Below are 69,910 nucleotides of genomic sequence, written 5' to 3'. Positions count from 1 at the left end.
TTTCACAATCTCCTCCCAGAATCCCATCTTGGTGATCCATGCAGGTACTCCCTAGTACAGTATGCAACCATGGTCAAATAAATGTGGGAAACCCTAGAGCTACAAAACTTTATCAGACTGCTCTGCTCCTCTGGGCTTTATGGAGCCCCCAGTAGATTAATCTCTGCCTACAAAAATGAAATTAATCATGAAAACTCACACCCCCTTTAATGGTTTAAAGGATAACAGTTGACATCAACAATTGGGTTTCTTGAGGTTTTTGCTTAAGATCTGGATGCATCAATATTCAGTACTTGCTACCGTAAAAAGAACATTAAAATGACTGGTATTACAAAGTTATGGGCATAGAACTAGTTCATAAAGAGGGTTTGGCCTCAGGCGGGGCCCCTAGGAAGGATTTAGAAAGTAGAAGTGAGGTAGTGATGGCAACACAAGTAGCTCATGGAACAAATCGGGAAAAATTTTGTTATAGCACATTTCACTTGACACTTAAAGATTCCAGCAGATTACAGACACTTAAGATTCCCACTATCTTGTGCAAAAGTTGTTCACTGGAGCCCATTGCCACATTGAGCACACAGTGGGAACTTGGTCTGTGAGCTGTGGTGACAAAAGTGGTGCAGTTGGGTTCTGTTCAATGTTGGGAGAAGGTATTCAGTGTGGTTCTATGGATGAATACAGGTGGGACTGGAGCTGAGTTAGAAGCAGGCTGTGGGAGCCAAAGGAAAGAATTAAAAAACAGTGGCTGCAAGAACACAAATGGTGAAGAATGGTTGGTCCGGAGTTGTGGAGGTCACCCTGTAGGGGCTTGACTTGTGATGTGAGCTTTCCCTGGATCTTACTTCCCTGGACCCAGTCCTCCAGAGCCCCCAGGAGTTTTCACTTTGGGGGTACCCCCAGAGTATTGGGGACTTAGTGGTTGGAGTCAGAGGAGCAAGCTGGCGCCACAGAGCTCTTGGGAGTGTCCCAGGCCTCTTCGGTCACCATGGAGGTAGATTGCCTCTGGCCTCAGAGACTCCCCCAGGACCTGAGGCCCTTCAGCCACACAAGTTAGCTTTCCTCCCCACTCAGGTACAACCAGGGACAGAGCACACCCAGGAGAGCAAGAAGTGAGAGACGGAGAGAGAGAGAGTGAGAGCCAACAGCCCAGGAGCTGGGGGGAGGGGAGGTGACATCATAGGCAGGGGCAGAACTAGGGAGCCTCAGCTGGGAGGTGGGGGAAAAGCAGTTGGTGACAAAGAGCTTGGGTTCTCCGGGCCTCTTGTGGGGCCTCTCTTCCTGTAGCCCAGGCTGAGTCAAGGCGCAAGGTCGCCTACTTGCTGGGTCATAAGTGGTGTTGGGTGGAGAGGCTGGGCTTGGGGGGCGGAGGGAGTGCTTGCATTGAGGGAAGGTGGTTGGGATGGTCAAAGGGCTCTTGTCCTTCACCCAACAAGATTCCCCCCACCAAATGTTCTGCTCTGAGGTCTGTTAGAGGTACTTAGTGTGTGCAGATTGAAGCAACCAAGTCTTGGACAGTGGAGAAAGGGTAATGTGGCTGCACCTCCACCTGTCTTTTCTCCAAGCAGGGTGTGGCTCATAGGGAGGGGGCCTCACAAACAAGGGGTTGTGGTGCCAGGCAGCAACATCTGATGGCTGATCTGAGGGCCCTTTCCCCAGAGTGGATGTGCAAAAAATGAGGAGGAGCAGCTGGGGAGCTGGGATATGCTAGCTTAGGATTGAGGTGTAGAGTAGGCAAAGGGAAGGGACAGGGAAACTGAGGCAAGACTTGAGGACAAAGGGGTGCTTTCAGTCTCTCTCCCTTCTTCTCTCAGTTCCAGGAAAACAAGAAACCAAAACTCCAAAAATAGAGAACTTTATTGTCAGGGTCAAGTGCACGGGGCTGGGGAAGGGGAGATGGGCCCAGCCCTGGGAGCCTGGGCGTGAGGAAAAGGCTGATACACAATACATTCAGAAGGAACAAATGGGGGTTCCCCTCCCTGGCAGGCTCCCCAAAACCCTCCAGGGCAGCACCTATGGCTGGCCTCACTCAGAGACCTGGGTTTGTAGTAGACTTCCCCACACTCTCCCCACTCTTGACTTCAAATCCTTCTGCTCCCTGTCCAAGACCCCCACCTACCAGACCCAGGGATGGGTCTGGGTTCAACCTGCGGGGCTTGGCAAGTCACAGGCCCCTTTCCAGCAGGAAGGGGGCAGGAAGGAGCCCAGGGAGCATACCCTCCCTCAGCTTTCACTTAGCTTAACCTCCCATTCCTGGGCAAGTCAGCAGCAGGTTCATCACCAAGGCCCTGTTCCCCCCAGATCTGTACTCCCATCTTGGCCCCCACATGGTGAGTGTGGCAGACATAATGCATCAGCGCCATCACTCCCACACCTCAGTCCAGATGGCCCCATGGTAGGGGTGGGGTGGGGGCCGGGGTGTGCTGAGCCGGAAAGGCTGGCCTACCTGCTTGCTGGGGTATTTGGGGGGGTTGGTGCGGTAGCTGTAGTCGGAGTACTGCTCGGAGCCCGTGGACGTGGTGTCCCCGGTGCCCACAAATGTGTTTGCAGGCGGCAGGTCCTGCACCACCTGGTGCTTCTTGGAGGCCGAGGGCGACTGGGGCTGCAGCTGGATGGAAGGCAGTGGGGAATTGGAACGGTAGTGGCGGCCCAGGTCTGGGCTGCCAGGTGGGTAGTTGAGGGGCAGATGGATCCGGGGACTGTCCCCAGGGGCGTCGCTCATTAGGTTGAACTTGAGGGACTTCTGCAGCCCGGCCTCATCTTCATCCTCCACCGGCTTCACGGGCTTTGGGGATTTGCTCTTCTTACCCTTGCTCTTGTTGCCCTTGGAGGCTTTGCCACTGGGCTTGGGGGCATACAAGTCCTTGGTCTCCTTCTTGCCAGCCTGGTAGCCACTCTTGGCTTCCCGTTGCCGACAGTAGCGCACAAGCACCGCCAGGGCAATGAGCAAGGCCACGGCCACGACACCAGCCACCACTCCAAAGAGGATGTTGCCGCGCTGCTTGGAGCGCTCGTACTCTGGGTCCCCGGCAATGTCGATATCCAGCGGCGTGTCCAGGCTGTGGCCCAGCAAGGTCTCCAGGAGTGTGCGGTTGGCCAGGGTCTCGTTCACATAGAGGTGGACCAAGGCTGTGCCATAGCGTGGGGGCTTGCCACGGTCACTGACCTTCACCACTAGGCGGTGAAGCCCATGATGGCGTCGCTCAATCTCCTTCTCCAGTGTGATGGCCCCCGAGTGGGAACCAATCTGGAAGAGCCCATAGGGGTTGCCCCCAGCAATGCTGTAGGTCAGCTCAGCGTTGACACCAGAGTCAATATCCTCGGCTGTCACCTGGCTGACCGTCTCGCCAAGACGCGTCTGGGGAGTCAGCAGCCGGTGGGAGGTATTGGATGGGGCTGTGATAAAAGGAGCGTTGTCATTTTCATCCAGCACATTGATGGTGACCCCAACGTAGGCGGAACGGGGTGGCACGCCACCATCCACTGCCTTCAGTTGGAAGGTGTAGGTGCTCTGTTGCTCTCGATCGAAGCTTAGGCTGGAGAGAATGGTGCCCGTGCCATTCTGGATCACGAAGTCACCATTGTCCTGCTCCACAGAGAGCTGCACATGGGCGTTCTCCCCCTTGTCCCCATCGATGACGGTCACCATGCCCACGGGACTCAGTGCTGGCATATTCTCCATCACTGAGAAGTTGTAGCCACTCAGCATAAACTTGGGGTCGTTGTCATTGCAGTCCAGCACATTGACGAGCACAGTGGCTGTGCCCTGCAGGCTGGGGCTGCCCCGGTCGGCGGCCACCACTTTCAGCTCGTAGCTGTCCCGCTGCTCCCGGTCGAGGGATGTCTTCACCCGGATCTCTCCACTGTCGGGTGAGATAGTGAAGAGTCCCTTGGCAGCTGGCTCTGGTTCCAGAGAATAGACCAGCTCCGCATTTGAGCCAGAGTCAGCATCGCTGGCGGTGACCTCGGCCACCACTTCACCAGGCTTGTTGTTTTCCGGGAAGGCGACTTCGGTGATGCTCTGGGTGAAGATGGGCGCATTGTCATTGACGTCTACCACCTGCACCTTGAGGGAATTGGTGCTCGATAGGGGCGGGTTGCCAGAGTCCACGGCCACTATCTCAATGGTGTAATCCTTGACCTTCTCATAGTCAAGCGGGGTGGTAGTCTGTAAGAAGTACTTCTTCTTGCTGTCACTGCCCGTCTCGCTGGCCTGACGTAACTGGAAGGGCACATCACCTGCCACTACACAGGTGACAGCTGCATTCTCACCCTCATCTCGGTCAGACACCTGTACCAGGGCCACGGCCGTCTCCTCAGCCACATCCTCTGAGATGTTAGCCATCCCGTCCTGATGAGTCACCAGCCCTATGCCCCGGATCTCAATGGTGGGAGCATTGTCATTCATGTCCTTGACGGTCACCACCACCTGTGCACGGGCACTCTTGGGGTTGGCACCCCGGTCCTTGGCGAGCACGGAGAAGCGCAGGGTGCTCAGGTCCTCACGGTCCACAGGGCCCTGGACGGTGATCAGTCCAGTGTTCCTGTCCAGTCGCAGGAGGCGCCGCACGACCTCAGGAGCCTGGTGGAAGGTGTAGTCAATCTCTGCGTTGGCACCTTGGTCCGAGTCATTGGCCTTCACCTGTGGGGCAGGAGACAATGCAAGCAGGGGTGGTGTCAGGCCAGGGACAGCCAGTCCCCTCCCCAGTCAGCATGGCAGATGTGACTGCTCTAACACAGCCTCCTTTCCAGAAGCAGCACACAGACTGCTGCTCTTCCCCCTTTTGGCACTCTGGTGAACATTACTAACCTTTTCTTTTTTCTTTAAGATTTATTGAAAAGGTAGAGTTAAAGAGAGAAGAGAGAAAATTTTCATTCTGCTGGTTTACTCCCCAAATGGCTGTATCAACAGCGCTGAGTCAGGCCAAAACCAGGAGCCTACAACTTCATCCAGGTCTCCCACACGGGTGGCAGCAGCCCAAACACTTGGGTCATCCTTCTGTGCTTTCCCAGGCATGTTAGCAAGGAGCTGGATCAAAAGCCAAACAGCCAGGACTCTAACTGGCGCTCTAATATGGGATGTGGCATTTCAGGCGGCAGCCTAACTAGCTGTGCCACAGTCCCAGTCCCAAAACAGGACATTGTTAAACTTTACATGTCATTCCTTCACAAATACAAATAAAACGATGACTACAGCTAGTAACTATGGAGGCACTTTCATCCAGTGAAATTGACCTTAAGCCTTCTGAAGGCAGGAAAATGTACGGGTAGCAGAGGCGATGTGCATACATGTTATAGGAATAACACACATATGTGCATACACGCTTGTGCACTTTTCTGTGAGATGCTGTGTGTGTCTGCATGTGTGAATGCAGACCCACATGCATAGCCACGGGCCTCAGGTGAGGGGACGTGCTGTAAAAGCAGCCAGGTAGAGATATGGGTCAGAGGGAGCCACCGATCGCTGCTCTGTCAGACCGGGGAAACCTGTTTCAGCAGCTACTTCTCCAAGCCAGAGCTGGCGAGGACCCAAGGGATCAGGCCCGAGCCTGCGGCCAGGAGGGAGGGACTGGTGCAGGCCACAGAGCCTGCCGGCAGTGGGCTGGGCTCCCGGCGTCAAACAATGAACTGTCTGTCCCTTTGCAGTGGGCACACCCACCCACACCAACGCCAATGCACACTCAGCCTGAGTCTCCACAAACATGGGCGACAATGGGGCAACAGCGGTATGGATGGAAATGGCCAGGAAATACCGGTCAGGGAGACACACGAGGGGTGTGGAGTCAGATACAACCACACAGATACCCGAGAGCCGAGGCAAGACAGAGGAACAGACATAATGTGGGAGAGTTTTTGTGGAAAAGAAAGGTCCTGTGTTCAAAACCCCACTCTCTCAGGCGCCAAGTAACTATGTGACCTGAGGTCAATTATTTAACCTCCTCAGGCCTCAGTCCACAAACACATAAAATAGGGATAATAACAGATTCCCCCATAGGATTACGGTGAGGGCTAAGTGGGATAATACCTGTAAAACCACCTGACACAAAGCGCTTCTGAGGCAGCATTCACAGTTCCTTTTGTCTGTCCCTCCATCCCTCTGTCTGCCCATCTGTGTGTCGCCCATAAATGAGCACTAACAAATTGCTAGGTGCAACTGCTGCTCTCTTCTCCTTCCATGTCCATTTATACTTGCCAGCATTTTTCCTACATTGAAGATCCCTGCAGGGGCTCCTGGCTTGCCCTGGTCTCTGCTCCAGTTTAGTAAGAGCCAAACTCTTAATGCTTTTTCTCACTACCCATCATCAATTTTGTAGGGATTTGCCCCCTACCTACTGTTTCCCTCCTCTAGGCTGGTCACACAGCTGTTTTTTGTTTGTTGTTGTTTTTTTTAATAATCTTGTTTATTAGAATGAATTCACTGGGGCCATAAAGCTGCTGCCTGTGGTGCCGGAATCCCACACAGGCACCGGTTCCCAGCTGTTTCACTTCAATCCAGCTCCTTTTGAATGCATCAGGGAAAACAGTGGAGGATGGCCCAAGTGCTTGGACCCCTGGACCCATGCGGGAGACTGGAAGAAACCCCTGGCTTCAGACCAGCCCAGCTCCAGCTGTTGTGGACATTTGAGGAGTAAACCAATGGATGGAATACCTGTCTCCACCCCCTGCCCATCTCTCTCTGCAATTCTGCCTTTCAAATAAATAGATAAATCTTTTCAAATTCTTGAGATAACATTTATTCATTCATTCATTTTGCTTACATATAGCTTCTTGCCTGTTCCACCTGTCTTGGCTTCTGCCTGCCTCTCACCCTCACTCAGTTCTAATTCTGCTTCTCTCCTACTGCCGGGTCTCTGCCAGCCTCACTGAACCCAGGCCACCTCTCATTCTTCTCCCTGTCCCCCCACTGCTGGTCTTATCTCCTTGGGAAGTGGGAGAGCTGTGAGCACACAAGCTCTGAAGCCATGCTGGTGGGCGGAACAAAGGTGAGTGCCAAACCCAGCAGCTGTATGATATCAGGCAGGCTTCTTCCTTCATCTCTAGGGGCTCAGTTTCCCATCAGTAAAATGGGGATAATGCTTACCTTGTACTGGAGGGGTTAAATGATACACATGTAATATGTGAGAACACTGCCTGACACTTAGGCTGTTATTATTCGCCATCCCCGACTGTCTGTCTCCCTGTCCTCTCAGTCTCTCTTTTCTGCATTTCAGCCCATAATCTCTTTAAAAAAAAAAAAAAAGCCTCATTTCCCACCCCTCTCTCACTTCAGCCTGAGGATCTAGGAGGAATGGTTTCCCAGACAGGTAACGGAGTCCAGGGCAGGAGGAGTGCTCTATGGCTCCCTCACATCAAAGACAGAGGCGGCTTCAGCCCATGGGGAAGGAGAAAGGAGCTTGGGCTGGCAGGAGGCCAGGGCTGAGATGACAGCGGGAGATACGCCCACCTGTCTGCGGGGATGCCTCCTGTGCTCTCCCTCCCAGGCCAGGATCCACTGGGCTGCCCAGCCCCTGGGGCAGTTCCCAGGCAAAGAGGGTGCTGAGAACATCAACAGAGCCATCTGACCCCTCTTTGGGCCATGAAGCCCACACTCATGGGCACCCCCTGCCTGGGGAAGAAGTCAACATACACACACACATATGCCAAGAAGGGGTATTTCAGAATTCTTGAGAGCCTCCTGTGGCTGCAAGGACTTCAATCGACTGCTCTAGGCAGGGTGCAAGGAGGACAGGTCTCCGGATTTCAGGAAAAACCCTGGTATCTCAGAGTCCACCTGGATAAAAAGTGATTCCTTTGTTCTAACATGGCTCACCTGGTGAGCACAGAAAGCACTCACTTGGGAAGGGAATTCCACCTCCCAGAGGTTTCTGCAACTGCCTCACATGCTATGTCATTGTCACCCAAGTCGTAGTAATGTCATATGTTTGAGTGTTGGGGGTGAGTGGCAGGATCATTACCCCTAAGCGAAAGGCAGGCAGGCTCCCCTGATTGGGTTCAATTTCCCGTTCTCATGGTTGCAGGGGAGCAGGCTTCTTACCTGAATGACCGAGTGGCCTATGGGACTGTTCTCTGACAGCTCGGCCTCATAGGTGGGCCGCTCGAACTTGGGGGCATTGTCGTTGGTATCGAGCACGGTGACCCGGAGCAGGGCACTGCTGGCGCGGGGAGGACTGCCGCCATCCTGCACCTTGATGGTGAGGTCGTAGGAGTCCCAGCGCTCGCGGTCCAGATTGCCCATCACGATGAGCTGTGGCTGCTTCTCTTCCTGGTCCTCTGCCACCTGCAGCCCAAATAGCTCCTGAGCCTCGGGCCCAGCCTGCAGCTCATAGGATGCCACACCGTTGGGGCCAGCATCACGGTCTGAAGCCAGCGGGATGGGAAAGAGTGAGCCGATGTTAGTGTTCTCAGGGATGGTCAAAGTGATGACTGGCGAGGCGAAGTTGGGCGTGTTGTCATTGATGTCCTGCACCTCTATCTGGCCCTCAAGGAGTCGGGGGCTGCCATTCTGCACCAGGTCGGTGATGGACACCTCGAACTCCAGGATGCAGGGCTCACCAGGGAGCTGGTTTTGGCATTCACGGAGGCCCTCTCGGTCGATGGAGGTCTCAGTAGTGAAAATGTCACCGGTCTTGCCATCTACTCGGAGGTAGGGGGCACCTATCTCGAGCTTGTACAGGTGGTCCTTTTCTGGAAAGCCATAGTCAGCCGCGAGGCTCCCGATGAGCGTGTTGGGCGGCTGTTCCTCCGGCACCTTGTATACCACCCGAGTGGCCTGGCCTGGGCATGGAGCCAGCAGGAGTAGGAATGCCAGCAACAAGAGGGGCAGCAGCCACTGCTGTCCCCCAAGCCCTGGGCTGGGCCTCAGGGGCCGCATCCTCGGCATCCTCACAGGTTCTGTGATAAGGAGGGCTGAGAGGGGAAAAAAGAAACAAAAAAAAAAACAAAAACAAAAACCAGAGGCGTCAGCTGATGGGAAGATCTGGCCTTCACTCTCCTTCTCCCACCTACACAATGCTCTCCTGCAAGGAGTCAACACCAGCACGGAACCCCCTCAGCCACAGGCTCCAAATCTTACCCCAGCTGGGTGTAGCAGCTGTGTCTGGCCCAGCTGGAGAAGCCGGTAAGAGGTCTGACAGGGCCAGAGCTCCCGCCCATGGAACGCCCTACCCCACCTGACTGACGCTCCCTGGGCCCTGGCCCTCCCTCCTGGCTCTCAGCTCTGGGCTCTACTCAACAGTTTCTTCTCACCAGTACTCTGCCTGAGTCACCCATGGTAATTACCCTGATACTGAAATAGGGGGAGAGAGAGCAAGTAGAAGGGTGAGGCTTGGAGCACCCCCTGTTGGAGCATCCTTCCATGGCTGGAAATAGACACGGTAACCGCCCCCCCCCCTTGCCTTTTCTGCACCTCAGACCTGGGATCCTCACTGCCCACACCAAGGTCCACACAGCTCGGCTGGAGGGAATGAGCATGATGTTTCCTTGAGGTGGCGTATGCAGATGAGATAAATCCCCCATTTAAATCCCAACTAAAACCCTGTATTTTAATTTTATCTGAAAGGCAGAGACCAAGACTGAGAGAAGAGAGAGAGAGAGGTCTTGCATCCTCCAGTTCATACCCCAAATTCCTCCAAAAAGGTGCCAGGAGCTCCATCTGGGTTTCCTATGTGGGTGGCAGGGACCCAAGTACTTCATCTATCACCTGCTGCTTCCCAGGAAGTTGGATAGGAAGCAGGGGAGCAAGGGCTTCATGCAGGAAGTTGGTGTCCCAAGTGATGACTTAACCCACTGCACCAGATGCTTTCCCTTCCAAATCTTTTTCTGAAAATAATCACCCACAGTGCCCAACAGTTCCCAACTCTGTGAAAGGCCAGCCTAGACACAGTCAAAGTTCACATGTACCTCAGTGTGCGTGTGCACACGCAAACACACATGCGCATAGCACACGTGTGGAGTTCCCAAGGCCCTGCTCTTCTAGCCTGCTGCAGTGCGCGGGTGTGCAGGCAAGAAGGGCAGGGTCAACATTGGGGTCAGGACTGTGGTCAGGACTACTTGCCTCCAGAACTGGAGCTGCCCTGGCCTGTCCTCAGTGACTGAGAGCCTGGCAGGTGTGACCGGGGCAGAGCAGCCAGTGACTCCACCAGCCTACCCTTGGCCTTGCCTCCTAATCCTATTCACACACCCTCTGGTTGTTTGATGAACATTAAGCTCCTGTTTCACCCTCATCCCCATATACATATCTCCCTAGAACATGACGGGGCCTTCGTCCTCTCTAATGGGTCCAGTCTCACACCTGTTCTCCCTGGTTCACCTCCAGGCCCTTCCTCTGGGAAGCTTGCGTGCCTCAGCCCAGCACCAGCTGCACATGCCCCATCACAGAAACCCTCTCCCACCCATCTTACCCGGCTTTGCTGACCCTCCATCAGGCCTGCCAGCTACTGTCCCAGTCATGACTGCCCAGCAACGTGGACAGAGGGCTCTAGCTCCAGCTCCTTTCCCCAGTCAGTGCACCTGGACTACTGCCTACACCTGGATCATCGCCCTCCTCCAACTCCAGGACCTGCCACCCACCACACCCAGCCCACTGAAGGTAGACAATAGCCCCCACAGATCGCCCCAGCTCGGGCAACCCACGGTGCTCTCTCCTTCCTCCAGCTCACAGCCAGTTATTGTCTGCCCCGATCCCGAGGCAATGAATCACTGGGCTACCGGGGACACCGCCTGCCAGTGTAGTTCACTCTGGTGTTACATCCCTGTTCCTGTGTCTGTCTCAACAGGCATCTTGAAGGAGCAGGGTTTTTTACACTCACTTGCTCTCCAGCCCCCACCAAAGCATTCTGCAAAGGTAGGCACACGACAGGTGCTTACTGAAACCTTTGGCAAGTTATTTCTTGGGCACTGGCTTTGTGCCAGGTTGTCCTGGGCACCAGGATACAGCAGTAAACAAGACTGGCCCAGTCTGCTGTGATACCATGTCTAACTCAAGGGCCATTTGTCAGTTTTGTCTGACGGCTTCTGTGTACCCACTAGACAAATGTGAGGCAGCACGATGGAGGAGAGCAAGGGTTTTGGGCATCAAAGTCAGAGGCGCCTAGCTGCACGACAGACGACCTAGAGTTTCATCTTAAAATGGAGCTGAGATGACCCATTCCCTAGAGGCCTTGAGAAAAGGCAGGCTAAAATGTCCAACACAATGAAGGCCTGTGGCTGTGGGCCTGCCGGGAAAAGTTGTTCATTGTCTTTGTTACTAGACTGAGCAAAGGGTGGGAAGGCCTCTGTTTAGCTTCCTCCTCCATCCTCAGGGCCCAGCCCCAGACCTGGCCGACTTGACCAATGGTGTTACTGTGTTAGTCCCCTGAGCTTAGGCCATCGTAGCATCAGCAGACCATCCAATGTTTCCTTGTCCCAGTCCCTAAAGAACTAACTGGGGTAAAATTTAAGGTTCCTCCATTTAGGAGCACATGGGAGCTTCTCAGTGAATGCTCATGGATCCCACAGGCATTTTGCACAGTCCCACTTCACCTCGCACAACTACCCAAGCACAGGTCCCGCTCCAGATCACTCAACTGTGTGAACCAGCTCTGATTATACTTGTTTGTTCCCAGCTGCAACCTTAATCTCTTTAAAGGAAGAAGGAATCTGGATCCACCCTGCAGCCACCTCCCCTCTATACCAGCAAGGCCCTGGCACGCCGCTCAACCCCACACACCTCCAGAGGATTGCCTCCTTCCTTTCTGGGCACCTTACCCTGCCACCACCCCTCCTCCAGACCTGAGATCGCTATGCACCCCCATCCTTTACATAAATCTTGGCAGAATAGGGCCTATCTGGGCATATGAATTACCCTAAACCTGACAGAGGAGAACCAGAGTGGTGACTGTTGAGTCCACTCCTCCCCAAGGAAGCTTATTTAACCTTGTAGAGTCACACCCCTCTCTAACATCTCTAATTAAAAAAAAATGACCCATCACAAATTTTGCCTGCTAATTCAGGAGTCGGTGATCCAGCAGTCAGGGTGACTTGATTTGTGGATACTCCAAGAGGTGTAGCTTCCGGATCTAAGCCTTTCAGTCGTCATAGGCAGCACCACCATAAGCACTTGGGAAAGGACCCACCCTACACAGTCTTCCACACAGTAGATCCTCACAGCCTAGTGGCAAGGAGTTAGGAAAGTGGTAGGACATGATGCTTGCCAGGTGGGAAAAGAACCCCCGGGGTTCCAGGACTAGGAAGGTGTGGCGTCGTCGGGGAAGGAGGGAGGTGGGAAGAGCTGTAAGGAGATGGAGTGGGAGGTAGAGCGGCACCTGGAGCTCCTGGAAGGATTATCAGGCCCCACCCGCAGGAATTTGGGCTCTAGTGGGCGGAGCGGACAGGGAGACTTCCCCCAGGGCCAGTGTGTTGTGATTGGACCCAGACAGTCTGGGAACACTTTGAGATACACTGGGTCCATAGAGTAAAGAGCCGGAGGCCCTGCAAACTATTATCACCATCTTTATCACCATCACGGCTCGCCATCACCGAGCAGACACTAAGGTTTTACCAGCAAACCCGCTAAGTGTCTCATACAGGTGTTCTCACTGGGTGCAGCTCCCAACCCTGCTGCACCAGGTAATGTTGTTACTGCACCTCTCCCCATTTTACAGAGGGCCAGACTGAGGCTCAGAGGAACTAAACTGCCTGCAGACACAGCAGGAGTCTGTGGAAGAGCCAGGATTTGAAGTAGAGAGTCTGGGAGAAAGGCAGGATGAGGAAGAGCATCTGAGGTGAAGGATAGGCTGTGCCCCCTCACCCCCGTAACCTTATTCCCACCATCCCTGGCCAGGAGAACAGGGCATAGCAGCCTGAGGGGAATTCTGAGACTGCCTATTCCCACACCTCCCAGGCTGTTGCTGCAGAGACACGGCAAAGGGCGGGTCTTCCTCACCCCTGCCCCCACGGTCTGAACTTTGTCCCCAGCAGTTGGTATTGGCAGTCATTAGTCCCAGGCGGCAGGCTTTGAAGCGATTAGTGTTTTATCTTCCCTTCCTCAAGCCCAGGCTGTCTTCCAGGACAAGGGCACCCCACCTCCAACCCAGTGTGTTGTGGGTGCTTAACACCTTGGGAATTCTGAGCCTCGACAGGGACAAGCACAGGGATCCATTTTCCTAAGACCCGACGGGGGAAGAAACACAAGGGGAGTAAGAGTGAGGGACAGAGTCAAGAACAGGCAGAGAGACTTGCCATATGCGAGCCAACACCTGGGAAAGGGGTGAGGGTATAAAGGTCCAGTGTTTGCTCAACACTGAAGGACAGGAGTAGGAAGCACAGCCATTGCTGCCCCAGTGGCTAGGTCACCCCAGCACTGTTCAACAACAGCTCCAGCTACCTAGGGTACACACCACAGTCAAGGCTACCGCAGACACAAAATACCGAGGGACAAAGAAAACTTGTGGGAACATCTGTGAGCCAGCCGGCGGAAGGGTGGGCAAGTGAAGCTGCGTGGGGTGGAGCCGCTCAGAAGCCTCCCACCCTCCGTGCCTCCCCGTTCCCTTCTGCAGGGCTCCGAGGCACCTGCTTTCCTGAGTCAAGACTGTGGGTTTGGAACACCTGCTCCAGTGCTGCCTTGCTGTGTAACCTCAGCCAAGTGAGCTCACTTTTCTGAGTCTGTCCTCTCTGTGAAATGTAGATAATACATCCTGCCTCTTGGAGGATTCAATGAGATCAGATGCATCTAAGGCCTATTACATTTTAAAGGACAGATTGTTTAAAATCCCCAAAAGAATGTTTTAGTTACACTACCAGGCACACAGTAGGTGATCATGGGTTCAATGGTCAACTGAAACACTCTCTCTGTAAACACTCTGTAAACTGTAAACACTCTGGTGCATGCAAAGCAGGTATGTCCCACACTGCTATGTCCTGAGGACTCTGGCAGGTGGAAGCACCCACTACATTGTTGAACTGCCTCTGGGCAGCACTAGCCTTACTGGGAGGGTTGGGCAGCCCTCCCCCGCCCCCAGCAGAAAGGCCTTTTCCTTCCACCTCCCCTCCTTCAGCCTGGATTCCTACCTAGTTTCTCCCCCACCCTGCAGGGCCCCTCTGGCCCTTCCTTCCTGTCTTGTCTTCCCAGCCATTCACTCTTCAGCAGACCTCGCTCCTGCTGCCAGACCAAGACACCCCCTTTCGACCTGATGTCCCTTCTGGAACGGAAATCTGGGGCTGGGTAGGGGGAGGAAGGACACCGAAAGGCGGCCAGAAATTAACACTAGATTCCTCAGGCACCCAGCCTTGGGTTGTCTCTGGAGCCCCCTCATCCACTTTCAGCCCTCCCCTCCATTGCGCGGCACCTTGCAATCCCAGGTTACCAGCTTCTCGGATCCTCCTGTCAAGAAAAACATCCCACTTTCCGCTACACACACACTCCTGGGATGTCAGAAACACCTTCTGGGCAGCCACCGGGGACTAACCCAGAGCAGTTGCTGGAAGGCTCCCTGCGTCTTCGGGCACCAAGTTCCCGAAGCTACCGCCTGGGCAGTCCCGTCTGCGCCGCCCCGTTCAGTCAGCTCCCAGCACACACCCAGCGCGCCGAGCGTCTCCTCCCAGTGGACACCGAGGGAGGGTGAACCGGCTGGGGGTGACGGCGTCGTTCCTCGGGTTCGGGCAGCCCCACCCCCACACCCGGCTACCAAGCCCGAGGCGAGGCGAGGGCGCAGCGCGGCGAGAACGCGCCCTAGCTGGCCGGCCACTTGTGCATCCGCCTCCCCACTCTCCTCCCCGAGCCGCCGCGGGGAATCCCTCCTTCCTTGCCATCTCCGGCCGCGGCCCAGGGTCTCCCGCAAGTCGGCGCCGGCAGAGCCAAGCTGCGGACGCCGGGAGGGGGGCAGGGAGGTATTCGGCGCCGGAATCACAAAGCGAAGAGCTGGGCCGGGCAGGGACATTCGCATAAACATGACCCTCGCGCAGGGCGCTCGATCCTCAAATGCCTCAGTCCCCCGATCTTTCCCGCCCGAAGGACGAGTCTCCGACCAGTGCTGAGGAAACTGGGGCCCGAAGTCTGCGCTGTCGAGGGCAGTGAGGGAAAGAGGCGCGCGACCATCTCGCTTTTCAGTTTTGCTCCAGTGCGTGCCGCGATCTCCCTTCTGGCCCGGGGCCTAGCTTGCGCCTACGACTGGCCTGCGGAGGGGACGCCCAGGTGTGAGCCAGACCCAGGTGTGCTGGGAACCCAGGTGGCTTGGAGAATCAGCTAAAAGGCCCGAAGAGGGCGGGCCGCAACCCCCATCCCAGGCTTGCACCCTCTGCCAAGGGACCTAGGTCCCCGGAGCCCCCAGGAAGCCGGCCGTTTGGCGCGGCCTGCCAAGTCCAGCTCGTTCCCGGAACACCCCGCCGGTGCATCCCGGGAGTGGGGGTGGGGAGGCGCCGGCCAGGAAGCCGGTTCCGCCGGCCCCGGGGCTCCCGCTGAGCCGACATTTACAATAACAATGTCGCGATTGAGGTAACTAGCGCTCGGGGCTGTCGACCCCGGCGCGCTGTCCGGGTGGAATCTGCCCTCGCCAGGAGAGGGACAGTGTTTGCGTCTGCGCTGCGGGGTGTAATGTGACACCGGTGGTGTGAGGTGTGTGTAGCACCACTGCGAAAGATGTGCGAAGCCGTGGGTAACGGACGTGTGGCCGCGAGGTGCTGCCGTGGGTGCCTGCCCAGCCACCGGTCTGGGTGTTTGTGTGGATGCAACCCATGCCCCCGCTGGGCCAAGGAGTGGGCCACAGGATTTGCGTTAGGGTGTGTTCCTTCCTTACAGGAATGTGTGCAGTGGCTAGGATTCCAGTGTCCATCGCGCTCGCTGTGGCCGTGACAAGGCGCACACGAGTTGAAGGCCCATGGTGGTGTTTGTGTCACACCCAGTGTGTGTCCGTGCTGCCGATTGTGCAGACCCCGAAGTGCCTTCAGCCGATGACGGTGGCCCGGTGGGCGCTGGTGTGCAGGAGAGATATGTGTGCGCACACATGTACGGATGTATGCATGAGTGTAGACATGCTGGCGGTATGACCCTCTATACCCGTGGGGATCTGGAGGCGCGGGAGAGAGCAGAACTGGTCGCCCAACAAGTGTGTGTATGCGTGTGTGTGTGTCTGTGTGTGCGCGCGCGCGCTATGGACAAGGTCCCTGCCTGCACCGTCCTCCCGGAGCTCCCCACCAAGCTGGGGGCCGTGCGCTCTCCCTAAACCATCCTCCACCCGCGCGTGCCTGGAGTCTCCTTATTCCCGGAGCGCTGGGGCTGGGGTCTGACTCACTATCCCCTTTCTCTCGGCTTCTAGCTGTGGACCTCTAGATGCCCGGCCTCAACCCTCACCCTGAGCTCGCGGCCGCCGCCGCCTTAGTCCCCACGGGCAGAGCACCAACCCGGTCCCCGCGGCCTCGCTCCGCTGAGCGCCCCTCCCTCAGCTCCCGCCGGCCATGGCCGCTCCGGGCTCCGAGTCGCTGGCGCCTCCACCGCCACCAGATCCTTACCCGCCTCGGGGCAGCACCGGCCGCCGACCCCGCTGTCCATGAGCCGCCGCCGGCCCCGGCCCGGGCTGCGGCTCGGCACGGCTGGGGCTGGCGCTGCGGTTCGGGCTCCGGCTTGGGCTGGCTCTGGGCACGGCAGCCCGGCGTCTTGGCGTCCGCGCCGTGCTCCCGCTCCCGGAGTGTGTGAGGCGGCGGCGGCGGCGGTGGCGGCAGCGGAGCCAGCGCGAGCGGAGCGCACGGCCCGGCCCGCCCCCTGCCTCCCCCTCCCTCCCGGCCTGCCCGCCTCCCGCTCGCCTCCCCGCCCCCCTCCGGCCGGGGGGTGGAGCTCGGGTCCCGCCGGGAGGGGACCCCGAGCTACATCGCCCGAAGCTGAGACCCCCTGCGCCTGTCGCCATCCCCTCCCCGGCCATTCCCATCCTCGCTCTGCCCCCTAACACTGGTCCCGCTCGGGCAGCCTACAGGACCCCTCTGAGATCCCCCCTCCTCACGCCTCTCAAACACCTGTCCCCACTTTGCCCCTGGGAAGACGCCGCCGCCAAGTGCCTCGCCGGTGCTTTCCTCCCCCAGGCACCTGCGCCTCCGGAGCCACATCCCGTCCAGACCCCCGAAGAACCCACGGCACTCGGGGAAGTCTGCCCCTCCCCCGGCCGGAGCCGCAAAGCGGTCGCCTTCGGTGGTCACGGCGAGCAGGGGTGAAGGGAGTGGAGCTGGAGGGACCCGGAGGGGGGACAGTAGTGGGACTCCAGTGTGAGGACAGGGAGAAAGAAGGGGATGAAGAAGGGATGACCCCTGAGCGCAGGCTCTACCAGGGCTCCCAGTCACTTGCCCTGGGGCGGGGAGGTGCTGTGTGGGCTGACGCTTGGCCGGCGGCATGCTGCACACACACCCACAGTCACAAGGGGTCCCTGCCCTGCGAAGCCCGTAGTGTCGCGGCCCGTGTCACCTGCCCTCGCAGTGCCACACGCTCCCTGTCACACTCACACCGAGTCACACACGGTGTCACACGCAGTGTCTCACACACGAATATTCGGTTTCTCTTGCTCAGCTCCGGCTCTCTGGTGCCATCTAGAGGCCACCGGGTAGCTTGGGCACTCCCTTTCCTATGCTGGGGTCTGGTACCCGGTGGCGGCCAAGAGCATTGGGTTCCTGAGACCCTCCGATTGCCCACCATCATCAAGCACAAATCCTGTATGGGCGCGGGCAGGTGTTCTAGGTCCGAAGAAGGCTATTCTTAGGCTGGCCTGGACCCTGGATGTGGAAAGACCCTTGTTATGGGATGGCTGGTCTCTGGCCCTCTTTTTGATGTAGCCTCTGTCTCATCTCTGTTACCACTCCCCCACCCCCTAATTTCCCCATTGTCATCACTGGGCTCTCACTTGTTTCTTCTGCTTCCTCCTCTTACCTGTCCTGGCTTCACTCTGTGAGTCACGTGTCAGGATAAGGAAGGGGTCTCTGGCGATCCATGAGAGGAATAAGGACTGCCTTTTCTCTCGCTCAGAAGAGCCTCTGGCCTGGAGCCTGCCCTGCCCCTCCAGGAGCCCAGTTTGGGGGTGGAGTGCTGTGTCCTGTAAGTGGCTTCTCTCTGTCCCTGCAAGGCTCACACTCTCCCCATCATTGAGCACAGCTCTAAGAATGAGTGGGCCAGAGAGAAGAAACCTTCCACCCCAGAGCTGCCCCAGGCTCCCCGCCCCCAGCATGCGGCGCCTGCTGCCCACTGCAGCCAACCCTCCCTGGGCTGCTTGCTGGGATCCGTTCAAAGGCTCCTCTGTTCTCCTCCCTGAGCTCCGGGCTGAGCAGGAGCGGCTGCTGCAGAGCTGGGCAGGAAATGCTAATCTCCCAGATGTTCTCCTCCATCCTCCCCGCTCCACCACCATCAAGCCCAAATCCTGCTCCGAGCAAGTGAGCAATGGAAGCTGCATTGGGCCAGGGCAGCGGCACTGGGCTGTGCTTTCACTTCTCCCTGCGCCCCTACCCTCCCACTCAGTGGCCAGGCTGGGCTCTGTAGGGGACCCCAGTCCAGGGAACAGGAGCTTGTTTTTCCCAGCGTGAAGGGCAGGCATGAAAGCAGGGAAGAGGATGGTGAGGAATCAATGGGATGGTTTCTGAAGGGCAGAGAAGCCAGGCTCCTGGCTAGTACAAAACTGGGAAGAGGACCTGGTGGGCAAGCTGACAGTGTCTGAGGTTCCAGCTGAGACTGACCAGGGACTGGAGCCTGGGTGATGCTGGGTGGGGAAGGGGTTGTGTGGCTCTTCCTCAGATGTGTGTCCCTGGGAGGCTAAGAGGATTAAGACTTTGTAGGGTCTGGAACTATAATAGCAAGGCTGTTGCCTCTGGTGGTTCATAGGAATGCTGCAGGGGATTCCATGATGTTGGTGTGCCTAGGCTATCACTAGACAATCATATTACTTGTTGCCAAGCTGTGTGTATGTGTGGTGTTGAGGAAGAAAAAAAAAACCAAAGTGCCACTGGTCCTGAAATGCTACATGTGAAGCAGGCACACCTGAGTCTGACTACAGCTGAAAAGGCTGTTCTCTGTTAATATGATGTAGATAGGGCTGTAGCTAGATCCATTGCCTATGCTCCAGGAGGGGAGAGGCTGTTGCTAGGAGCCTGTACCTGGGAGGCAGGCTGTTACCTGGGATAAGAGCAGAGCTACTGTGGTGTACAGGACCGTAGCTGGGATGCTATTGGTCCCAAAGTGATAGCTGTGATGACAGCATAGTAGGGATTGGCTGTAGCTGAGATGCTGTTGCCCAGGCTTGTGGCTCGGCTGTTAGTATGTGCAGGACACTGGCTGGGATGCAGTTCCGCCTGCAGCTATAAGCTTTGAAGCTGGAGTGTAGCTGGGAGGCCATTTGCTGGTAACAGGGCTGGACCACTGTTGTGTGGGAGCTGTAGCTGAGCCTCGGTTGTCTAGGAGACGGGAAGCTGTTGCCTGAGATGCTGTGTGGGGAGGCAGGATGCTACCTGGGTCGGGAGCCGCTCTGCTGTTGGAGCTGATGCACCACTGTGTTTAGGCTGAATCCCCAGTGGCTGTGGCTAGGTCTAGAACTGGCTAGGGTTGGGGGAAGGTGGCTGGGTCTTGCCTTGAGGTCTGGGAGATGCCTGGCGCTGCAGGCTGGGCGGGGGCTGCTGCTCTGGGGAGACCTCAGCAGCTGCTCTGCTGTGGAGCTGGGAAGCCTGTTTTCATTACTGTTTTAACTCTTTTTTTAACCTTGTTTTTCTCTTGGCTGCACTTTCGTTCACTCATTAATTTTGGTATTTTTCTCACGGTGCCTCAGCCCCTGTCATGGCTGCCATGGCAACAGGAGGCAGTGTGCACAGTGCCAAAATATCTGATCAAAAAATAACCAAAATAAGCAAACACCAAGAGGACTGTTCTGGGGGCTATGGCCAGGGGAAAGCTGATGGCTCCGATCCAGGAAACCCTAAGTTCCCTGGGGGACCCTTTTTGCCCTGACCTCTTCTCCCAGGAAAGAATCTGAACCTCTGACAACCTGAGAGGTCGCTTCCCAAGGGACCTACGTGACGTGTTCTCCCAGGACTGCAAGATTTCTGCTAGTCCCTGGCCAAGAGGCAGCTTGGCCTGAGGTAGGAGTGCTGGGAAAGGCAGAGGTCTACTCCCCAGTGGTGGCTGCCAGGGGAAGCTTCTAAGAAGCACCCTACCTTCCCTCACTACACTTGTTTGCTCTCCCCGATCCCATACCTACCCTGGCTCCGGCCCCTCCTGCCTTAGGCTTCCCCCATCTTTCTTTGCTCCTAGCCCTCAGTGGGCCACCTCCATTATCTATTTTATAGCCCATCCTCCTGAGGTACAGTATTGGCAGTCTCTAGGTCCAGCAAATGCGGTGCTAGGGAGGGAGGCTGTAAAAATGCTTAACCCACCTAGGTCTCTAGCCATCTCTGGTTCCACTTGGTGTGGTGGTTGGAGGGGTTAGTGGGAGGGTTTCTGAGCATCCTGAACATCACAGTTCTGCCCTCCCCTCCTATTTCTAGATCTCCAGTGAGTTGTCAAGACCCCCTCTCTGTGGACATGACCCCAGGAGGGGCAGCAGGATACAGCCTCATAGCAGGAGAAAGGGGCAGGACTATGGGCGCTGCCTGTCTCCCTTCCTCCTGCATCTATTGATCTCCCCTCTGAGGGGCTTGCCTCACTGTGGAGCACTGGGAGTTGCTGGAACCATAGGAACTCTGCCACAGTGTCTCAATCACATCGTTCAATTATATTGTCCCCTCTGCCTGCTGCCCCTGTCCCCTGTAAGAGTCACCCAGGACCGCAGAGTGCTTACCCCTCCACGGAATGGCCAGAACTCACCTCCTGCTCCTGACTTTCAGTTTCCCTCCATGCTCCACCCCTCTCTCCCCTACCCCCAGAGCAATAGTGAGTGGCCTTGGCCTCCTGGCAGAGCCTTCCAAGCCTGTTTCCATAGCAACCTGGTAGGCTGTGCAATGTGGGGGAAGCAAAGGGGAGACAGGAGCAGGAAGGAGGGACCAGGCCTGCAGGCAGCTCCAGATGCAGGGACACGGCCCCCAAGAGCAGGGCAGGGGAGCTGCGGGCAGGGGAGCTGCCGCTCTCAGAGGGCAGACCCTGATTTTGGGAAGGGACCAACACAGAGGGGGCAAAAGCTTATCAGGCTGTTTCTCCACTGAGCTTTCCCTACTGCTTTCTGAAGAAGGGGCCCAAACTGGAGCAGGGAGACAGGACTCCTCTCCACTCATACTCTTAAGATTGCTCTTTAGCCAGCATTACCTGATCCAGGACAAATGTTTTCAGGACGCCCCAGTCCCTATCTTCCCTCCTCCATTAGCCCCCCACCTTCCCCAGAGCCTTGGTTCCTAGATGGGGAGTTTCAGCCACCCCCGGGACCCGTGGCCGCCGCTGACCCTATGGCGTGCAGCTCTCAAAGGCGCCATTCATCTCTGGGGGCTGAAGGCGCCATTGTCCTGAGCCGGGTTGGGGGAGTGGTGTGCGGAGCTAGGGGTCTGGACTCAGAAGGAAGGAATGCGTCTGGAGAGGTTCCCTCGGGGCTGCAGGCTCAAGGTCCCCACCAAACTTCCATCGAGACCCTTCCGTGACCCCAGCCCTCTCCAAGCAGCTCCCGGCAGCCCGCGCGCCTCCGCTAAGGGATGGAGAGCAGCGCCCACAACCCACAGCCGCCCTTGCGCTCTCCCGGAGCCAGGACTGGGGCCGGGAGCTGTCCAGCACCCAGGTTCCTGAAAGACCGCTCTTTGCCTTGGTGTCATCTGAAGACGAGGGCCTCATCGCCGGACCTGTTGTTTGGCTCCCACCCGGGCTAACACCCCAAGCCACAGCTGGACCGGGTGGTGTAGCCTTGGCTGCAGCCCCGCCCACTCGGACGTGATGACTCGCTGGTGCTGAGGAGTGACTTAGGGGACAGACCCCTGCCCTAAGCAGAATTGCAGAAGCGCAGTACCTGGGCTGGAAAAGGAGGCGTCAGAGGTCAGGCCCTGCATCTTTCCCCTCCCTGCACCCTTGTCTGCGCCTCTGTTTCTGTTTTCCTCCCTCCCACCCCCCTCTCTCCTCCTCTCTTTCCCTCCCTGCTGGGCTGGGGGCTGCTGAATTATCATTTCTCAGCTTTGCTAATGTGCTCCCCGCTGCGGGGAGGGATCATAATTCTGGCAGATGATTAAGTTTCAAATTGTTTTTTCTTTGTGTTGTTGTAGATGAGACTTTAATGTGGTCCCTCCTCAGCTGGGTGGGGGGTGCCCTCATCCTTTCTTTCTTAGTTCCTCACTGACAGTACACATTTCAGGTCATGTGCTTTAGGGCCCCCCTCTAAATGGAGAACAGTGAGGGAGCATAGACCCAAGGAAGAATGCTGAACTATGATGGTGAGATATACCGGTTTTAAGGTTAGCTCAGAATGCAAATCTTACCACTTACTACTTTTGTGACTGAGTTACTTAATTTAAGCCTCAGTTTTTTTATCCATTAAATGAGCATAGTATTATTATCTTGCAGAGTGTTGGTAGGATATAAAATGGTATTGTTGGTAAGCTTAGCAGAGCATCTGGCTTGAGGTGAAATTCTGTCAATGGTAGTGGTCATGACCACAAATATACCCCCAGGCTGTGTGAACTTGTCTTCCCCTTTCTCCCTGACTTATTTTTACAGCTCAGTGGATAGTTATCTAAAACCTACTACTTTCCAGGCACTAATAAAAAACAATGAAGCTACCCAAGAGTGAAAAGTTGGCTTTTTTTTTTTTTTTTTTGCCTATCTGTCCTTTTAAAAAATTAAAATTTTATTTTTTGATGGTGACTGCATAATTACATGGTTCACCAGTGTGGGAAGGACTAAGGGTTAGGGAAAAGTAGGTGAAATTATTGTTTCCTAATTCTCCATTTCTCCTTGTTTCTGGGGGAAGGGGAGAAGGATGGGGAACTTTCACCCAATATCAACCCAGGCTCCCACTACAGTGCATGTTCTGAGGGTTCTGATTAAGTGGTTTCGATAGTTCTGAAATGCTGTCGATTCTGCCGATCCAAAGGTGAGGCAACCCTCCTGATGTCCATTGGCTGCCATAGTCAACCTCAAGTCTCCATTCACACAGATTTTGCTGTCATAGTTTGCTGGGGTAGTTGTTCAATTTGCTCTGTTCTCCTTCCTCTACTATGGTACCAAATGGGCTGCCATGTACATTACTGTCTGTGCCCACTATTACACCTTTTTCACTCATGGGTAGGTCCAAGGAACAGGGCCAGGCAATGTGAGCCCTGCTGGATCCCTGGTCCCAGGGGGCGGGGGGGGGGGGCAGGTGGGTCTCACGAACCCGGCACCCACTTCACTTGTGGGCCTCAGGACCCAGGCCAGGTTACCCAAGCCCTGACCTCCTTTTAACTTAAGTTCTCTCCCATTACTACACCCTTCACCTATTTCAGTCCTTCCTGCATTGCTCCCATTCCATTCTTCCTTCTACTACAATCTTATCACTTCACCTTGATTCTTATCTTCCCAACACACCTACCTGGATCTTTTATCTTCCACATCATTCTTCCTCCTATTTGGGGCCAAGATGTTGAGTTTTCAAACTAGGAGAATCCTGAATCATGTCATGTGTATGTGTGCATGCCTGAGAAATACACACATTACTTTACAGTCTACGTGAGTCCAAAGCAGACTCCCACATTTGTGCTTGTTTGCTTGTCTATTCTCTATATATAGGTTAAACCTTGAAATGTAAGTCTACTTCTTTGCTTATCTAACTGCTCTGTACCTGGTTCTATGCTTTTTTTTGGGGGGGGGGTATTTCAAACTACTTTAACATTTTAAATGTTTCCTTATTTTTATCTGTTTGAGAGAGTTATCTTCTGTAATTCTAGTTAATTCCTCAAATACCTGCAATAGCCAAGGCTGGACCAGGATGAAACCAGGAGCCAAGAATTCCTTCCAAGTCTCCCATGTGGATGGCAGGAACCCAAGAACGTGGGCCGTCATCAGCTGCTTCCCAGACGTGGTAGCAGGAAGCTGGACTGGAGGCATGAAGTATCCAGGTTGAGCACCAGGCTCTCTAGTGTAGGATGCAGGCATCCCAAGCAGCAGCTTCACTCACTTTCCCACAATGTCCACTCTTTGTGAGCACTTTTAGGGTAGACTGAGCTAAGTGATAGTGTGCAGCCTAACAAGTGTACAGGATTAAATGTATTTTTAATTTAACAGTATTTTGAACTTATGATGGATTTATCTGGGTATGTAGCCCCATAGCAAGTGAAGAAACATATGTGTTTTCCTGTCAGCTTTTCTTATCTCCCAGTTTTCACTATATTGATGATGAGGTTCAGGACACACTACTCAAAATATGTCACCTTGCCATCTGAGGAAACAGCAGGAGCAGGAAGGTCACTGTGGCCTGAGTCCTGAAGCAGGACATATGATCTCTGCCCTTCTCTTGTCTTGCTCCCATGAAGAAAACCCTAAGTTCTCTTCTGCAAATACCTTCCCTGTACTCAGGCAAAAGGAACATCCTTCCCTTCAAGAAGAATCTGAACAAATGGTCCTTATTCGGTTCCTCCTAGCTATTAACATTAGATCATACCTCCTTTGTTCAATCCTATGTCTTCATGTCTGTCCACTGTTCATCAGACCTAACATGCAAATATAGAGATTCCCCTGTTTCTTGAAGCACTCATCTCCTTATTAAGTCCCATGTTATGTAAAACTTGTGTTAAATAGACTTGCATGCTCTTTTCTTGGTAATCTTTTTCTTTGTAGAGTTCTCAATCATGAACGTAACAAGAGGTAGGAAAAATTTTTTTCTCTCCAGTAGTGTTTTCTTTCAAAACACATAGAAACACACACACACACACACACACACACACACACACACACACACACACAATTTATCTATTGAAAAGGCAGAATTACAGAAAGAGAGGGAGAACAGAGAAATTTTCTATCTGCAGGTTCACTCCCCAGAGGGCTACAATATCTGGGGATGGGCTGGGCCAGGCCAAAACCAGGTACCTGGAATTCCATAGGTGGCAGGGGCCCAGGCAGTCAGGCCATCTCCCGTTGCATTCCTAGGCACATTATTAGGGAAGTAGATGAAAAGTGGAATGGCTGGGCCACAAAGTGGCACTCACATGGTTTGCTAGCATCACAGGTGTCAGCTTAACCTACTACACCATGATGTCAGCCCAGTAGCAGGTTCTATTTTCATTTCATTTTCTCCATGGAGTCTGACAACTATTTAGGACTTACTTCAGTCAATGCAGAAAACAAACTCTTCTGGATATTTTAGGCTAAGGAGAATTTTGTGTTGAGAATGAATGCTTAAAAAAAAAGTTTTAGAAGGGCTTTTGGAGTGTATTCTGAGAAATGACACCAGGAGAGCTAAATAAATCTGCCACAACTAGTAAGGTGGGGAATCAAAAGGCCACCCCTGGGACTCCTGCGGGAAAGAACACACTGACAGGGTTTGCCATCCAGGAATTCGGAAGCAGAGTCCAGGAGGCTGGCATGACTGTTACAGGATCCCCATGATCCCTCCTACCAGCAGCAAGAACAAAATAGTAACAAGGAGGCCTCTCCTGTCTTTTAAGTGCACCTCACTGCTAGGGAAAGTCTTGCCTTCAAGTCCCAGTAGCACATTATAGGGAAGTAGAAAGACAGGTTGCATGCTAATTGACCACCTTCAACGCTAACTCGGACCTTGCTCCTTAAGAGTCCACAGGCTAGAGGAGATGACACCAGGATCAATGCAGGTTGAAAAGAGGAGCCGGAAGGTGTGTGCATCAGACCAAGTGTAATGGCATGAGTCTGGGACTGTGTAGTCTCAAAGTGATTCCAGATTTAATTTGGAGCTATGGAGGTCAGACTCACAGCATCACTGGAGTGATGAAGATAACACTGGTGCATTGGGAGAGAGAGAGAATGGAAGAGACCATGACCCAGGGTCAAAAAAGTGAAGCTCTCCTTTTTTGCAAGGCACTGTACATGGTAACCCACAGCTCTGTGTGTGGTCCCAAGCAAGCAAGGTCCCCACAAGGCCACTTCTCTCTCACTGGCTACTTCTGTTTTATGTGGCCTTGTGTGACTCACTTGTCACCTCAAGACTATTATTCTGAAGTGAGCTCCCAGGGGTGACCCTGGGAGAAGAGAAATTACAGAAGGAAAAGACTCAAAGTGGGCCTTTTTTTTCTAAAGATTTATTATGTTTATTTTGAAAGGCACAACAATAGAGATTGAGGGATACAAAAAGAGATCGGAAGATGGACACCCATTGGTTCATTCCTGAAATGGCTACCCAACCAGGGTTGTTCTGGGTCAAAGCCAGGAGCCAAATCTCCCTCCAGGTTCCCCAAGAGGGTGCAGGACCCCAAGCACTTAGCCTGTCCCTTGGTGCTCTCCCAGATATATCAACAGGGAGCTAGACTGGAAAAGGGAGAAGCTGGGACTTGGCACCTGTGCTCTGGTAGGGGATCCTGAAATGGCAGTGACTTAACTCTGTGCCTCAGTGCTGGCCCCCATCTTTGTAACGGGGTACCAAGAGCCCAAGGGTGACTTTGCAGAGATCATCAAGATCTAGTGCCTTAGAGATGTGTCTACCTGTATCCATTTGAAATTCCAGATGTTTTGACGTTTCTCCTCTCCTCTAACTCCAGGAGACAGAAGCCGTGAGTTAGTAGTTCTAAGAGAAGGGAATAGCAGTCACTTCCAAGATCCCAGATAAGCCCCAGGTTCATTAAATGGCACCAGTGTAGCTCCTGAGTATGGAGGATCTGGTAACTTCTCCCAGGAAGAAAGATAACACATCCTGGTAGTTCAAAGTTTTTCCTCAGATCAGTGTCCTGGCTTCCTCCTCACTTCCTTATTCTAATGACCTTATTTTCATACATTTTAAAAAATTATTTACTTATTTTTATTGGAAAAGCAGATCAGATTTTATTGAGAGAAAGAGACACAGATATTCCATCTGCTGGCTTACTCCCCAAATGACTAAATGGCCATAACTGAGCCAATATGAAGTCAGGAGCCAGGAAATTCTTCCAGGTCTCCTACACAGGTGCAGGTTCCCAAGGCTTTGGGCTATCCTCCATTGCTTTCCCAGGCCATAAGCAGGGAACTGAAGGGGAAATGGAACAGCTGGGACACAAACCATATGAGATTCTGGTGCTTGAAGGTGGAGGATTAACTAATTGATCCATTGCTCCACGCCCCAGAGCAATGAATTCTGATTAGCACACGAGTTTTGACCTGCTCTATTTCTGACCTGGGCCAGTTCACCCCTCCTTACGCAACCATGTAGTCTCCCACTGCCAAGAGGTCACCATATTGATGCTGAACTTAGTGCTGACACCCGATCGGCATGGCGCACTACAGCTCAGAACTCCTGGACTCAAGCAATGCTCTGGCCTCAGCATCCTGAGTAGCTGGGACTATAGGCATGTACAACCACACCTAGCAGAACAAAGAATAATTCTTCTTTTTAAAAATATTTATTTTATTTTTATTAGACAGATATATGGACAGGAGGAGAGACAGAAAGGAAGATCTTCTATTCAATGTTTCACTCCCCAAGTGACCGCAACAGCCAAAGCTGAGCTGATTCGAAGCCAAGAGCCCAGAGCCTCTTCTGGGTCTTCCATGAGAGTGCAGGGTCCCAAAGCTTTGGGCCATATTCTACTGCTTTCCCAGGTCACAGGCAGGGAGCTGGATGGGAAGTAGAGGTGTCGGGATATGAACCAGCATTCATATGGGATCCTAGCATGTCCAAGGTGAGGACTTTAGCCACCAGTCTACTGTGCCAGGCCCATTTTTTAAATTACTTTTAACTTAATGCTGCTCCTGTATGGGTGCTCTGGGTACCTTGTCCACCCCAGGCCATTATCTTATGCTAGGAATTGGACAAGACTGAGCTCCATAACTCATGGAGATGCTTAAACCACAAGGTCATCTGATCATGGTTCTGGGAGGGCAGAAAGTAAATCCACTTATGGTGCTGGGAGGTGGTTCTAGTGTGGTGTCCTCAGGGCATGAGGAGGGTGCCCCAGGAAGGTGGTTCTCCCAAGAGGCTGGCCCACCCCCCCCTGGGATGGGCAAGCTTCTGGGTTCACCCTGGGCTTCCTTCTCCACATGGGCTTCGCCCTGCCTTCCACTGACCTCAGCACATGTCTCATTATTGCCCTGGAACCTTTTAACTTTATGAAATGAGTGTCTCTCAAGTGTTTCACTGTAGAACACAGAAAGGTGACTCATATATCCTGGTGGGTGAGGGAGGAACACACTGGTGATCCTCAGGACTCAACACCTGACCTTCTGCATCCCTTTCCCTCCTTCTCGGCTCTCCTTTCCCCAAAGCCTCCACTTGCTTTCAGTTTTGTTGCACATCTACTCCATGTCAGGTACCGAACCAGCACTGGGGTATAAGGAAGAGCCCTCCATGGAGCCACAAAATATACAAACACAGCCATGCAAACCATCATTTCATGAGTTATAATAGGTGCATCCAAGCAAAATGACAGAGTTATGTCTTACCCTCCCTCGTCAGTTAGGGGTAGATGGGTAGGAAAGACCAACCCCGACCTGAGGAAGGAGTAAGAGTTGGCCAGCAGAGGAGAGGAAGTTCCCTGGGCAGAAGTAAGCTCCTGCCAAAATGTTAGATGATAACGTTATGGTGTGGTGCTTGGACTAGTATTTGATTCTTAACTGGGGACTCCCAAAAGGATAAATATTTAATGGTGGGAGTTTTTGAGAAACGTGTGGCCCAGCTAATAGCATCAGAAGGCTTTCTTATCAGCTTTCAAATCAAATCTCGCAGCTAGGAAGCCTGACTCTGGGTGTGGAGTGTGAGTGTGTGTGTGTAGGAGTGTGAATGAATGTTTGGGACTGTGAATGTCAGTGCAGGTGTGCATGGATAAATGCAGAGCTATAATTAATAGTTTTAGCATCTGGGCCAAGCAGAAGAAGCATCTTGAAATTCAGGAATATGCCAGCCTGTGGGGGTGGGAGAGATGGAAGATTGTTTTCCACGTGCATAGGTGCCTCCAGCAATGGGGTTCCTGTCCTTGACCTCAAACATTCTGATCATCCATCCAGTGGCAGGAGAAGACTGCTTAACACTTCTACAGCTGCATTAGTGTGGAGGAGGGTGAAGGAGAAGGCTCCAAAATTTGTACAGAAAATAATTTTTAAAGATTTATTTATTTGCAAATCAGAATGACATAGATGGACACACACATACCAACACCCCCCCCTCCCCCTTCCCCCACCCCCGCCACACACACACAGATCTTCCTGCCCCTGGTTCACTCCCACAAACACTCCTACAAAAGCCGAAAAGAGGAGGACTAGGCCAGGCTGAATCCAGGAAGCCCAGAACGCCATCTGGGTCTCTCACATGGGAAGCAGAGGCCCAAGAACTTGAGCCATCTTCTGCTGCTTTCCCAAAGCATGTTGGCAGGGATCTGGATTGGAAACAGCAGCTACGGTTCAAACTGGTAATCCTGCATCATAGATGGAGGCTTAAATGCATACACCACCATGACAGACAAGAAACTCATTCTTTAAAATATTGTCAGTGTCCATCCATTGTTCCTGGGCCCCTCCCTGGTGAGTGTACCTTTATGATGACTCTGGATGTATATGTGTGTGTAATGACAGTGTGTGCTTCAATACACATGAACAGGTGTTTGTGGAACATAGTATAAATTGTGGTGACTAAAACCCCCTGTGAGTCTGGAGCCAGCCATGTGCATGTCTGTGTTTCTTTCCCTGCCACTTCATGTGCTTGATGCTGTCCACTATGCCAATTTCCACTACTCATGTGAGAGGCAAAGGTTGAGATTAATCAGCTGTCAGGGCTGAGTTTCTTTATTAACAATAGACTGAAAATGTACTGACTGCAACAAGACAAACAAATCATAGGCTCACATTCACCTCCATTCCATGCAGTATGTGCAACTCCTCGCAGAGAATGAGCTCCAATCATTCATCCCAGCTGCTGACAGTATTGACACAAAGCTAATAGAACACTGAGGGACCTGGGGGAAGGAAGAGCAGTCATGCCTTCCCCTGCAGCCTGGATACTCTGCTAGCTCTCTAGTGCTGCACCCAAAGGCAGAATTCCAGAACAGGAAAAGCCTTCCTTCCTTCCTTGCAGGCAGTGGGCTTCCACAGGTGATAGGATGCTGTTCTGCTTCCTTCCTGATGGTATTCTTCAGGAGAGGCTTCCCAGCCCCATCTCTGGACTTGACCCTCTCAACAGTCAGAGAGAAGTTTCTTAGATAGGTCAGATAAGGTATCTCTTTCCATGGAATCAGAAAATGCTGGAGTTTCTGTGAGCATGACAGTGAGGCTGAAGGTTTTGCTGGAGGAGAGAGAATGCATGGTGGATACACCTTGGAGTGATATTCTGCAGTTCTCTGATTTTCTTCTTTCACAACACAAAAAATATTCATTCAACATCTGAAAGGCATTTATCGGGTTCCTATCTTTTTTCATTTTCCCCTACTTCGTAAGCCCACCAATAGGCATGAAATAGATTCTTGTCTTCCTGGGTTTAACATTACAGGGAGAAAGACAGGCATTAAACAAACAAACACATGAATGAACACATGGCCAGAAATTGTTGCTAATGCTACTTATTTCTACTCATTCATTCATCTAACTGCCAGTCCTATGAGAGAGGTCAACAGCAAGGAACAGCTTTGGAATGAGAAGGCCTCTTTGAGCCTGAAAAATGAGTCGCCTGGAAAGGAGAGTGGGGAGGGTGGATCAGGGAGGCAGAAATCCAGGAACTTAAAGCTTTGCTTCTCCCTTCAAGCAGGTGAATATACATTACTGGGGCCTAGAAGAGGAAAAAAAATCAACCAGGAAAAAGACCTGAGTGCAAATATTTTGTGTCCATTTACAGTTGGGTGGCTTGGGAAAGTTACTTCTTTGGATTCTCAGTTGTCTCTTCTATAAAACAGGAGTGATAATATCTCCCGGAGTTTAAAGGTGGTGAAAAATTAAGTGAAATAATGTTCTGAGGTGCTTACCAGTGCTTGGTATGTGGTAAGAGTCGATCAATTACCATTATTACGATTAACCTCAAATGCTCCAAGTTTTTCATTATCCCCAGGTCTTGGCACAGCTTGTTCCCTTATGCCTAGATCACACCTCCTTCCCTTTACTCATTTATACTGATCTTTCAAGTAACAGTTGAGATATATTTCCCTAGAAGTACTTTCCAAACCCTTATATCAGCAGCTATCAAGCTTGAATGTTTGGAAAAAATCACTGTGTGTGTATATGTGTGTGCATGCACATGCACACACGTATACTTATTACATTCTTACAAAGCAGACTCCGTTTTAACAAAGTGCTGTAGTAATGTAAGATGATAACATTCAGGGAAATAGAAACTGAATGAGAGACATAAAAACTCTATATTTTTAAGATTTGTTTATTTATTTGAAAGGCAGAGTTACAGAGAGAGAGGTAGAGACACAGAGAGAGGTCTTCCAACCACTAGCTCACTATCCAAATGGCTGCAATGGCCAGGACTAGGCCAGGCTGAAGTCCAGAGCCAGGAGCTTTATCTGGGTCTTACATGTGGGTGCAGGAGTCCAAGCATTTTGGCCATCTTCTGCTGTGTCCCCAGGCACCTTAGCAGGAGGCCAGATTAGAAGCAGCTATATAAAGGGTCTGCTTACTATTTAATAAACAGTCCCCCTAACACAAAGCAAACAGAACTGAGATCCCGGCCTGGCGCAGTAACCTAGTCCTTACCTTGCACACACCAGAATCCCATGTGGGCACCAGTTCTTCTCCCAGCTGCTCCACTGCCCATCTAGTTCCCTGCTTGTTGCCTGGGAAAGCAGTGGAGGATGGCCCAAAGCCTTGGGTCCCTGCATCCATGTGGGAGATTTGGAAAATGCTCCTGGCTTTGGACTGGCTCAGCTCCAGCTGTTGTAAGCATTTGGGGAGTGAATCAGTGGACGGAAGATCTTCCTCTCTGTTTCTCCTCCTCTCCATGTATCTAATAAAAATAATAAATAAATCTTAAAAAAAAAAAGATTCCTGGGCCCTACCTTCAGAAATATTTGACACATTAAAAAAAAAAAAACAAAAAACAGAAAAGGTGATCCTAAAATTCATGTGGAATTTTAGGGGACAGTAAAGAGTCAAAACAATCTTTAAGAATAAAACTGGAGGACTCACTTTTCTTGATTTCAAAACTTATGATACAATTACAGGAATCAGAATAATATGATGTTGATATAAAAATAGAAGTACTTAAAGGAAAGAGGCTAAGTCCAAGGGCAGACATTGTGTCGCAGTGTGTCAGATTGCTGTGTGGGATGCCCACATCCCACACCAGGGTGCCTGGTATGAAGTCCCAGCTCTGCTTCCTATCCAGCTTTCCGTTGATGTTTACCCTGGGAAGCGGCACATGACAGCTCAAGTATGTGGGTGAACTGGATGGAATTCTGGATCTTCTCCTGCATCTCTTCCAGTCCTCACTGTGGTGAATGCTTAGGAAAGAACCAGTGGATGGATTCTCTTTCTCTCAACCTGTCACCCTGCCTTTCAAATAAATAAAAATAATTTTGAAATACAAAATATTTTAATAGATTTGAGACTTCACACATGATTTTTTGACAAGGGTCGTAAGACTATTCAATAGGGAAACAACAGCCTCTGTAAGAAAATGTACTGAGACAACTGAAAACTTTTTTTTCCCTTTTCCAAAGGGAAAAATAATTGAAATTCTTCACACTATATATAAAAATTAACTCACTGAAGAGCTTCTGGATAGCTGCCTGGAGGCTGATATCCTGGGCAGGACATGGGTGCACCATGTACCTCCCCACATGCCTTGCCTTTGCTACCTCTTCCCCCTGGCTGCTCATGAGTACCTTTGAAGACCCCTTTCTAATAAATGGGTGGTTATATATCCACTTGACTTCCCAGACCAGGGCCAAGCCCAGGAGCTGCCTTTTCAAAGTATGAATAAGCTATTTATGTAAGAAAGTGTAGCTGCAATTTAAAAAAAAACTTCTGGGCATCTATGTTAGGATTCTCTGATTAGAGATTCATGGATGACCCATCAGCATCCCTGGCCACAGGAAACCCTTGGAGTTCTATTGATTCTGCTGGGTCCCTGCACAGGCAGGAGAGCCACTTCCTCCGTACCAGCCCTGCTCTGGTTCTACATTAGGTTCCTCTTGTTATGCAATACATTTACTGGCTTCAAACAAAAAAGCAAGTCAAAAATTTGAACTTGTTATGAAACAAAGGTCTGATATAAGAGGGAAAACTCTAAAGCTCCTAGGAGAAAATGTAAGGGTAAATCTTCACACCTTTGAATTTGGCAATGTAATCTTATATATAGCACCAAAACCACAAGCAACAAAAGAAAAACAGGTAAATTGAACTTCATCAAAATGAAAAACATATGTGTGTTAAAGAGCACTACAGAGAAAGTAAAAAAGACATATTAAATTTTGTTTATTCTTTGCAATTCAAGTGTCCAGTAAGCTTCTTATATTCAGAATATATAAAGAACTCTTAGAACTTAACAACAGAAAAGAAAAATAACTCAGTTTTTTAAATGGGCAAATGACTCCAATAAACATTTCTGCAAAGAAGGCATACAAGCGACCAATAAGTACATGAAAAGATGCTGAGAATGTTGGCCATGAGGGATATGCAAATCAAAACCACAATGAGATACCACTTCCTTCTGACTATAATAGCTATAATTAAGGAAAATAATAAGTGTTGGCAATAATGTGGAGACACTGGAACCCTTGTATCCCTCCTAGTGGGATTGTTAAATAGTGCAGCTGTGTATAACTGCTCAGTAGCTCCTTAAAAAGCTAAACACACCAGTATCCCATATTGGAGTACCTGGAATCTGAGTCCATGCTCCACTTCCAACCAAGCTTTCCATAAATGTACACCCTGGGAGGCAGCAGATGATGGCTCAAGTACTTGGGTGCCAGGTTGAGATTTAGGCTCCTGGTTTTTGCCTGTCCCATGCTTGGATGTTGAGTGCATTTGGGGGAGTGAACCACTGGACAGAATATCTTTATCTGTCTGTCTTTCAATAAATGCAGATTCAGCATATGACTCAGCAAGTTTATTCCTAAGTATATGTATAACAAAGAGAGTTGAAAACAGATACTCAAATTAATGCTTATATATGAATATTCACAGTTATAATACTCAACACAAAATGTCAATCAATGAGCGAACGAATAAACAAGGTTTGGTATATCCTTATGATAAAACTTTTTAAAATTATTTATTTTTATTAGAAAGACAGATTAACAGAAAGGAGGAGACAAAATGATTTTCCATCTACTGGTTCATTCCCCACATGGCCACAACAGCCAGAACTGAGCCAATCTGAAGCCAGGAGCCTGGGGCCTCCTTTATGTCTCCCACACGGGCACAGGGTCCCAAGACTTTAGGACATCCTCCACTGCTTTCCCAGGGTACAAGCAGGGAGCTAGATGGAAAGTGGAGCAGCTGGGACATGAACCGGCGTTCATATGGGATCCCAGTGTTTTAAGGAGGATTAGCCAGTTGAGCCACTGTGCCAGGCCCATAATAGAATAGTATTCAGCATCAGCAGGCATTGTAGTGCAGCATGTTGGAGTCCCAGTTTGAATCAAGGCTACTCCACTTCCAATTCAGCTTCCCGTTAATGTACATGAGATGGTAGCAGAACATGGCCCAAGTACTGGAGTTTGTGCCACTCACATGGGAGATTTGGGTGGAGTTCCAAGCTCCTGGCTTTGTCCTAACCAAGCTTTGGCCATTTGGAGAAAGAACCAGCAGATGAAAGATCTCTCCTTCTCTAACCTTTCAAATAATTTAATCTCTCATCAATTCTCTTCCATAGATCCCCAAGTGTCTCCTTTTATGATGAACACTATACTTACCCTGTGTCTCTTTTGTGGGCTGCAAACCCCATGTGAGCAGAACCTAGATCTTTCTTATGTATTATAACGTCTCTGGCATTTAGAGGAAGCACCTTTTCAGTAGATGCTGAGTGATTTGAATGACTGAATTGGATTAACTAGAAGGGATCAACAGTAAGAGAAGAAAATCCTAAGGAGTCTCTAGCCCAAGAACCCATAATCTAAACATTGGAATTAACCTCCTTCTGGGAGCAGGTGTTATGGCTCAACTGGCTAATATTCTACCTGAAAGCTCCAGGATCCCATATGGGTGCCAGTGTGTTTCACTGTGCTCCACTTCCCATCCAGCTCCTTGCTTATGGCCTGAAAAGCAGTGGAGATGACCCAAAGCCTTGGAATTCTGGCTTCTGGCTTTGGACCTGTTCAGCTCTAGCCATAGCAGCCATTTGGGGGATGAACCAGCAGATGGAAGATCTTGCTCTCTCTGTCTCTCCTTCTCTCTATAAATATGCCTTTTCAATAAATAAATAAAAACCTCCTCTGTCCATGACTTCCACTGTCCGACAAAGTGGGTTAGCCCACGACACAGAAATCAGCACACTAGAGTTAGGGCCATGATTGGAATGGCCCTTCCAAAATTCATGCTGGAATGTAATTACCACTGTATTCAGAGCAGGCATTACAGGTATGATTAGGGCATGATGGCAAAGTCCTCACAGATTAGAATGGATTAAGGTTGTTATGGTGGGAATGGGTTAGTTATCAAGAGTGGGTTTCAATTTGACTCCCTCTTATTCTCTCCCTTCCCCTTTCTCCCCTGTCTCCCTTCACATACCACCATGTGATGCCTTCTTTGTTGTTATGATCACCAGATGTTGCCCCTTGGTCTTGAACTGTCAAAAGGGGGAGACAAATAAACTCCGACTGTTTAGCATTTACCTGGACTGTGGTGGTACAGCAGTATGAAATGAATGAAAAGAGCTTGGAGAGCCACCTGCCCCAAGCACTCAAGCTGGGCTCCCCGGGAGATGGGGGAGGCCCAACTGGGAACTCTAGGCGGAACTCTAGGCAGACCTTGGGCAGACCCTGGGCAGAGCAGCTGTGGTTCGAGACCCTCAGGCTTGACTTCCAGAGCTGTACGTCTCTGCTGGCATCTGTTCCATGGAAGACGAGCCAGGTTGTCCTGGCCTCCCTGGCTGACCCCAGTGGCTTCTGGCGGAGTGACCGCTCCTATTTGGCTGCTTACACCGTGCCTCAGAGCTCACAGTCAGCAAAATGGCTGCCCTCACTGTCATGGAGCTGGGCCTGTGCCATCTCACTGTCGCCTATGCTGGCTTCAGAGGCCTCATGCACACTGCAGGACATGTAATGCAGTCCAGAGGGGATAGGTGAGACATCCAGGACTGGCTGGAGCCTCAGCCTGGGCCTCTTCCATGGAGCCAGTACAAATGTAATTTTCTCATCATTGCTTTTATTCCTGTCATCCAGGTCCTCTGAAGTCAAACAACTTTTCTCTTTCTCCACTCTGTGTCTTCTCTGAGGGAGTCAGTGAGGTTTTTTGCACTAGGACTCTGACCAATCAATACTACCACCTCTTTACGTGAACACACATAGGACACCATAAACACAGGAAATCAATTCAAGGAAGAGGAGGATCTTGTCTCCATTTTGGCTTTCTTCTTCCCTCAACATGAAATTATGAGTACTTACTATGTGTCCAGGGGTAGAGCTTCTACGTTGATATGCATTGTCTCATTCAGTTCTCATGCAAACCTACCAGGTGAGTGATGTTAACAACTACCTGTGAAATACAATGGACATTCAGAAGATGTCTAAAACGTGCAATAATGGCTTAGCAAATAATTGCTCCAGTTATATATTAATATATAGTATATCTTTTGCATACATTTTATCTGTGATAAACATTAACTATTTATAAGTTTGTTATTCATGCATATATTTCTAAATGATATAATTTAGCTTTATCTATTTTGAAACATAAATACATGGAATCATACAGTACTTTTTTTTTAACATTTATTTTTATTGTAAAGTCAGATATACAGAGAGGAAGAAAGACAGAGAAGAAGATCTTCCATCCAATGGTTCACTCCCCAAGTGACCACAACAGCCGGTGCTGCACTGATCTGAAGCCAGGAGCCAGGAGCTCTTCCGGGTCTCCCACACAGGGGCAGGGTCCTAAGGCTTTGGGCTAACCTCCACTGCTTTCCCAGGCCATAAGCAGGGAGCTGGATGGGAAGTGGAGCTGCTGGGATACAAACCAGTGCCCATGTGGAATCCCAGAGTATGCAAGGTGAAGACTTTAGCCACTAGACCACCACGCCAGGCCCTACAGTACTTATTCTTTTGAGTACTTTTTTTTTTTAAAAGACTGATTTACTTAAAAGTGGAGTGACAGAGAGATGAATCTCACCTTCATGGTTCATTCTCCAAATGTCTGCAACAATCAGGATTGGGCCAGATCGAAGCCAAGAGCCTGGAACTCTATCCAGGTCTCCTATACAAGTGGCAGGACTCCATGTATGTGGAGCACCACCTGTTGCTAATGCCAGGTGCATTAGCAGGAAATTGGATTGGACGTAGAGGTGGGATTTGATCCTAATCAGCAGCTTAACCTGCTTTTCCACAATACTCATCCCATCTTTGGAGTATTTCTGTGAAATTAATTCATTTGTGCTGTTTTGTATATCTGGAATTAACTGATGACCTCCATTGTGTGAGTTTCCATTCACCCTAGAAAGGTATTTATGTTTTCTACCCTCTGTGGATATTATAAAAGCTCTCCTCTCTTTTTAAAGAGTGATTATTTGAATGGCTGGCTGAAGTTTTGTTTTTGTTTATTTGTTTTTAAAGACTTAATTATTTTTATTTGGAAGGCAGATTTACAGAGAAAAGGAGCAACAGAGAGAGAACTCTCCCATCTGCTGGTTCATTCTCCAGATTGCCACAATGGTTGGAGCTGAGCCAATCTAACTGCAGGAGATAAGAACCAGGAGCTTCCTCCAGGTCCCCCCTGTGGGTACAGAGGTTCAAGGACCTGGGCCATTTTCTCTGGTTTTCCCAGGTCATAAACAGGGACCTATATCAAAAGTGGGGCAACAGGGACTTGAACTGGTGCCCATATGGAGTGACGACACCACTAGGTGGAAGATTAGCCTATTAAACCAACATGCTAACCCTGAGGTTTTCTTTCTTTCTTTCTTTTTTTTTTTTCCAAATTTCCAAGAGGAATTTTATTGATGGCTCCAGTTTATTTCCTCCCCCAAAAAACAAATTAAGTGAACAATAATTTTAAGACTTTATTCAATTCATAACAAAGCCAAGAATGAAGATTAGAACTGGATCACTTGGCCCTCTCTTTTCTTATCTCTTCCCAGTTCAAAAAGTTTACATCTCTTAATAGCCAGCATTCTTTTGGGTCTGCAGTTGGGCTCTATATGCCTCAGCACAATCTTCTTTGTAGTTTTAGCCTTTTTCTGGAAAATAGGCTTAGTCTGCCCTCCACAGCCACTCTGCTTCCTATCATAGTGCCATTTCCTCTGGGCATAGAGGGAGTCTTTGCCCTTCTTATACTGTGTTACTTTGTGGGGCTGGTGCTTGCCACACTTCTTGGAGAAGGTCTGGCGCATTTTAGGAACGTTCACCATGTTTGCAGAACAATGCCGGCATGAAAAGAGGTTTTCTTTCTTAATGCTTTTATTTTTATTTGCTAAGCAGAGTGATAGAGAAAAAAAGAAAGACAAAAAATATAGAAAGAGAAATCTCCCACCCCTTAGTTCATTTCCCAAATGCCTGCAATATCCAGGGCTAGGATGGGCTGATGCCAGAAATTTGGAGATCCATCTGGGTCTCCCACATGGGTGGCTGGGGCCCAAGTACTTGGACCATTGTCTGCTGCCTGCCAGGAAGCTGGATTGGAAGTGCAGAGTAGCTTGAAATCAAATTAGGCATTCCAGACATGAGAGGTAGGCATCCCAAGTAGGGTTTTAACCCACTGTGTCACAATACCTGTTCCATTAGGAACATCCTGGTACATGAGTTTGGGGGCATGGAAGCCCATAATTTTTATTTTTTGGCCCATAATTCTTTAGGTCATAGAATTAATAGTGTCAATTAATAGTGTAATTGCTGTGTTGTAGACTCTGGGCATATTCAGCTTTAAGGGACAAGTCCACAGATCACTTTCCTAAGTGGTTGTGATAAGTGATCTCTTCTTTCCTCTCAATTTAATGATGAGGCTCAGGAAGGTTCATCAGTAGCCCAGGGATACCACATCGGGGTGGGAGGAGGGGCGGGAGGCAGGAGGCATGTATGCCTAGGGAATCTGACCTGGACTCATCTCTAATCTCACCATTTAATCTCTATTTCAATTAATTAAGGTATATTCAACTGGAATGCTAGAAAACCAGTAGTAACTTGGTGGCTTAAAAAATACAACTGGGTGGGCCTGACCCCGATGGCTCAGTGGCTAAATTCTCACCTTGCACATGCCAGGATCCCATGTAGGCACCAGTTTGTGTCCCAGCTGTTTCACCTCGCATCAAGCTCCTTGACTGTGGCCTGGGAAAGCAGTGGAGGATGGCCCAAAACCTCGGGATCCTGAACCCATGTGGGAGAACCAATAGAACCTGCTGGCTCCTAGCTTTATTCAGATTGGCTCCGCTTCGGCCATTGTGGCCACTTGGGGAGTAAATCAGTGGATGGAAGATCTTTCTATACCTCCCTCTCTATAAAATCTGCCTTTCCAATAAAATAAATAAATCTTAAAAAAAAAAAACCACACAACTAGGTGTTTCTCTTTCATGTAAGGAGCTAAGGAGGTGCTCATGAACAGCAACAGTGTCAACCACACAGGTCACCTCAAGGGTTCATGGTTGAGGCCAGATTACTACCCTGTCCGAGGTCCTGCTGGTTAGAGAGGGGTTGCCTTGTAAGGTTTTATAGGCCACGGTGGATGGACTCCTTATCTCTTATTTGCCAAGTCATGTGGCCACATCTTGCTGCAGTGGAAGCTAGGAAATGCAGCCTTGACTTGACAGCCACAGCCCTATCAGCTCCATCACTGTGGAGAAGAGAATGGATTATGGCAGATATTAGGATGTTAGCTATCTCCCTGCACTATCCCCACCATTCCTAGGACACTCTCTTCCATGCTTACTTTGACTAACAATAAGTAGGTTTTAGTTCCAGATGAAGGTAATGGTTTCACTTTAGGTGGCCATGTGAGCAGAGGTATCCTCCTATACCATCCTATTTTCTTCAGCAAATGTACTTGAGGGCTTACCTCCCATAAAGTACTGACTGCATGAAAAGATATCATGCTTGTTTAGCATGCAGGGAAATTACAAAAAAAAACAAGCTTGCCTGAATGAAAGATTACAGGCATATGCACAATAGGGTGAGCTTTGGGGCGAATCAACAGTCTCAGATATGCAACTGTACCCTACTCTGCAAACAGAGCTCCACACACACACATCTGAAGGTCGGCCAAAGTAGGATACACATAGGGGACACTCCATTTGCACCCTATAAAGAACAGGGTTGTGGAGTGAGTCCACACTTCAGGTCATTTCTGGTATCAATTCTACTTGGGACTGAACCTAACAGCCCTGCGATGAACTGTAAGGCATTTGGTCTCTAAATCATGGCTTCTTAGGCTCTAGTGGTCCCATTCCATTATCTGTGGCTCTCACAACACTTGGAGGCAGCCTCAAATGGGAGTGGGGAGCTGCCGTGCACAGGGTGGGCTCTTTGGGCCTGCCTGGGGGCCTCCATGGACTCAGTGGGATACTGGATGGAGGGGACCCTAGAGCCCCTCCAAATGTGGGGTTATGGTCACAGGTTTGGCTCATTTTGTGGCTTTTTAAAAAAAGTTTGTATTTATTTGTATCTACTTGAAAGGCAGAGTGATAATGAGAGGAAGACAGGCAAGAGATAGAGAACCTTCCATCTACCAGTTCACTCCACAAATGTCCATTAACTGCCAGACTGAGCCAGGCAAGGTCTGGAACTCCATCTGGGTCTCCCACATGTTCAAACATTTGAGCCAAAACTTGCTGCCTCCCATGAGGAATTGTCAGAAGGCTGAATTTAAAGAGCAGCCGGGACTAGAACTAGTACTTGTATGGGATGCCTGCCCCTACAGTTCAAGGTTAAATGCATATTGTTCTAAAGTATCAGACACTATCAACCAGTAACTTTCAGTCTTTTTCTAGGCCTCATGGAAGAGGAGATACCCAGTGTCTGTCAGATGGTCTACCCTGAGAAACCTGGAGGGGACACTGAGGTAGGAGAGCATCAGGATCGCAAAGACCTAGGAGACTGCCTGGCTCTGCCTTATTTGAGCAAATCTCTCAACTGCTCAGTTTCCTTGATTGTAAAACTCACCTGTCCCTGAAAAACAAACGGTAATTATCTCCACTTTACAGGAAGATCTACAGCTTGCGAAGTTACCTTGGTTAAGAATTCACTTATGGGGGCCCAGCATAATGGCTCAGTGACTAAATCCTTACCTTGCTCATGCAGAGATCTCATATGGGTGCTGATTTGCATCCCAGCTGCTCCACTTCCCACTCAGCTCCCTGCTTGTGGCTTGGGAAAGCAGTTAAGGATGCCCTAAAGCCTTGGGATCCTGCACCTGTGTGGGAGACCTAGAAGAAGCTCCTGGCCCCTGACTTTGGATTGGCTCAGCTCTAGCCATTGCAGTAATTTGGGGAGTGTATCAAGAAATAGAACATCTCTCTGTCTCCTCCTCCTCTCTGTAAATCTGCCTTTCCAATAAACATAAGTAAATTTTAAAAAAGAATTCATTTATTGGGCAGGGCCAGAGTAACAGGTTAAGCCAAGGCATGCAATGCTTCCCATAAAATCATAGCTGCTCCATTTTCTATCCAGCTCCCTCCTAACAGTCTGGGGAAAGCAATGGAGAATGGCCCAAGTCCATGGGTTCCTAAACATGTGGGAGATACAGTTCAAACTCCTGGGTTCTGGCTTTGACCTGGCTGGGCCCCCCACGATTGTGGCCATCTGGGGAGTAAGCCTTTCTCTCTCGCTCTTTCTCTATCACTGGTTTTCAAAAATAATAATAATAATAATAATAAAGAAATCTTTAAGAAAGAAAGAAAAGAAAAAGAGAAAGAGAAAATTCATGATAGAAAGCAAAGGCAGGGTTCCAGGCCAGACTGCAGGATGTCTGATGTTAGCTCCTGAAGGCGCAGTTGTTACAGGGATGGTGGGTGGGTAGCAGGGACCAGGAACAGGGATTCAAGGATTCAGCAAGCAGGAGCGTAGTCCCGGCCAGGCCTAGAGCACTGAGCAGCCGGCAGCCCTGGCCCGCAGGCAACTGCTGCTTTCTCTGCCTTTGGCCACAGGGGAGGCTCCGAGGGAGGCAGGGGTGCAGGCTGCAACGGTTTATGCTCCTCTTGTGCCTCGGAGGAAGATTTTCCCAAAAAGCCATATTAAATAAATAAAGGGAAATTCAGCAGATGGGAACATGAATCAATGAAAACTCCCATACGAGTGCCAAGATTTATGTCAAAAAAACACAACAAAACATCAACATCTGGGAGCTACCACGGCTCCTCTTGGCTGCTCGCTTGGAATGGATTCTCAGAGATGTTTTCTGTCTCTTTCCAGCCCTGGGAGACGACCGAGAGACATAAAGAATGAAGCTCATTAAGATTAGTCATTTTTAATCAGAAATGAACGCTGTTCCTCCCTCTTCTCTAAGGCTGGAAGGGAAGTGAATGTAGGTGGCGGGACTCCTGGGCTAGGTCTCTGGCCCTCGGACTGACAGAGCCCCCTGCCGGCCGCTGAGGCCAGCCCCGGCCACGGTGCCGCTCCCCAGGTCGGTCCCTTTGGGATCTCCGCGCCGCCGGGCGCACCCGCCAGCGCCAGTCGCACTGCGGCCCGCGGCTTCCGAGGCCTGGTGGTCACGTGGGCTGGAGCCCCGCCTGGCCGGTTCTGTGCGGTCTCCGTGGGCCGCAAGGCCGGCTGCAGCCAAGAGAAAATCTGAGTGTGAGTTTGGAGAGAGGCAGATACAACCAGCAGCGACAATAGAATTTGGGCCTTGCGGCTCGTGTGGTGCAGATCACAGTGGTCCGGGCTTAGCCCCGGCCCTGCATAGGTGAAGGGGGCAGGCGACCGGTGCTGAGGTCTGAGTTCAAATTCCAACTGCCATGGCCAACTGTGTGACCTTGAGCAGGTGGGGTGGGGGTGAGTGGGGAGTTTGTCATCTGTGAAAGGGGGCTAACTGGCACCAGGTTCCTAGGGGAGTTGTAAACAGTGATTGAGAAAACATGCCAGGTGCTTAGCCCAGTGCACATATGCCTACGACTAAGTAAGTGAGAGCTGCTTCTAGGATAAAGACTCCATTTCCTGTTGCAGCCTACAGGGCTGCGTCCCAGCTCCATGGCCTCCCTTGCTGGGTTCCAGCCCCATGAGGGTGATGGCAGGACTCCGAGGCCTTGGATTCATTCCTTCCAGTAGTGTGTACCTACAGAGACCTACATGCCAGGACCCGTGTAGCATGCCAATGACATAACCTCATGTGATTCCCTCTCGGACCTGAGAAAGCTCATCGGGCAAAGGTGGGGACAGACTTGTGAACAGAGAACAACATAGATGGGACAGAGATGGCAGTTTGTATGTGTGTGTGGGATGGAGCTAGCTGTTCCTGCAAGGACAAAGCGCTCAGCTCCAGGCTACAGGTAGACCAGGCAGGGCTCTGCATAGTCTCACTAAAACGGACAACGATCAGGCAGGTCTATGATGAAGCATCAAGAAGGTGATGGCTAAAGCTGCCACCTGCAACAATAGCATCCCACATGGGTGCTAGTCCTGGCTGCTCTACTTCCAATCCAGCTCCCTGCTAATGTGCTTGGGAAAGCAGCCAAGTATGGCTCAAGTCCTTGGGCCTCTGCTACCCCTGTAAGAGAACTCGAAGAATCTTCTGGCTTCTGACTTCAAATCAGTCCAGCTTTAGCTGTTGTAACTATTTGGGAAGTGAACCAGCAGATGGAAGATTCTCTCTCTAACTCTGCCTTTCAGATTAATCAATCTTTCTTTAAAAAAAAAAAAAAAGAGGTTACCATTCCTCCTGTAAGATTCACATGAGGGCATTCTGACCCAGGACCACAGCCCACAGCTACTTGGCCATGTTGCTGCCAAGCAAAGGTTTTCTCCTTGCCCAGATGAGCAGTTCTGTGCTGAGGAAAGAGTAGCATTCCCAGCAGGAATGCCAGCCCCCAGGAGCAGAGGGGAGGTGAGGATAGTGGAGCTGAGGGACAGAAGGCTACACCTCCTGCTCTGAAGCTGAGCTGGTACATGAGGGTGGCAAAGGGGAACCCACAATGGCTTAGCTACAAACAGGAGTGTCCACCTTGAAGGCAGCCCCTATCTGAGCTGCTTGCCGCCCTATGTTGCTGTCCTCTCACCTTTCACAGCCACCTGGAGGCTCCAGGATCCCTGCCACCTTTTCTCTCCTCTTTACCCAGAGCTTTGTTTCACAGGCTGGGTTCATGTCTGTCATTTGTGCACTTCCTGGCAGCTCTGCCTGCTCCTGAGTCCCAAGAGTCAGCCAGCATAGGGCCATGGGTGGCAGTGGGACTGTTCCTTAAGTCTTCTCTGCTGAGGCCTGGCTGAGATCAGTTAGGGGTGCCTTTTTTTTCTTTAAAGATTTATTTTTTATTATTTTGTTTTTTATTGAAAGGCAGATACACAGAGAGGAGAGACAGAGAAGAAGATCTTCTGTCCGATGATTCACTCCCCAAGTGAGCGCAACGGCCGATACTACGCCGATCTGAAGCCAGGAGCCTCTTCCGGGTCTCCCACACAGGTGCAGGGTCCCAAAGCCTTGGGCTGTCCTCGATGGCTTTCCTGGGCCACAGGCGGGGAGCTGGAAGGGAGGCGGGGCTGCCGGGATAGAACCGGCGCCCATATGGGATCCCCGGGGCGTTCAGGGCGAGGACCTTAACCACTGCGCCACCGCACCGGGCCCTAGGGGTGCCTTTAAGAGCTCCAGGAAACCACCCATCTTTGTCAGCTCCCAGCAAGCAACATCGTCTACCCATACTTGGGGAATTCTGATGAAGGAACTGAACTTGCCACAAGAAAGCAATGAAAAAGTCTATTGGGATAGGAACTCAGGAAACAGGACATGGGTTAAGGCTAACAACTGTCACCATTTATTAAGTCCTTTCTGTGGGTCAGGCACGGTATGCTCCATTTCACAAAAAGGCAATGGAGGCACAAGAAATTCCAGCAACTTTCCCAAGTTCACCCAACTAGAAAGCAGTGGGGAATTCCAACCTAGGACATTAGGACTCCAGAACCCAAGGTCTTAACCACTGTACTCTCGTTTAGGAGTTTATCAACCCAGAAGGGATTCCCAGACAACAATAGAGAATGGAAGGGTGGGCGGGGCTGGTACTGGGGTTTAGAAAGGGAAAAAGGCAAAGACAGAATCAGAAATTCAACCAGGAAGTGAGCAAGGGACGCCAGACAGGAGAGGTCTGTTTGAGTTCATGGCTTCTTACAGGGAATGGTCAATAGAAGGTCGGAGGCAGGATGATAAGGTGTTGTGTGTGTGGAAGAGTCCAGGGATGGATGGTCAGCTGAGTCAAGTGCTCCAGGTCAAGGAGTTTGACTGAGCAAAGGCCCACCGCTGGTTAATGAGGTGTGCTTGCCTGAGCCTGGTGACCCTGGTGTCAGATGAGCAGGGCTGGCAGCTGGGAGGAAGGGCAAAAAAGGGAGTCCTGCAGAAATGGGAGGCAGCGTGTGCATTAATTAAGAACTCTGGAAGTAGAGGAACGAACAGAATGGGCAGCTGAAAAGGGCAGGAGGATCAGGTAAAGGATCTTCCCCCGTGATAGGAAAGGCCTGTGTATATTCCACAGTCCAAGTGAGGGAAGCTCACAGTGGGATGTGTGCTTTGGCATGAGTATCCAGATAATTATAGAGACACACTACTAGAAGACAGAAAGGGAATGGAACCAAGAACATAGTGTGGTCTTAGAACAAAAGGAAGAGACAGATCTCTCCAACTGAGCCTATGTCTTTGTCATTTCCTCTAAATCATGATCATTCATTTTTCCAGGGTGCAACCAACATTCAAGTTGACACACAGCCGCTCTCAAGTCAGACTCCTCAACATCCGAGATGGCTACTATTTATGGACCATGTGTCTGGTCATTTCAATGTGCTATTGTATGAGAACAGTGTAATCCCCATTTCAGAGATGAAGAACTGAGGAGGAGGGACCATCACAACCTTGACCAGGGTAACAAGGCTGACAAGTGCAAGAGCTTTGCTGGATGCCAGATAACCCAACTGCAGTGTGCCTGCCCTTCGGTGTTGTGCTGTGGCAGTTCAGAGTTGAAATTGTGGTCCTCTAGGCAGGGGGACTAGAGTGTAAAGAGCCCAGGACAGGTATCTGTTTGAGATGAGTCTTTTAGGACTCCTTGACTTTTGCCTGGGGCAGAAGCACTCCGGATAATGAAAAGATAATTTCCATTTCATGTTCTCTTTCATCTTAGGGGTCAAGTCCACCAGAGTCTGGCATGTTCCCAGCCAGCAGGCTCTTCCATATCACACTTCACACTCAAGTATAAACTGCTGAGCACCTGACCAACCCCACACCCTACCAGGAGGCTTTTGGTGGCATATATATATATATTTAAATAAACAAATATCTATACAAGGGGTCTGCTTACTGTTATAATAAAAGTTTCTCCTAACACAAAGCAAAAAGAACTGGGAGCTATGCTGAGGGTGGTGGCTTAGCACTGGCTGGGTGAGGTGAGGTCACTGGCTTTGAAGAGACAGAATAAGAGTAGGGGTTTGTTTCCCTCCCCTCTATTCCAACATAGCAGTTTGCACCATTTGTTGGATCTCTCTGGCTCATCACTGCCTGGCTGCAACCTTTCCCAGCAGTCCCAGGCCCTCACAGCTGAGTCCAGACATCTAGAGGGCTTACAGGTCTTTATCAGTTGGCCCCACCTATACCCCCCGGAGATTGGAGACCCATGACCATCTCATAGGTCCTGACCACCCTCAGGCTGCAGCTATAGTAATCATAAATTGTACTCTGCCTCTCCATCCTGAACTGGGCTTCCCCTTTCCCTTCTTTACCTAGCTGGTTCCTAAACCTCTTTACTCAGCTTTGTCAATGCTGATGCCACTGCTTCTAAGTCCTCCTGAATTCCAGGCCTAGCTTGTGGGCCTTTCCCCATGGTGTTCCCACAGCTCTATATTTCCCCACCCGAGCACTTGTTCGACCCCAGTGAACCACTCTTGCCAATACTCAAGACCTTGAGCAGTTCCCTCTCACAGTGATTTCTGCCTGGACGGTGGATTGTGTTAACCAACAACATGCAGAAGTGATTCTGTGTAGGTCTAGAGCACCTCCACTCTTGTGCTTATGGAAGCTCAGAGACACTTGTGAGGTCAGCTCCTATACAGAGAGGCTCTGGGGAGCAGAGGCTCTTGGAGACAGGCCCAGCTTTTCCAATACCTAGCTAAGTGTTCACAACTCCAGCTACAGGCACCATCTGTCTGCCCACAGGTGAGACCACCAAAACTGCCCAGCTGAGCCTTGGTAGCTTGCAGAACTGTGAGACATAACAGCTGTCTTCAGCCACAACATTTTGGAGTATCTGTGATGTTGCAATAAAGAAAGAAAACTCTCTGTATTTTAATTTTTTTTTTTTTTTTTTTTTTTTTGCTTGCTAGACTATTTTGCTCTGTGGAGGCAAACATACATCCGTTTTTTTAAAGTATTATATGTGTATACTCAGGACATGTCCTAGTAGCAAATAAGCTCTCATGCATTTGATTCATACAAATTAAGAATGTCTATGGGGGGCCCAGCGTGGTATCCTAGTGGCTAAAGTCTTTGCCTTGCACATGCCAGGATCCCATATGGGGCCAGTTCAAGTCCCAGCAGTCCTGCTTCCCATCCAGTTCCCTGTTTGTGACCTGGGAAAGCAGTCAAGGATGATCCAAAGCCTTGGGACCCTGCACCTGCTTGGGAGACCCAGAAGAGGCTCCGGGCTCCTGGCTTAGGATCGACTCAGCTCTGGCAGTTGCAGTCACTTGGGGAGTGAATCAGCAGACAGAAGACCTTTATCTCTGTATCTCTCCTTCTCTCTGTATATCTGCCTTTCCAATAAAAAAAAATTAATCTGAAAAAAAGTCTACAGGGGCCAGTGCTGTGGCACCATACAGAAAGCAGCCACCTGCAGTGTCAACATACAAAAATATATGTATATGGCACTAGTTCTAATCCTGGTTCCTCTAACTTAAGATCAAGCTCCCTGCTAATGTGCCTGGAAAAGTGGCAGAAGATGGCCCAGGTGGGCCCTTGCACTCATGTAGGAGACTTAGAGGAAGCTCCTGGCTCTTGACTTTGGCCTGGACTGGCCTTGGACATTGCTGCTATTTGGAAAGTGAACCAATGCATGGAAGATCTCTCTGTATCTTTTCTATATGTAATTTTTTCAAATAAATACATTTTTTTTTTTAAAAATGTCTTCAAAAACAAAAGCAACCTACCTCCGGTGCACTCATGGTGGCAAGTACACAATGGCCTGAGTACACTGGAGGTGATTACTCAGACACTGGGCAGCAAGTGCCCAATGAAGGCAAGTGCACTTACCTTCGCAGAGCGAATAAATCCACTTGACTGTGGGCCATAATCCAACAGCTCAGAACTTGGGGGCAGAAGAGGATGCCTGAAGGTTGGGCCTGGCAGTTGACGTAAATCTAAAACACCAAGGGAACACAGTTAACATTTCTGACAGGACTTCTGTGGGCAGTGCTGCACAGGTGAGCTTATGCTAGGAAGGACCCTAGCTGTCCTCACCATCCACCCCTCCCACAAGTGGTCTGGCAACGTTCTCAGGGGTGCCACTTGGTCCTTGCCTTCAAAGCCTTTCAACTAGTTCCAGACAGGAATGCACATTGGTGGGAATATATTTCCTCTCAAATTTGTAAATCCCACAACTGAGTCTGGTGGCCCTCCTTGGCTGTAATCACTATCAGTGCAAGGTGTTTAGTTCCATTCACAAACCTGGTTTGGCTCAATTCTTCCAGAGGGAAGTCTATGTCAAGCCCTATGTGGGAACAGAAAATGGGAAAATATCATCCCTGCCCAGAGGAAGAGAACTAGGGAGCCTCGATGTACACTAAGTAACATAATTAAATAAAAGGACAACATGTAATTACTGCTGAGCTGTGCCGTAAGACGTTAAGTGGTATAGGAATTGGGGAAAGCAGACAGCAGGGGAGGGCTCCAACAGGCTTCACTGAATGGGGACTGAGCGGAGGCCTAAAAACTGAGACACTCTCCCGACAGGTTCACAGGGAACGGGCACAGGAAGTCTTGGGAGGGAAAATGGAGCTGCCCCACTGGAATAAATCTCCTAAGATACCTCAAAAAAAAAATGAAAGAAAAGAAAAGAAAAGAAAATGGAGCTGAACATGTGCTCCTGTGCTTGGTATCTTATTGTGAGGTAGCCACACAGGAACATGAAAGGTGGCTGCCCCACAGCCCAAAGCAAGGCTGTTTCTACAGTACCCCCATGTTCGGCCTCCTTATTTTGTTTCCTATGCTTTTCTTATCCACCTGTTAGTCTTATTTATATAGTCCAGCTTCAATGCACCAGTGTCCCACCACCCACGGCTCATGCTTCTTTTGGGGGTGTTATCTATCACATTGGCCCACTCACCTCCTCCACTGTAATAATGAGAAGCAACTTACATTTATTAGGTTCTTGCTACATGCCAGGAATTGTGCTAGATGATTTTAAAGAATTATTTGATTTAAGCCTCACAACAACTGCCATCTATTTTACAGATGGAGAACCCAAGTGCGCAAGATACCATGGCTAGGAGTTAAGTTTCCTATTTGTGGGACTCGGGAGCCTGTGCACTACGTGTTCCTGGAGGCCACAAATGTTCTGGATTCATCTGTCGTCTCAGACTCTACGATGGTGACTGACATATGGCCCAAAAATTCTCTTAACGATGAATACAACGTTCAGCCTGCGTGCCTGGGTCTCACCCCACTGTTTAGCTCCCCCGGCAGAAACTTCCATTCACCCAAAAGCCACACACCTGGCAGGAGAAGAAGGAAGCTAGCCCACTTAAAATGAACTTGGGTGCAAATGGAGTGAAAGAACTCCACAAAACGCCACGCGCTGGGGCTGACGTGGAGGTCTCTGAGGGTTGGTGGGTCAGGGAGTCTCTTCTCAGGCAGTCTCGGTCTGTCAGATTTGGAAGTGCAGGGCCCCGTCTACCGCAGCGGGCCCGGTCGCGGCGCACAGAGCAGCGAGGATATCTGCCTAACGTTTTTTAAAAAACCCCCAGCCCACCTCTCCCGGCCGCCCCCGCGGCGCCTTCAGGACTCTCTGGCACCCCCGAGTCACTTCCGGGGCGCCCGCCCCTGCACGCTCCTTCGGGGACGCAAAGGGCAGCTGCCCGCCCCGAGGACGCCCACCGCCAGCACTTCCTCTCGCCGAGCGCCGTCCTTCCGGCCGCGCTGCTTTCTAATTGGCTGCCTTGTGAGCTGCCCTGGAGACTCGGCCGCTGGGGACACCACGGCGGCCGCTGCACTCGCTGCCCCGCGGCTTGGCCGCGCTGCTTGGGCTGCAAAGCGCCCCATGGTGCTGGTGACAACATGTGGCGGCTGAAGGGACTCCTGGGCCGAGGTAAGGGGAGTAGGGTTGGCGAAGCTGCAGAGCCTGCCCACACTGCACAGAAACCAGGGCCTGAGGAAAAAGTTGCAACGATGGTGGGCGGGGCTAGGGCAGTGGGGCGGGGCATCCGATGGGGGCGGAGCTGCAGGCTAGAATCCACTTACAGGGGGGTGGTTGGAGCCTGAGGACGTGGGTGGAGCTATTGGGAGAGGGCGGAGTCAGTCGTAGAGAGGGTGCTACGTGAACTAGGGATGAAGGGAGTAGTAAGATGCTGCAGCGTTCAGGCTCTGCTCCAAGTATTGGGTGGAGAGTGTATGAATATGTGGTCGTAGAACAGCGGTTGCCAGCCACAGGAGGGCATCAGAATCACGTGGGGGAAACTTTACCGAGATGTGGGTGCTCTATGCTGAGAGATCCTGGCTAATTGGTCCTGGGTGGCTCTAGCATCTGTACTGGGCAAAGACTTCCACAAGTTCAAGAGCCTTGAAGAGGAGGATGCCAGTACTGCCTGCTTTCCAGGCAAGACTCCGGTGCAGGTCGGAGGGGAGGTTGTTGGGGCCACCTTTGCCTGAGTCCTGTTCCTGTTGAGGTGACTGATCCTTGTCACACTGTGCAGCTCTTCCCCGTCTACTGGGACCTGACCTCTGGGGTGTAACCCCTAAGCCCACCAGCCCCACTGACCCTCAGGCAGCCTCCTCCGCACTGCTGGTCCCTGAGCCCAACTTTCAGAGGTAAGACGTGGCTGTGCCATCATTCTTCCCCCCTCCTGACTTCTCTTTGTTCCCACTTGGGACAAAACTGAACAACCCCTCATTGCATTATCTAGGTCAGGCCCCCGTGGCTCAGGCACCAGCAAGGGTCCAAGGAATCATGGCTGGAAGGAAGCATTCCACTGGATGTCTGCTCGTGTCTCCCCCAACACCCTTTGGGATGCTGTATCGTGGGTAAGACTTCTCTGACTTTGTTCTTGACTTTCACTGTGAATTAGAATGATCCTGGGGCAGGCAGGAGGTTAAACCACCACTTGGGTTGCCCACATCCCAATGGCCAGAGCTGAGTCGATCCAAAGCCAGGAGCCAGAAGCTTCTTCCGGGTCTCCCGTGTGGGTACAGGATCCTAAGGCTTTGGGCTGTCTTCTACTGCTTCCCAGGTCATAAGCAGGAAGGTGGATGGGAAGAGGGGCTGCCGTGATTAGAACCAGTGACAATATGGGATCCTGGCGCATACAAGGTAAAGACTTTAGCCACTAGGCTACCACACTTACCCACTTAGTAAAACTTTAACAACACCCCTGAGTTAGGTGTTTTTGCTAGGCACTGGGGACATGGCAGAGAACAAGGAAGATCTAATTCTTGTTTCTGTGAATCTTATAATAAATAGCTAATAAATAGCATTAGTTATTCATGTTAAGTATTATGCTTGTATTATATTGCTTAATCCTTGTAAAAATCTTGCAAGGAAAGGAAAAAATATATATATTTTTTTAAAGATTTATTCATTTCTATTGGAAATGCAAATATACACAAAGAAGGAGAGACAGAGAAAGATTTTCCACACACTGGTTCACTCCCCAAATGGCTGCAGTGGCTGGAACTGAGCTAATCTGAAGCTAGGAGCCAGGAGCTTCTTCCATATCTCCGATGGGGGTGCAGGGTCCTAAGGTTTTGGGCTGTCCTCCACTGGTTTCCCAAGCCATAAGCAGGGAGCTGGATGGGAAGTAGAGCACTCAGGATACAAACATGAGATGTTGGTACTTCCAGGAGGTAGACTAGGCATTTGAGTCATAACACTAGTCCCTTGTTTTATTTATGTATTTATTTTAACATATTTATTTATTTGAAAAGCAGAGTCACAGAGAAAAAAATGATGTGTCGGTAGTTCATTTCCCAAAGTGTCCACAGCAGCCATGGCTGGGCCAGGCCAAAGGCAGGAAGCTAGAGCTACATCTAGTTCTCGTTTGCAGGTGGCCCAAGCACTCAGGCCGTCTTTGACTGCTTTCCCAGGTACATTAGCAGGGAGGTGAATCAGAAATGCAACAACTGCAACCCAAACTGGCAACCCAAACTTGCGAAATGGGATGTTGACCTCACAGGTGGCAGCTTAACCTGCTGTAACACAATGTTAACCCTTCATAATCTTCATTTGAAAGAAATGTTTAGGGTTTGGTACAGTGGCTTCATGGCTAAATCTTCACCTTGCTAGCTCCAGGATCCCATATGGGCACTGAGTTGTGCCCTGGTTGCTCCACTTCCTATCCAGGTCTCTGCTTGTGGTCTGGGAAGACAGTAGAGAATGGCTCAAAGCCTTAGGAACCTGTATGCATGTGGGAGTCCTGGAAGAAGCTCCTGGCTTCACATCAGTCAGCTCTCACTGCTACAGGGCCTTTTGCGAAATGAAATAACAGATGTAAGCTCTTTCTCTCTCTTCTCCCTCTGTAGGCTTGCCTTTCCAATAAAAATTAGTAAATCTTTTTAAAAAGAAATATTTATATTCATTTGATTGAAAGGCAGATATGTATCTTCCATTTAATGGGTCACCCCTCAGAATACCTGCCATCCTGGGCTGGGCTGTGTTGAAGCCAGGACCAATTTTCCTTGTGGGAGGTAGGGGCCAAGCTCAAGTCATCATCTGTGGAGTATCCATAACGTGACTAGGCACTCTTTCTTGAGATGCAGCCATCTCGGGATGTAGTTCAACACTACCTTCCTTTTATAGATGAAAAAACTCACACTCTGAAATAATAGCTAATGTGCGTAAGGTCACACAGCTGTTAAATCTGGAATTAGGCGATACAGCTTGGTTGTTCCACATGGTTTGGCTTTTAAAAGTAGCTAGCCGAGTTTGGCTTGTAATAATTAATCGGTAAATACTTTTGAGTCAGTTTCATGAAGTTATATGTTCCTTAGTGAATACCAGGTGTTCCTTCCCTGCCCATAGGATTTGTTTGTGTATTTATTTATTTGAAAGTCAAAATTGGAGAGAGAGAGAGAGGGAACACGAGCGAGCCTGGTTTACTCCTCTAATGGCCACAATGGCTGGGGCTGTGCCAGGCCAAAACCAGGAGCTACTTGCTGGTCTCCCATGTGGGCGGCAGTGGTCTAAGCACCTCAGACATCCTCTGTTGCCTTTCCAAGTGCTTTTGCAGGGTGCTGGATTGAAAATGGAGCCACCTAGACTTGAATCAGTGCCCTCATTGGGATGCTGGCATCCCTGACAGTGGCTTAATGTGCTATACCACAATGTGGGCCTTGGCATTTAGGTTTCCAACCTCCTAGAAAACATTTATGTAAAACTTTGGGGACTGAAGTCCTGCATGAGTTCCTGAGCTGAATCATATATGAACCATAGCAACAATTACTGTTTATTTCTCTCTGTGTTTGGGATTTGTCTTTCTCAATGCTATCTGTGAACTTCAGGCAGGCAGAAACCATGTCTGTCTGATTTGTCTTTTGAAAACAGTGCCTGTTGTAAAAAGTGAGTATCTGATGTCCCTTCCTGGAAAAGTCAGTTGGATAAGAGCTGGCTCAGGTTCTCGTGCCTACCTCAGCACACCTATACCTTTTAGTGTGTGTGTGTGTGTAAGTGTGTGTGTGGGGGGGGGGGCTTGGTTTGTCAGCCTGCAGTTCTCTGTTGGGGAACTCAGACCATGGCCGCACACGTGGTTGAGTCCCAACTTGCTGTTGGTCTTGGTGCCTGCCTGGACTTTGTGTACTCAGCCCCTCACCCAGGCATTTATTCAGTGCACATTTATTAGGCGCCTGCTATATCTTGGTCCTGGGTTGGGCACCAGGAGGATACCATTGAGCAAAGCCTACACAGTTCCTGCCCTGATCATGTTTAGCAACTACAGGAATGACAGACCTCCGATGAGTGATTGTAGAAATGATTGATTAAGTATGATGTGGTCAGGGCTTTAGGGAGGAGTCTGGGTGCTCTGAGAGTATATGCTAAGGAGCTGCCCCAGCCAAGAGCCAGGGAATGCTGCCGGAGGACATAGTCTTTGAAATGAAGACCAGATCTGGGGCCATTGCTGAGTGGCAGAACCTATACCCAAGGTGCTGTTTTCCCTAGGGCACGCTGGCCGTGTTGGCCCTGCAGCTGGCACGGCAGCTCCATTTCCAAGCATCCCTGCCAGTAGGACCGTGGCAACTGGAACACTGCTCTTGGCGCAGTCCGCTGGACCGTTTCCTCTCATCTCCCCAGTGGCCGCCACACTTCTGTGAGTTCTGGGTCCTGGGGCAAAAGGGGTAGACTGGGCGCATCTCCAGGCCAGGAAGCATCTCAGGACACACCCCAGGAAACGAGCCATCAGCAGTTCCTGGCCTTTCCTATCTGAAGTCAGAGGAAGGAGAACATGGACAAGTGCTGTCCACCCAGCGGGTAGCCACACCTGGCCCTCAGTGTCCTTTCTCGCGCTGCTGTCAGCTGTCCTGGTGGGAGCCCCACAGGTCCCAGAGCTACTGTAGCTACTGGGTGTGGCTTCCTGCTTAACCCTTAGTCAGTTGGTCATTTTCTGGTCACTCTTTCAGTCATTCAGCACTGCATAAATTTTTGTTGGAGACCTAGTCTATCATGGTACATTGACAATAGTTAAGACTCTGGAGTCACACGGTAGGAATTTAAGCCCCGCGTGTATATTTTCAGGTCTGTGTCTCTGAATAAGTCACTTTTTAAAAAAAAGATTTATTTATTTTTGTTGGCAAGTCAGATTTACAGAGAGAAGGAGAGACAAAGAGAAAGGTTTTCTATCTGCTGGTTCACTCTCAAGTGACCGTAACAGTCGGAGCTGAGCTGATCTGAAGCCAGGAGTTAGGAACTTCTTCTGGGTCTCCCACGTGGGTGCAGGGTCCCAAGGCTTTGAGCTGTCCTCTACTACTTTCCAAGGCTACAAGCAGGGAGCTGGAAGGGGAGTGGAGTAGCCAGGATACAAATCGGCACCCATATGGGATCCTGGCACATGGAAAGTGAAAATTTAGCCACCAGGATACCACACTGGGGCCCCCACTTTTTTTTTTTTAAGACTTATTTGAAAGACAGAGTTAGAAGAAGAAACAGAGATCTTCCATCCGCTAGTTAACTCTCTAATTGGCTGAAACAGCAGGGACTGGGCCAGGACAGAGCCAGGAACCAAGAGTTTCTTACTGTTTTTCCATATGAAAGCAAGGGCCCAGGGACTTGGGCTGTTTTCAGCTGCATTCCCAAGCACAGTAAGCAGGGAGCTCAATGGGAAGTGGAGCAGGTGGGACTCAAACGTGTGCCCGTGGGGAATACTGGCCCTGTGGATTGTGGCTTAACCCGTGATGCTACAACACTAGCCCCAGAGGAGTCCCTTTTAACTTCCTTGTGCCTTGATACTTTCTACAAGGTAGAGTGGTAGTAAAACCTCACACCCCAGATCTCTGGAGGAGGAAATGAGTGAATGCTCATTCACAGGGACTTAGTGCCTGGGATCTAGTAAGTGCTCAGCAACAGTCAGTTTACGTTCTTGTCATGATTACTCTTAAGATCCTGACTTGTCGTTAGACGAGTGCTGGGTGCTGGGGCTCCAGCATGGAGAGGGTGATGTCTCAGGCCACTGCAGGAGTTGCAACAGAGGAGGGCCTTAGGCTCAGCAGGGCAGGTTAGCACTTCTCACCATGCTGCAATCCCTGGAGAGCACCATGGAAGGCAGCACACTGAAGCAGTCGGGGAGGAGGAAAAGCATGCAAGAAATGTCTCATGGTTTTGATGTTCTTTCCCTGGTGCCCAAAACCTTGGGGAGGGTGAGCAGGCCACACACTGAAGCCTTGCTGACCTGCCCACATACACTGGCTCTTTCCAGCACTGCGGAGACACATTCTCCCCCTCCCGCATAGTCCTGCTCCTGGGCATCCTGGCCGCAGGGGACCCAGGCAGGGCCCTGAAGAGCCCTTGATTCAGTCCCACAGTGGCCTCTCACACAGCCCCTCGGAGAAAGACAGCCATCAGGACTTCTCTGAGGAAGGTAGGTCTTGCCTGCCTGGAACTGGCAGGAGGTGCAGGCAGAGGAGTGGGACTGGTGGGCAGTGGAGGCTGAGAGTTCCCAGCTAAGGGAGTTACCCCATTCCCATGAGGATTAAGGTGCTGGGGAGAAGGGTGAGTGGGAGAGGAGAAGTAACCGTGCCCCTCTCCCCTGGATGGGTGCTGCCCTTTGCCTTGCAGGTGCCGGTGATCTGGGATTCCTCCATGCCAACTTGCACTCCCAGACGAAAGCAGCCCAGCCTCAGCCCCTGGGAAAGAAGAAGGTACTCACCACACTGGCCACCCAAAGCCCTAGCCTTCTCCTGGCAGGTGGCAGTCTCCTTGAGCCCTCCCGTGATTGGTGTTTGTGTTCCTTCTCCAGGAGCAGGAGCCACCCAAAGCCCTTCCGCTCGAGGAGGCTGCCATTTCGCTTCAGCAGCTTTTCCAGCTCAGCGTTTCCATCGCCTTCAACTTCCTGGGTAACTGGGCAGGCCTCGTCTCCAGGCAGGGATGGGAGCAAGGGAGGAGTGTAGAGGGTGTCTCAAATACAGTCAGGGGAGAGTTGCTGAAAGAAGAGATTTTATTTTCTCCCAGGTTAGTAGCCCAAATGTTGGCTCAGTGATGTGAGAAATAAGTCTTTACCTGAATGTGTATTGCCTCCCCCCCCTTTTTTTTTAAGGTTTATTTAATTTTTTGAAAGACAGAATTAGAGGGAGAAGTCTTCCCTCCATTGCTTCACTCCTCAAATAGCCACAACTCTAAATGGCATTCAGATGGGATCTTGGCATTGAAGGCAGAGGCTTAACGTGCTGCATCACAGCAGTGGGTCCTCAAGACTTTTCATTTGGAAACCTAGATTTCCAGCAGCACCTGCTGGGGTCTGGAGGGTAGGTTCATGAAGGACTGGGCTTCATCCAGAACAAGTCTTTTGAGCACCAGCTTTTGCTAGTCTCTCTGTAGGTGTTGGGGCTTCATGATTTGCAAGACCAAGTCTCCATTCTCATAGTTCTGGCATGTGAGTTGCAAGAAAAAAAGCTGGCAAATAAGAAAGAATTTCAGATGGTAATGAAGAAATTATAACAAGGGAATGTGTTCATGACAGGTTAGGAACAACTTTTGACTGGCAAGTCGGCACTGAAAGGAAGACCCTTGAGCTAAGATCTGACCCAAGCCAGGCACTTTGATTTCCATCAGGACAAAGAGCTTTCTAGACAGGGAACGCTAAGAGCAAAGGTTGGGAGGCAGGATTGAGTTTGGCTTGTTAGAAGAGAAGAAAGGTGGGTGGGACTGAAACTCAGCGATCACAGGAGGACCACAATGAGATGAAGTGAGAGGAGCTTCAGAGCTGAGTCAGGAAAGGCCTTCAGAGTCAAGATGAGCAGTGTGAATTTTCTAGGATAGGAAGCCATTAAAACATTTTAAGCCGGAACCAGAAGGAGGTTAGTCACGTGACCTAATCTCTTTGTGGTGGGGGAGTAGGAGACCAGGCAGGGACTGTTCTGGACAGCTAAGCATGAGGAGGTGGTGGTGTGGTCTAGGTTAGAACAAGAGGAGACCAAGGAAAGTAATTGCATCAGGGCCTGTCCAGGTAGATGGCATGGACCACAGGGGCAGGATGGGATCATTCGCCCTCTCCAGTTTCCTCCTGGAGGACAGAGGCCCTGGGCACCTTGGGCAGTGTGTTTGCACACAGCTGAGTGGCTCTTTCCATTGACTGCTAGCGGAAGCCTGGCTTCTCCCTGATTCACACGCTGTGATTTTGATGGGCAGGTAGTCCCTTCTTAAGGATTTGCTTGCCCGTCCTCACTTATGTATTCATCGATTTGGCGAGTGCTCGGCACTGGCAGAACACAAAGGCGCGTCGGCTGTAATCACATTCTGAGTTTGGTTAGAGCTTACCCTCTGCAGTGCTCCTCTGCGTCTGCAGCCGCTGGGCCGCCAGGGTTTTACAGTTTAATTGAGGAGACAGGATTTGTATTCTTGAAGCCATTGAGCTTATAGAAAATGGCCAGGTTTATTAAGAAAATGCCAGACATGTGCTCAAGCCTGATGCTGTAGCCTGAGGGTGTGGAGTGGCAGCAGGAAGGAGTGCTGGGTGGTCGGGGCACAGGGAGAGGCCCCAGGCAAGAGAAGCACTTGGGGTAAAGGCTTCAAGTTCAAAACGGGCTGTGCCCTGCTCCTTCCCTCTCTTCCTTTTGGCTTGGGCAGGGCAATAGTGTGATCTCAGCAGTCTGCATCCAGCTTCTGACTCTCCCATTTCACTGTTCCCAGTCTCCTCATCAAACAAAATGAACAGGGACTAGCATTGTGGTGCAGCCAGTGAAGCTGCCACCTGCAATGCCAGCATCCCATATCGGAGTGCTGGTCCCAATCCTGTGTGCACCACTTCTGATCCAGCTCCCTGGTAATGTGCCTGGAAAGACAGTGGATGACAGGCCAAGTACTTGGCCAAGTTTTTGCTGTCCATGTGGGAGGCTAGGTGGGGTTCCAGGCTCCTGGTTTCACCCTGGTCCCAGCCACTAGGACCATGTGGGGAGTAAATCAGTGAATGGAACATCTCTCTTTTTCTCTCTCTCCTTTTCTCTATGTGACTTTGTCTTCCAAGCAAATTACTAAACCTTAAAAACAAAAAAGCTGGTGTTATGGCTCAGCATGCTAAGCCACCACCTGTGACACCTACATCCCATACTGGAGTATAGGTTCCAGTTCCAACTGCTCAGCTTCTGACCTGGCTTCCAATTAATGCCCCTGAAAAGGCAGGCATGATGGTCCAAGTACTTAGGCCCCGATATTCATGAGAGTCCCAGATGGGATTCCTGGCGTCTGAACTTTACCTGCACAGAGCTGACTATTGTGGGCATTTGGAAAGTGAATCAGCAAATGTAAGACCTCTGTCTCTCCCTTTTTCTCTGATGCTAGCCCTTTTAAAATATTTAAAAGACTTTAAAAATATATGTCTATTTTTAAACTTTTTAACATCGGACATATTTACAGAGAGAAAGATATCCCATCTACTGTTTTACTCCCCAAATGGCCACAGTGGCTAGAGCTGAGTTGATCTGAATCCCAGGAGCCTCTTCCGGGTCTCCCACTTGTGAGTGCAGGGGTTCAATGATTTGGACCATCCTCTGCTGCTTTCCCAGGCCATAAGCAGAGACTTGGATGAGAAGCGGAGCAGCTGAGAGCCCAGCACAGTAGCCTAGTGGCTAAAGTCCTTGTCCACGCACTAGGATCCCATAAAGGGACTGGTTTGTATCCCAGCTACTCCAGTTCCTTCCAGCTCCCTGTTTGTGGCCTAGGAAAGCAGTAGAGGACATCCAAAGCCTTGGGACCCTGCACCTGCATGGGAAACCCAGAAGAGGCTCCTGGCTTCAGATCAGCTCAGCTCTAGCCATTGCGGCCACTTGGGCAGTGAACCAGTGGATGGAAGATCTTTGTCTCTCCTTCTCTCTGTAAATCTGACTTTCCAATCAAAATAAGTAAATCTTAAAAAAAAAAAAAAAAAGGAGTGGAGCAGCTGGGACACAAATCAGTGCCCTTATGAGATGCTGGTGCTTTAAGGTAGATCATTAGCCCCTTGAGACATGGTGCCAGCCCCTCAAATTAATGAATCTTTAAAACAAAACAGTATCAGTTATATCATTTAAGATTTGTTAGTTACAAATAGTCCAAACTCATTCTGTCTACTTGAGGCACACAATTGGCTGGGGATCAGGAGCCACTTACAGGAGCTATTTTCTTTCCTTATCCTAGCCTGAGCGAGGTTTAGATTCCTGAAAAAAACACCATGTTGACTGGGAGAAGCATAGACACATTGATTGACAGCGCAGGGAAATCTCCAGAAGAATGAATGGTTGGTTATATGGGAAGGCAGAACCCACTGATATCTGAAGAACATCAGTGAAGTATTTGGAGGTGAAAAATATTGCCACATGTCTTGTACAGAAAAGGCTGACAGGAGCCTGGTCTTGAGAGAAGCCTGTGATGGTTTGGCCCAGCACCAGGCAGAGCTCATGCAGGGGCTGTCACACCCTGTGCTTTCTTGCAGGGACAGAGAACATAAAGAATGGGGACTACGCAGCAGCCTTCTCTTACTTCCAGAAAGCTGCAGACCGTGGCTACAGCAAAGCACAGTACAACACGGGCTTGTGCCATGAGCATGGCAGAGGTACCCCCAGGGACCTCAGCAAGGTACTGCACCTCATTCCCCTGCCCAGGGCCCGTCTGCCATGCTGGCTTGCCCTAAGGGCTCACTGGGGATGAATGAGGATGGGATTGGGGTACTGCACCTCCTCTTCCTGCCCCGGCCTGTCCACCATGCTGGGCTGCCCAGGGGGCTCCCAGGAGATGCGTAAGGCTAGGGTGGGAGTGGAGGGATGCCCAGATTTTCTCTCCCATTTGTTTCAGCCCAGCATCAAGGAAAATTTAAGGAGTGAGTTCCCAGCTCCTGGAAATTTAGATTCAGAACTCAGGGAGGACAGGGATCTGGCCTTCATCCTATATCCTAGAACAATGCCCTAAAGGATGGGTTAATATGTTCTAGAGTGGGTTAAGTCACAGAGATGTCACAAGAAAGCATTTCTAAGGTGATGTGAAGAATAAAAAGGGAAAGCAGCGGAAAACTGGTTAATTACATTATGTGGGCCTTTACAGTGATGGCCTGGGTCTATATTTATTGGCAGGAAAAGACATTTCATGATGTATTATTAAGTTAAGAAAATAAACTACAAAATACTATGGTATGAGTCAGTTGTCACACCACACACACAGGTACTCTCACTCTATGCATGTGTGTGTGATGCATACATGTATGCAAAGAGACTTGCAAGACTATCAACACACTCCTCAAAGAATAATTGTTAAAGAAGCTGAATGTCCTGGAATTTTATGCTTCTGTTTTAAAGTTTGGCTTCTCTGTATTTTCTGACTCATCTATAGTCGTTATGTATTATTTAATTAAACTAAAAGTTTCCAGTTTCGCCCAAAGAGAATCACCAGCTGACTGGGTGTTTCCACTGTGCCCAGGCAGTCCTTTATTACCAGCTGGCTGCCAGCCAGGGCCACAGCCTGGCTCAGTACCGCTATGCCAGGTGCCTGCTGCAGGACTCAGCCTCTGCATGGGACCCGCAGCAGCAGAAGGCCATGTGCATGCTGGAGCAGGCCGCAGACTCGGGATTGACAGAGGCAAGTATCCTGGGGCAGGTACATCCAGGGTGTCCTGCATAAGTGGGGCCTGGAAATGACCCACATGCCTTTTCCCACAGGCCCAAGCTTTCCTCGGGGTGCTTTTCACCAAGGTGCCGTACCTGGATGAACAGAGAGCCGTGAAATACCTGTGGCTTGCTGCTAACAATGGGGTACGCAGTTCATGCTGGCTGGCCTGGTGGGGCTTGAGGCTGAATATATGAGGATGTATAACTGAGCATGTGTGTGGGTTCCCCAGCAGCCCTGGAGGGGCTTCAAGCCTTAGCCCTGCAGCTCACTGTAGGACCCCTGGACAGACCCAACAGCTTGTTCCACCTGCAGTCATTGATGGTGAGAGAGTGCACCAAAGGCACAACTAAAGACAAAGCAGGGTTCCTGCTCGCTCTCACTCCCCGCAGCCAGCTCTTGAGTGTTTACCAGCACACACTGGGCTGAGTCTTTCCTGATCCAAGTCTGTTTGCTCCCCCTTAAGCTCCGCATGATAATATCTGCTGTGCATGTCTGGCTTCACAGGATTGTTGTAAGGATGGAAAGCTACCTGGAAGACCAGGTGGGAGAGCACAGGGCAGGTGCGACCTTACAGTTGTGGTAGCCTGGGAAGTCAGAAGATACACAGAGGGGAGACACTGAGAAGCTGAGGAGCAGGGGCCACTAGTATCCAGGTAGTCTGACCAGGAGATTGTTCTATGGAATATCAGTTCTGTAGGGTGTGTTAAATGATTTGAAGAATATCGAGTTAAACAGTGGTCTTCAGTGTGGGATCTGTCAGAGCTGCATGTCCTTGTGAATCACCAAGGAGGCAATCTGTGGTTTGCTGTGTTCCTCAAGTGTATTTTACTAGGCTGTGTTTTGACTGGCATCTGGAAGAGGCAGACCAGCAAACTGTATGTCCTGTCACATCCCTGCAAGGGCCCACTGCTACTCCATACTTTGACCTAGCATATTGATAGCATCCTGGAATTCCTGGGCCTCAGCATGCTTGCCCAACCTGTTTGTGTTGCCCAAAGTGCCTGTTATTCCCCAAAGAGGCCCACTGTCACCACTCCAAGAAGCAGCAGTCTTGTCTGTGTTATCCAGGTTTCACAGCCTCCCAGGCAGAGGTTGAGGAAGACAGGCAGGGCCTTTGGGAGACTGCCCTCCCATCCTTGTCTCCTTGCTATCTCTGGATAATATTGGAGCCTGGTTTCCCATACCTAGGCTGAGCATTTCCTGTAGGTTTCACTTCGGCTGTTTTCCAGTCCGCCCTAGCAAGAGAAGCTCCCCTCCTGTTCAGGCTGACATCTCCCCTGTGTTGGGTGAGCTCCAGGCCTCTGCCATTCTGTACTTGCTATCCAAGGTGTGGGTGGGCCTGGATGGACCCTGGCACTGTGTGGGTGAGGTTTTTAGCATACCAGGCTCTGCCTTCCTCCTGGCGGAGCATCCCCAGCACAGTGACCTCCATGTGTGTCTGTTGCTTCCTTTAGGACTCACAGAGCAGGTATCACTTGGGGATTTGCTACGAGAAAGGCCTCGGTGTGCCAAGGAGTCTGGAAGAAGCAGTGAGATGTTACCAGCAGTCGGCCGCTGTGGGAAACCAGCCTGCCCAGGAGAGGCTGCGGACACTCTTTCCCGTGAAAGCAACAGGTACCCATGCATGTCAAAACCCACAGGGTCGCTCCTCTGAGCAGAGTCCCCTGTGACACCGTAAGTGAGGTGGCAGTACTCCCCAGAGCCCCTTGTCACTTCCTGCTCCCTTGATGGTTAAGAGCACAGTTTTTGGAATCAGGCAGATCTGAATTTTAACTCTCACTGCCACTGAGCTTGGCCTGTGTGTTTTTGACCCTGTGAAAGCAAGGACAGTAATGATGCCTTGCTCATCAGCCTGTTGTACAGGTTAAATGAGATAATAATAAAGACCTTAGCCCCGCGTGACACATAGCCGACCATGAGTCCATGCAAGTTGTCTGGTGATTTTTCGAAGAGATGGTGTCCTCAGGCTGTCTGAATCACCCCCACAAGGACTATTAGAGTCCTGCTGCCTCGTGAATCACTGGGGCTGAGCTGGGTTATCCATGCTAGGGGGACCCAAGTCCTTTAAGAGGACTTTACTTGGGGCATGCTGTAGCCTAGCAGTTGCAGGTCTGATGTGACTGCTTGCATCCTGTGTCAGAGTGCCTGAGTTCAACGCTCAGCCCCACTCCTGACTCTAAAGCATTCCTGCTCTTGCATCCTGCAAGGCAGCAGGGATGGCTCATGTGACTGTGTTCCTGCTACACACATGGTAGACCTGGACTAAGACCTGGGCCCAGCTGGGAGTCATTGTAGACATTTGCAGAGCGAGCCAGAAAGTGGGGGTGCTCACTCTGTACCCCCCTTCTCTCCTGCCTCTCAAGTGGATACTTAACTTCATAAAAGAAGTCCTTTCCCCGAAGTAGATTTTCAGAAATACAGCATGAGTAAGAGTGTCTCTTGCCTCCCTTTTCTCGTAGCTCCAGGGCCCAGCAACCTGGCGATTACAGGGCTGAAGTCTTTCTCCAGCCCCTCTCTCTGCAGCCTAAATAACTTGCTCACAGGAGCCTCCTGCCTACCACACGCCTCGAGCACAGGGAGCCTTGGCCGCCTCTGCAGGAGCGGGCATGTCGGAGCCAGCCTTGGGGCCCCCAGCAGAACCATCCCAACCTTGGAAAGGAGTCTCGTAAGATTAGGTTTCGGCTAAGGTGAGACAAAACACAACCACTGGTGCCTCTCCAGGGCTGGGGGCAGAGACAGAAAGTTAGATGACAAAAACTGGACATCAGTGTACTTTGCAGGGTAAAGATTCCAATGGGAGCTTAAGTTCCCAGATGACTTTAAGTGCATGTATGGCTAATGAATGATGACTTTGACCATTTCCACCACTTGGCAGAACATGGGATGCATTCATAGTCATTTCTGGTCTATGCACCAAAAATTGACTCAGTGACCTATGAGAAAGTCTACTGAAGAGTCCAGGGACCTAGTCCTCATCTTAGCCTTTGTCTCTGAGGAAGTCACTTCCCTTTCCTCTTCATGTAAACAAGGTACATGCCAACACCTCAAGGTGGCTCATGAGATCACTATAGGTGGCATTCAGATCTATATAATTTTCTTTTGATAGTTGTGATGTTTAATACAAAATATGAAAAATGTGACCAGTGTGTTGATCTGAAGTTTTACAGATGTTATGTCTCAAATTAAAACTGACTTAAAAAGAAGGGATAATCAGTTTAAAGCAAACCCTTGTTGCAAGGTAAGTCCAGGTCCAGAGAGGTGGCAAGAATAACAGGAATGGTACCAGCAATTGCTGAAGCTCGGGGCACCAGAATCAGGCTGTTGGCATTCACCTTTGTTTGCTTGCAGTGGAGTCTGACTGTTCTCATTTGGCCTCTGATTGGGGAGGGAGGAGCTCCTTGCCTGACTGCTTGCATTTTTCAGACCATCTCAGTCCAACCTTAGAAAGAGCCTGTGTGTTCTCTAAGAAATTTTACAACTTGAGTCCCAAAGAAGAGGTCAGTTGTCCGTCTACCTCCCCAAAACCTCAAACACCTACACAGCATGGTGAAGAAGAGGAAGTGTGTGAAGTCCTGTGCTTGGCTCTGCCACGTGCCTCACCGTGTCTCCTGGTGGATGCACATATCTGACTGGCTGTGTTGTTTCCTGGCATGTAGACCGAGGACAGGGGTGTGTGCCCTGCTGCCTTGCGGGACTAACCAAGCCCATGGAGGTGGTGTGATCCCCCGAGATGGTGGCCTAAGGAGACACCAGGCCAGGAGGAGGACCTGGGTAGCCCAGGGTTCACACTGATCACACATGTGAGCGTGATTCTCCTCCCCCAGTGTGAGGGGAGTTCTTGGGCATCTTGGAGCCCTTGTTTGGAAAAGGTGTGCTGGAATTGTATAGATGTCTAGTAAAGCAGAGATTGGATTGTCTCATCATTCTTGTCCTTGAGTGGGTCGGGGAGTGCCAAGGAGGTGGGCAGAGGTTACCGAATACTGAGACTCCATCCTCGTCTCTAAACTCTCCATTAACCAATTTAAAGGGCCTTAAAAGCTTCTCCAAGAGAGAGACTTAGAAAAAAAAAATGATTTCTGAGTCAACGCTAATGACTCCAATTACTGAATTTGTGAATAGCTATTCCCTGGCTTCTGGATATTAGCCCAAGTTTAATAGAATAGATGTGGTTGAGGGTGGGGGTGGGCTGGGGTGGGAGGGCCCCCAGGGCCTTGACTGTTGGGATGGGAAGGATCAGCCAGCTTGGCCAGTGCAAGGGTGGCAGGGTTGTGGGAGTGGGGCTGGGATGGGAGCTGTGTGCGTTTCCTGCCACTGACTCTCCCATCCTAGTGGTGATCCCTGCCACACTGCCTCACAGCCTCCAGTCACTGCTGGAGCTCCATCTTTCCCCAGATCCAGCGCCTCCCTTGCCTCCTGCTCCCGACCCTGGGCTCTGGGCTTACCCTGCACTCTGCTTCACCCCCAAGCCCCACTCTATTCCATGGCTGCCCCCGACAGATAGCCGAGTGCCCTGAGTGGGTGCTGGGCACAGCACACACCAGTTAAGGCCCCTCATTTTCAGCAATGCAGTACACCAATCTCTGCCAAAAAAGGGGGTGGGGAAAGTTTGTGGTCAAAGAAGTTTGGGAAAGGCTGATGGAGACATCCCCTTTATATAGATTCAGCATATTCAAGGTTCCAAGAATTGCTACAGTAAAGGACTTGGTTAACCCTGTGTTTCCTGCACCAAGTGGAACATGAAGCCTGTTTCCTTATAGGTGGCCTGGCAGCCCCTGTCACACTTGGTTAGAAACATGGCTTGCCCTCCCTTTGGAGCCAGTTCCCAGCCCCTGGCCCTCAGGTGATCCTTTTGGATTCTGATTGCTGCTTCCTCCTTACTTCCATGCCTGAGGCCAAGGGCAGTTCAGACGCTGATGACCCTGGGTGTCCTGCGGTGTGGCCAGAAGCAGGTTGCCCCAGTCACTGCTGAGTTAAATACTGCTTCACTTTGGGAAACCAGAGGTGAGGCTAGGGTATTCTCAAATGCTTCTTGGACCAGCACCATGGTGTAGGAAGCTAAGCTTCTGCCTTCAGTGCCAGCTTCTCATATATAGATGCCAGTTTGAGTTCCAGCTGCTCCACTTGCAATCCAGCTCCCTGCTTAAACCTAGGAAGGCAGCAGAGGAGATCCTAATGCCTTGGGCCTCTACATTCACATGGAAGGCAAGGAGAAAGCTCTTGGCTCCCGGCTTTGGATCAGTTCAGCTCTAGCCATCACAGCCAGTTGGGGAGTGAATCGGAGGGTAGGAGATCTGTCTCTATAAAGCTATCTTTCAAATAAAAATAAAATAAATGTTGGGCTAGTATGGGAGTATTGTGGGTAATCCTCTGCCTGTGGTACTGGCATTCCATAGAGGTGCTGGTTCTAGTCTTGGCTTTTCCACTTTTTTTTAAAAAAAAGATTTATTTATTTATTGGAAAGTCAGATATACAGAGAGGAGGAGAGACAAAAGGGAAGATCTTCCGTCTGATGATTCACTCCCCAAATGAACGCAATGGTTGATGCTATGCCGATCCGAAGCCAGGATCCAGGAACTTCTTACGGGTCTCCCACGCGGGTGAGGGTCCCAAGGCTTTGGGCCGTCCTCAACTGCTTTCTCAGGCCACAAGCAGGGAGCTGGATGGGAAGCAAAGTCACTGGGATTAGAACCGGCACCCATATGGGATCCCAGTGCGTTCAAGGCGAGGACTTTAGCCACTAGGCCACACTGCCTGGCCAGCTTTTCCACTTTTGATCCAGCTCACTAGTTATGGCTGGGAAATCAGTAGAGGACAGCCCAAAGCCTTGGGTCCCTCCACCCATGTGGGAGACCTGGAATAAACTGGCTGCTGATTTCAGAATGGCTCAGTTTTGAGCATTTGTGGCCATTTGGGGAGTGAACCAGTGGATAAAAGCCCTTTGTCTGTGTCTTTCCTTCTCTGTAACATCTGCCTTTCAAGTAAAAATAAATAAATCTTTAAAGTTAAAATAAACCACTTTTAAAGGGAGAGCCACTTTTTGTGTAGAGGGCAGAGGTGGGAGGACTGTCTTGAGAGGGACACTGCCAGGGGACTGAGGTGAGGGGATTGTTGAGGACATGGCTAGGCGACTGAGGTGGAGAGGTCGGTGTGAAAGACAATGTGAGGATACCCAGGTGAGGGGATTGTTGAGTGGGACACCGTGAGGAGATTGAGGTGAGGGGATAATGAGGGACGCTGTCAGGGGACTGAGGTGAGGGAATTGTTGAGAAGGATGCTGTCAAGGGACCGAGCTGAGGGTTTGTTGTGAGGGACGCTGTGAGGAGATTGAGGTGAGGGAATTGTGAGGGAAGCTGTCAGGGGACCAAGGTGAGAGAATTGTTGAGAGGAATGCCAACAGAGTCCTGAGGTGAGCGGATTGTTGAGAAGGATGCTGTCAGGGAGCAGGGGAGGAGGGCTGTTGTGAGGGACGCTGTCAAAGTGCTGAAGTGACACGTTGTCATGAGAATGTCATGGTTAGGAGACTAAAGTGTGGGGATTATTGTGAGGGACACTGTGAGGAGACCAAGGTGAGGATTTTTACAAGAATTTATTTTTATTGAAAAGATTTACAGTGAAAAGGTGCCATAGAAAGATCTTTATCCTCTGGTTCACTCTCCAAATGATCACAACAGATGGAGCTGAACTGATCTGAAGCCAGGGGCCAGGAACTTCTTCTGGGTCTCCCAAGGCTTTGGGCCATCCTCCACTGCTTACCCAGGTCACAAACAGGAACTGGATGAGAAGTGGGGCTGCTGGGATTAGAACCGGTGTCCATAGGGGATCCAGGCACATGCAAGGCAAGGACCTTGCATGCCACTAGGCTACCACATCAGGCCCATAAGAGGATTCTTGACAGGGATACTGTCAGGTGACTACAGTGGGGATTGGTATGAGGGACATGGCTGGGCAACCAAGCCAGTGGGATTTTCATGTGGGAGATGCTATCCGGTGGACCGAGGTGAGGATATTGTAGAGAGGGATGCTGTCAGGGGCCCGGGTAGGGATTGTTGTGAGGGACACTGGCAGAGTACTGAAGTGAGGGGATTGTCATGAGAGGGATGTGATTCAGGACTCAGGTGTGGGGATTGGTGTGAGGGATGTGAGCAGAGGACTGAGGTGGAAGATGGTTATGAGGGACATGGTGGAGACAGATGAGGGGTCAGAGGGGTTGGATTGTTGAAAGGTCACTGTTAGGGGATGAGGTTGATTGTCACGTGAGAGATGCCATCAAGGAACTGATTAGAGGATTGCTGTGAGGGATGCGGTCAGGGGACTGAGGGGAGGGGATTGTTGAGAAGGGCACTGTGAAGAGACTGAGGTTGGGGAATGTTGTGAGGGACACGGTTGGGTGACTGAGGTGAGTGGATTGTTGTGAGGAATGCTCTCAAGGCACAGAGGCGGGATGGTTGTGAGGGAAGCTGTCATGGAACCGAAGTAAGGAGATTGTTGTGAGTGACGCTGTCAGGGGACAGAGGTGGGGGATTGTGAGGGCTCTGACAGGAGACTGAGGTGTGAGGTTGTTAGGGTCACTGTTAGGGGTCTGAATTGAGGTGATAGGTGTGAGGGATACTGTCGGGAAGCGGAGGTGGAGGAGGTTGTCATTTGAGGAATGCTGACAGGGCACCAATGTGGGAATATCATTTGATGGACACTCAGGGGACCAATCTGACTGTTCATTATGAGGGATGTGGTTAGGGATGGAGGTAGGGGGATTGGTGTGAGGGATGCTGTCAGGATCGCTGTTAGTTGACCAAGGTGGAGGAATTGTCATGAGATGGACGCTGTTGAGAGTCCAAGGCCAGGGGATTGCTATGGCTATCACTGTTAGGGCACCAGTGCCTTTGGCTCTGGAGGCACTGCGGTCTTGACACAGCCCCAGGGCCCAGCCTCACCAGCAGACCTGGGAACTGCTGTGCTTTTGCTTTTAAAATTCTTTTATTAATGACTCATCATGATGCCCCAAGAGGAAATGTGGGAGGAGGCCAGAGAGCTGGCCCTCATCTACAGTGTCAGCCTCAATAAAAATGCAGGGCACCCGCACATTGAGGCCTGCATCTTTGCGCTGGATGCTCTGTGCCTAGACCTAGTGCCTTCATTTCCCTACATGG

At 50.6% G+C, this 69,910-nt stretch overlaps 3 protein-coding genes and 1 long non-coding RNA gene across 4 annotated transcripts in view; 1 reads left to right on the top strand and 3 right to left on the bottom strand.

Annotated features, from left to right (window-relative positions):
* The window catches only part of PCDH1 (protocadherin 1), a 22,481-nt gene extending 5,820 nt beyond the window's left edge, over positions 1–16,661 (bottom strand). The window contains exons 1-3 of the mRNA XM_040975163.1: positions 16,480–16,661; positions 8,033–8,904; positions 2,444–4,639 (exon numbers count right to left, since the gene is read on the bottom strand). Coding sequence (XP_040831097.1) covers positions 2,444–4,639; positions 8,033–8,904; positions 16,480–16,519 — 3,108 coding nt within the window. The 5' untranslated portion in view covers positions 16,520–16,661. The remainder of the gene's footprint in view (positions 1–2,443; positions 4,640–8,032; positions 8,905–16,479) is intronic.
* Positions 16,662–30,566: 13,905 nt separating this feature from the next.
* LOC121152901 lies at positions 30,567–50,226 on the bottom strand. The gene is made up of 4 exons (XR_005883324.1): positions 49,990–50,226; positions 48,530–48,636; positions 36,565–36,655; positions 30,567–30,785 (listed from the first exon to the last, which is right to left on the bottom strand). It is a non-coding gene; the product is annotated as an uncharacterized LOC121152901 (long non-coding RNA).
* Positions 38,090–38,522, bottom strand: LOC121152894 (60S ribosomal protein L36a-like). The gene has a single exon (XM_040975140.1). It carries the CDS (start codon positions 38,520–38,522, stop codon positions 38,208–38,210), a length of 315 nt encoding a protein of 104 aa, XP_040831074.1. The 3' UTR covers positions 38,090–38,207.
* Positions 50,227–50,424: 198 nt separating the features above from the next.
* Positions 50,425–65,906, top strand: DELE1 (DAP3 binding cell death enhancer 1). The gene is made up of 13 exons (XM_040982890.1): positions 50,425–50,582; positions 51,187–51,301; positions 51,397–51,514; positions 54,642–54,789; positions 56,392–56,553; positions 56,751–56,833; positions 56,932–57,028; positions 60,598–60,740; positions 61,575–61,733; positions 61,814–61,906; positions 63,218–63,377; positions 64,223–64,450; positions 65,187–65,906. Exons 1-12 carry the CDS (start codon positions 50,552–50,554, stop codon positions 64,447–64,449), a joined length of 1,536 nt encoding a protein of 511 aa, XP_040838824.1. The 5' UTR covers positions 50,425–50,551; the 3' UTR covers position 64,450; positions 65,187–65,906.
* The last annotated feature ends 4,004 nt before the right edge of the window (positions 65,907–69,910 follow it).

Source organism: Ochotona curzoniae, unplaced genomic scaffold (genome assembly GCF_017591425.1).
Source record: "Ochotona curzoniae isolate NIBS_2020 unplaced genomic scaffold, NIBS_Ocur_1.0 contig_1, whole genome shotgun sequence".
Lineage (NCBI taxonomy): Eukaryota > Metazoa > Chordata > Mammalia > Lagomorpha > Ochotonidae > Ochotona > Ochotona curzoniae.
This window is presented reverse-complemented; position numbering and strand designations above follow the sequence as displayed.

What these genes read in the sequence shown, in the direction of transcription:
- LOC121152894 (XM_040975140.1), bottom strand. Translation starts at nt 38,522, where the DNA reads ATGGTGAACGTTCCTAAAATGCGCCAGACCTTCTCCAAGAAGTGTGGC.
- DELE1 (XM_040982890.1), top strand. Translation starts at nt 50,552, where the DNA reads ATGTGGCGGCTGAAGGGACTCCTGGGCCGAG. An exon ending in TTTGGGATGCTGTATCGTGG is followed by an intron (nt 51,515 to 54,641) that starts GTAAGACTTCTC and finishes TGTTTTCCCTAG; the next exon opens with GGCACGCTGGCCGTGTTGGC. An exon ending in CATCGCCTTCAACTTCCTGG is followed by an intron (nt 57,029 to 60,597) that starts GTAACTGGGCAG and finishes GCTTTCTTGCAG; the next exon opens with GGACAGAGAACATAAAGAAT.